Source organism: Ovis canadensis, chromosome 3, assembly GCF_042477335.2.
Source record: "Ovis canadensis isolate MfBH-ARS-UI-01 breed Bighorn chromosome 3, ARS-UI_OviCan_v2, whole genome shotgun sequence".
Classification (NCBI taxonomy): Eukaryota; Metazoa; Chordata; class Mammalia; order Artiodactyla; family Bovidae; genus Ovis; species Ovis canadensis.
Window position 1 is genome coordinate 23,408,887 of NC_091247.1, and position 72,089 is coordinate 23,480,975.

The window sequence follows — 72,089 nt, forward strand, 5'->3', positions numbered from 1 at the left end:
TGACACTACCCATATGGCAGAAAGTGAAGAAGAACTGAAGAGCCTCTTGATGAAAGTGAAAGAGGAGAGTGAAAAAGTTAGCTTAAAATTTAACACTCAGAAAACTGAGATCATGGTGTCTGGTCCCATCATTTCACGGCAAATAGATGGCGAAACAATGGAAACAGTGAGAGACTATTTTTTGGAAGTTCCAAAACCAGATGGTGACTACAGCCATGAAATTAAAAGACCCTTGCTCCTTCGAAGAAAAGCTACGACCCACCTAGACAGCATGTTAAAAAGCAGAGCCATTACTTTACCAACAAAGGTCCATCTAGTCAAAGCTATGGTTTATCCAGTAGTCATGTATACATGTAAGAGTTGGACTATAAAGAAAGCTGAGCAGTGAAGAATTGATACTTTTGAACTGTGGTGTTGGAGAAGATTCTTGAGAGTCCCTTGGGCTGCAAGGAGATCCAACCAGTCCATCCTAAAGGAAATCAGTCCTGAATATTCATTGGAAGGACTGATGCTGAAGCTGAAACTCCAATAATTTGGCCACCTGATGCAAAGAGCTGACTCATTGGAAAAGACCCTGATGCTGGGGAAGATTGAGGGCAGGAGGAGAAGAGGACAACAGAGGATGAGATGGTTGGATGGCATCACCGACTCAATGGAATGATTTTGAGCATGCTCTGGGAGTTGGTGATGGACAGGGAGGCCTGGCATACTGCAGTCCATGGGGTCGCAAAGAGTCAGACATGACTGAGTGACTGAACTGACCTTTCAGCTCCAAATCCACCCTTTCTACTCTGTTTTGTGGTACTGGGCTGAGACTCTGCAAAGTACATTTCTCCCTGGCCATCTGGCTCCCTGCTGGGCTCAGCCAATAGAAGATGTCAGAGGAAGGCGGTAAGTTTGGGGCTGAAGAAAGGGCTTGCTCCTTCCTATCTGCTTCCTGTTTCACTGATTGGTGGTGTCTCAGCAGAAGTCTCTCATCCTGCCAGAGGCAATGATTCCTGTCTCCTGTCAGCCTCAAGGTGTCCCCACATTGGTACAACCGGGGACCAGTCAGGGAAACAGAAACGACACCAAGTTAATGAAATGAAAAAGTGAATATGTATTTGTTGTTGTTCAGTTACTAAGTTGTGTCTGACTCTTTGCAACTGCATGGACTGCAGCATGCCAGGCTTCCCTGTCCTTCACTATCTCTCAGAGTTTGCCCAAACTCATGTCCATTGAATTGGTGATACCATCCAACCTAGAAAACTGAAAAAGCAGAAAGGAGACACTGAGATAAAACAGATAAGCAACCCCAGGAAGCAGCTGCCCCCCAAAGGCTAAAAGAAAGATGCGGGAGTTATCAAAACCTAAAAGCCTAGAGGAAGGACCCAGCAGAGCCTCTGAGGAGGAGCCTTGCCTGGTTGGTGTTGAAACCCCAGGAACTCAGAAGAAGAGGTTCATAGAACTGGGAGTTGACCTTGAAGGTGGAGCTGTTGTCTGGTTGGCAGAATCTGTAGAGGAAAAAGTCTCACTTTAAGCCTAGACTGTGTCCACTATTGTAATTCAAGAATGTCTAGGCATTTTTACTGAACTTTTGAGATTGGCCTATGAGAAATTATATCAATTGATGTATTTATTTGTTAGTTTGCTTTTTTTGCCTATTTCTTTGTTTTAGCTCAAGGAAGAGGAAATAGATTGTAATGATCAAGTGGCCAGTGAGAAAGGTTGGAGAATAAAGAGTATGCCTGGCATTCAATTCTCAGCTTGGTCTCTGACAAATATGGAATCCTGCGAGGAGAGAGAAATGGTAAACAGGCTTAAGAAATCATATTCATGAAATCCTTGTAAAACACAAGGCACCAGGGAGACCTCTTAGATTTCCACATGGCAGAGTGTATCACAAACTGCAGGACATCAGTTCTTTGCCCCCAAATTTCTGGCAAAAGCATCTCTATCACCTGAAAGCTGCCTACTCAGAGGCTGACAGTTTAAATTGGAGAGACAAGAGGCGTTCATATAAGAGTGAGAGAATTTTTACCCTGACACCTACTTTGCTGCAGCTTCATGAAATGAAAGGTGCGTTGCTAAAAGAATTTTTACAAAGATCAATTTTCAGACTCAGAGACTGAGACATGGGGGCAGGCAGATCAGGAAGCACTATGATGGCACTCATATATCTTACTGTAATCACATACTGATAACGATCACTCATATTTTTACTCTGCTTTACTCAATACACAGAGTTCTCACAGAGACCATCTCATGAGCACTTCTCCAGAGAGACCTCTGGCCACTGTCCCTACATCTTTTCCCCACATCAGAGAGGTATTATTCTCAACGAAAAAGATTCACAAACCCTAGAACTCAGTTCTTCATCTTGGTATTTGCCATGACAAAACAAGGGCAACAAGTCCTGCCTTGCTAATTATTAATAAAATCATCTAATTTAGTCTTAATTTTTTAATCTGCAAAATATGCTTAGACTGTAGATTATGATGATTTAAAAGCTTAGAATGTGGCTCAGAGACAAAGAATCAACCTGCAATGAAGGAGACTCAGGTTCGATCCCTGGGTCGGGAAGATTACCTGGAGGAGGGCATGGCAACACATTCCAGTATTCTTGCCTGGAGAATCCTACGGACAGAGGAGCCTGGCAATATACTGTCCATGGGGTCATAAAGAGTGGGACCCAACTGAAGTGACTGAGCATGCCCATACACAATATGCCCAAAATTGACGTGCATTTTGGTTCATGGATCTCCCTCTTTATGGAATGGAATTTTCCCTTTTCCCATGTAACAAAATTATATTCACTTTCAATGCCATTGTCTCAATAAAATGCTCTCTGCATCCCCATCCAAAAGGTTTAATCACTACCTGCTTGGTAATCCTCATCTGACTTTATTCTTGCTTCAGCTATCACATGCCTCTAGTGTTCTTATTTTCTTAATAGACCGTGAACCACAACAGGGCAAGGACTGTGTCTTATTCCACTTTGTTATATTTAGAAGAATTCAGTTCACTTCAGTCACTCAATCATGTCCGACTCTTTGCTCCACCAAGGACTGCAGCACGCCAGGCTTCTCTGTCCATCACCAACTTCCAGAGCCTACTCAAATTCATGGCCATCACATTGGTGATGCAATCCAACCATCTCATCCTCTGTCGTCCCCTTCACCTCCCACCTTCAGTCTTTCCCAGCATCAGGCTCTTTTCAAAAGTCAGTTCTTCGCATCAGGCGGCCAAAGTATTGGAGTTTCAGCTTCAGCATCAGTCCTTCCAATGAATATCCAGGACTGATTTCCTTAAGATTGACTGGTTGAATCTCCTTGCAACCCAAGGGACTTTCAAGAGTCTTCTCCAACATCCCAGTTCACAGGCATCAATTCTTCAGCCCTCAAGTTCCTTTATAGTCCAACTCTCACATCCATACATGACTACTGAAAAAACCATAACTTTGTCTAGATGGACCTTTGTTGGTAAAGTAATGACTCTGTTTTTTAATATGCTCTCTAGGTTTGTACTAGCTTTTCTTCCAAGGATCAAGTGTCTATCACAGAGTTCAACTAAGCTGAATTAAATATGATGGGAGGGAATGAACTTTATTCACTAAAATTTTCAGCTCATCCTTGGGATCAGTTCTTCCCATGAGAACATACCCTTAGTTTTCTTTAATAAAAGCCAATGAGGATTTAGGATTCACTTGGAAGAGTACTTTGGCCACCTCATGCAAAGAGTTGACTCATTGGAAAAGACTCTGATGCTGGGAGGGATTGGGGGCAGGAGGAGAAGGGGACGACAGAGGATGAGATGGCTGGATGGCATCACTGACTCGATGGACGTAAGTTTGAGTGAACTCCGGGAGTTGGTGATGGACAGGGAGGCCTGGCGTGCTGCAATTCGTGGGGTCACAAAGAGTCAGACATGACTGAGCCACTGAACTGAAATGAACTGAACTGAACTGGAAGAGTCCACTCATCCTTTTGCCTACTTAAATGCTGCTTCTCCTGGTCACATGTGTTCCAGAAACACTGCAATCCCTCCAATGCCATGAGTCTGAAACTTCAGTCTGCTTAACCATTCCCCAGGAATATTAAATTCATATTTCTCAGAAGAATGTGATGGAGAGAGAACTCTGCATTTTCAATTAATTCCTTAGTAGTCCTGGTACTGTAGGTCATAGAAGTGCACTTGGGAACACAAAGTGCTGGCTAGATGAATGGAGATCTCACTCCCCCTCCCATGGAGGCTCCAGATGCCTGCCCCCTCCCCTCCCATCCACAGCTCTTCACTCAGCTGTTACCTGCTTTGCTCTAGGCCTCTTTGCAAGATTTTCGAAACAGCCAATTAGGAGAGTCAATTAGAAAGAGCTTTGATTGAAGGGAGAATGACCTTGATTCCAATACAGGCTCCACTCATGACTGGCTATTGGCTCTGTCCTGGAGGAGGAAATTTGGGGATATTATTACCAGTCCAGTTGGTAGTTGTGTAGATATGAGAAAATGCATATAACAGTTCCTAATATAACAGATAGAAAAGAAAGAGGAACTAGAGACCAAATTGCCAACATCCACTGGATCATTGAAAAAGCAAGAAAATTCCAGAAAAACCTCTATTTCTGCTTTATTGACTATGCCAACGCCTTTGATTGTATGGATCACAATAAACTGTGGAAAATTCTGAAAGAGATGGGAATACCAGGCCATCTCACCTGCCTCTTGAGAAATCTGTATGCAGGTCAGGAAGCAACAGTTAGAACTGGACATGGAACAACAGACTGGTTCCAAATAGGAAAAGGAGTATGTCAAGGCTGTATATTGTCACCCTGCTTATTTAACTTCTGTGCAGAGTACATCATGAGAAACATTGGACTGGAAGAAGCACAAGCTGGAATCAAGATTGCTGGGAGAAATATCAATAACCTCAGATATGCAGATGATACCACCCTATGGCAGAAAGTGAAGAAGAACTAAAGAGCCTCTTGATGAAAGGGAAAGAGGAGAGTGAAAAAGTTGGCTGAAAGCTCAACATTCAGAAAACGAAGATCATGGCATCTGGTTCCATCACTTCATGGCAAATAGATGGGGAAACAGTGGAAATGATGACCGACTTTATTTTGGGGGGCTCCAAAATCACTGCTGATGTTGATTGCAGCGATGAAATTAAAAGACACTTACTCCTTGGAAGGAAAGTTATGACCAACCTGGACAGCATATTCAAAAGCAGAGACATTACTTTGTCAACAAAGGCCCATCTAGTCAAGGCTATGGTTTTTCCAGTAGTCATATACAGATGTGAGAGTTGGACTATAAAGAAAGATGAGTGCCAAAGAATTGATACTTTTGAACTGTGGTATTGGAGAAGACTCTTGAGGGTCTCATGGACTGCACGGAGATCCAACCAGTCCATCCTAAAGGAGATCAGTCCTGGGTGTTCATTGGAAGGACTGATGTTGAAGCTGAAACTCCAATACTTTGGCCACCTGATGTGAAGAGCTGACTCATTTGAAAAGACCCTGATGCTGGGAGGGATTGGGGGCAGGCGGAGAAGGGGATGGCAGAGGATGAGATGGCTGGATGGCATCACCGACTCAATGGACATTAGTTTGAGTGAACTCCAAGAGTTGGTGATGGACAGGCAGGCCTGGCGTGCTGCAGTTCATGGGGTCACAAAGAGTCAGACATGACTGAGAGACTGAACTGAACTGAACTGAAATGAACTGAACAGAACAGATGCTCAACAAGAGAGAGCTTATTATTCTTTTTTTTTTCTTACTGTGGTGAAATACACATAAAATTTACCATTTAAACCAATTTTAAATGCATAGGTCTCTAACTTTAAGTACAGTCACATTGTTTTCCAGCCAATACCACCATCTATCTCCAGAACTCTTAATCCTTCCCTCTAGAAACTTTATACCCATTAAACATTAACTCCCCCTTCCTTCCTCCACAGTGATTTTGACTTGCATTTCCCGAATCAGTGGTGATGTTGAGCATATTTTCATGTGTTTATTGGACATTTGTATATCTTTTGGGGAAATGTGTCTTCAAGTCATTTGCTTATTTTTAATTAGGTTTTCTGTTGTTGTTTGTTTTTATTTGAAAGGGTTTTAGAGAGAACTTTATTATTAGTAGGAGATATTATAGATTTATTCCACATGATATTTTGTCTAAGAATCATTCCTTTCTTTTATCTTTTTGTATTTACTATTTTCCACTTCTTTTTTTTTTTTTTTGCCTTGTTTGTCAAGATTTGTTAGCTTGCTATCTATTAGTTTTGTAGGCGATTAGCATCTTTTTAATAATAGTATGCTATATCAGAAACATACAAATGAGTGGGTTATTTTTCTCTGAATAACCTCTTCTGTTTCTTATTCTGATTTGAGAATCTTCCTAGCGTCTTGTCATGAAGACCTAATGGCACAACCCTCTGCCTTTGATTTCAAATGCAAATCTTGTGAATACATAATGACTGGACTCTTAGGCTGATTGTTCTTATTTCTAAACCTATCACCTCTTCTAGCACATAGGAAACAAGCAAAAAGTTCTTCACAATAATAGAAGAAAAATGTAGGAGTTACATATACTTTTATTGGTTAGAAGCTTATGTCACGATTGGGGAGAGGATTCAGTATGCTTTTTTTATATATTTATGTAATATAATAAAATAAATATATACTTTAGTAGACTGCTCATCAGTTCAGTTCAGTTCAGTTCAGTTCAGTCACTCAGTCATGTCCAGCTCTTTGCGACTCCATGAACCACAGCACACCAGGCCTCCCTATCACCAACTCCCGGAGTTCACCCAGTTCATGTCCATTGAGTCAGTGATTCCATCCAACCACTTCATCCTCCGTCATCCCCTTCTCCTCCTGCCCTCAATCTTTCCCAGCATCAGGCTTTTTTTCCAGTGAGTCAGTTCTTTGCATCAGGTGGCCAAAGTATTGGAGTTTCAGCTTCAACATCAGTCCTTCCAATGAACACCCAGGACTGATCTCCTTTAGGATGGACTGGTTGGATCTCCTTGCAGCCCAAGGGACTCTCAAGAGTCTTCTCCAACACCACAGTTCAAAAGCATCAATTCTTTGGCACTCAGCTTTCTTCACAGACCAACTGTCACATCCATACATGACCACTGGAAAAACCATAGCCTTGACTAGACGGACCTTTGTTCATGCTAGTGTATATAATAAGCAATCACTTTTATGGGTCATATTTTTGGCTCTCAAATATTTTTTTAATTGATTTTTACCTGAGCAGAAACCAAAGAGTTAGCCAGGTTGGTTTTTTTTTTTTTTTAAGCCATTTATTTCATCATGACTTTAATTCAGTTCAGTTCAGTCACTCAGTCGTGTCCAGCTCTTTGCGACCCCATGAATTGCATCACATCAGGCCTCCCTGTCCATCACCAGCTCCTGAAGTTCACTCAGACTCATGTCCATTGAGTCAGTGATGCCATCCAGCCATCTCATCCTCCGTTGTCCCCTTCTCCTGCCCCCAATCCCTCCCAGCATCAGAGTCTTTTCCAGTGAATCAACTCTTCGCATGAGGTGGCCAAAGTACTGGAGTTTCAGCTTTAGCATCATTCCTTCCAAAGAAATCCCAGGGCTGATCTCCTTCAGAATGGGCTGGTTGGATCTCCCTGTAGTCCAAGGGACTCTCAAGAGTCTTCTCCAACACCACAGTTCAAAAGCATCAATTCTTCAGCACTCAGCCTTCTTCACAGTCCAACTCTCACATCCATATTACTACAGCCTAAATCAGGAAATTTCAGAAGTCCTACTGGAGTTGGAAAGGACCAAAGGGAAACAACCACCTGTGCCATAAATGAGAGGGATCTTGGATGGGAAAGAGCCAGGGCTGGAATCTCAGTCACTGTAGGCGGTGCCTCTGTCACCCCCACTACTGTCCTCTCAAAGGCCAGAGATTCAGCCCAAGGGAAGCGTGGCATCAGCCGTGCTCTGGACAAAACTTAGCACTTACTTGTAATCAAGTTCTAGGTGACTTTAAAGTCTCTGGAACGCAGGAGAGACCTAGACGAGTCTGCCCTAGGAGGCGAGTTTTACAAATGTCAGGTTTTTCATCTATTCTTCCCTTCATCTTTAATCTGGAACATTAATCTGACCGCTGCCTTCACCATGGGCTAGAGAGAGCCAGAGATGCCTGGAGCACTGTTTTTCAAAGTCGTAGTCCAGGGGCTGGCTACTCCAGAATCAAGGAAGGGAGGGGGTGTTGATTTAAAATGCAGATTCCTGGGTCCCACCCCAGACCTACTGCATCAAAATATCTCAGGATAACTCCAACAGAGGATCCGCTATGACCAGCTCCCTCAGGGATTCTTCCAGCCTCTAAAGACCACCAGTCTAGACCTAGATCTGTTAACACATGTCAGAAGGACACACTGAAGCATTCGCTGACATTCCCAGAGTCAGCCATTTTCCCCATAATGACAAGGACTTCATGTTAAAATGAAATCTTGATTGTTCAGTTTTTGTAGAGCAGATGGTAAATGGAACTATTCTCTGGTCTTGAGTTTCTGCTAAAGTTGCAATGTTGAAAAAATAAATAACAAACACCCACACATTTTAAATAGAAGCTTTGGACTAGCCTTGTAGGTCTTGCCAAGAGACAGCAAAAGCAGTTCTCCACTCCTCGCTTTGTGTCCTTGTCTTATGTCCGCTTTTAGCTTATACCAAAAAGAGATGAGAAATTCAAAGGATGTTGATCTGAGAGGAAGTTTCTTTGAAGAGACTTGTCAACCTAGAGCCCTGTGGCATTATGCCTCTCCTTCCCTTGGGAGAGTTGCTTCCCACCCGTCTGAAGCCAAAAGAGGCAAACTTCAGGGGGTTTTCTTTTTGACATTAGGGTCACCCCAGAGTTGGATGTTTGCTGAGCTGCAGAAACTCAAAGTTTCATCTTGAGCTGTTACTGAAGAAGAACTTGGTAAAAAGCATTCTTGGAAGACAGAGGCTCCGGACCTCTGAAGCTAGATGGAATACAGTCTGGTGCCCGCGGCTCTTCTAGAAAACTCTGGAGGTGAGCATTTGACTGGAGCTGCCCTGAAGACAGGGATTGGAGAGAACACATCTTCAGTGTGAGCATCTGCACTTTCACTAGAGGAGGGGCAAAGGGACAGTTTCCAAAGCCCATAGTGTGCCATCTTGAAAAGACCTCACCCGGAGAACTTCCTGGGAGAGTGTGGAGCCCCCAGAAGGCTTTGTGGGGCAAACAGCTGGAGCAGCAGTGGGAGGTCGGGGGAGGGACAGAAGAAGTCTGCCTGCACACTGCCTGGATGGGGGCCTAGCCGGGAGGGAGGATGGTGTGGACATCTGAACATCTCCATGGGAGGAAGTCAGCTCCTGGAACGCCACTGAAGAGAGGGTCCTATAGCAGATTTTAGTTCCCAGCTTCCCTGTGGCTCAGACTGTAAAGAACCCGCCTGCAAGGTGAGAGACCTAGGTTTGATCCTGAAGTCAGGAAGATGCTCTGGAGAAGGGCATGGCAACCCACTCCACTATTCTTGCCTGGAGAATTCCATGGACAGAGGAGCCTGGCCAGCTACAGTTCATGGGGTCACAAAGTGTTGATCACGACTGAGTGACTAACATTTTCACTCTCCACATCACCAGTCATATTGGATTTTACCCTTTTCCTCCTAACAATGTTCTCCACTCTAAACTTGGAAAGCAAAGTAGCTGCACAGAAATAAGAAAGGAGGGTCAGAAGAGGAATGTGGAGGAAGTTTGAGAAATAGACCACACTCTGCTTATCCACATCCTGTTGTGTAAAATTTCTAAAACCTTACATTTTGTATTGGAGTATAGACAATTAGCAGTATTGTGTTAGCTTCAGACGCACAGAAGAGTCATACATACACAGGTATCCATTCTTCTCCAAACTCCTCTCCCGTCCAGGCTGCCCCAGAGCACTGAGCAGAGTTCCATGTGCTATACAGCAGGTCCCTGTTGGTTATCTGCATTAAATATAGGAGTGTGCTCATGTCCATCCCAAGCTCCCTACCTACACCTTTCCCCCACCCTTCCCTGATGATGACCATGAATTCATTCTCTAAGTCTGTAAGTCTGTTTTCTAAATAAGTTCATTTACATCTTTTCTCTTTAGATTCCATATATAATGGATAACGTAAGATATTTCTCTCTGTTGTGGAATTTTATAATTAATGTGAGCCAAGAGAACAAAGCATGGAACAGGGTCAGCAATGTATGTTTCGCTTTAGCTTGGACTGGACTTTCCAAGTATTGAAAATCAGACTGCTCCTCTACCTGAAAATGACTGGGAAAGTCATGGACTATGCCACAGAGATCATCCAAGGCTGGGAAGGGATGACCAATGGAACGGGACCGAGGGGCAAAATAAGCAGTTTCCTGCTTGCACTGTCTTTGAGTTTCACCTGCTCAATAAACCAGTTAAAAACCCTGTTGTCACCAGAAGCCCATGTGTGCTTCTTGTCAATGACACTTGAATGGCCAATAAACTTGAATATTTTATACACTGTCAGTATAAGATATCTGGCCAGGCTTTGACCTTGAACACTCAGCAACACATTCCAAAAAGCAATGGATCACATGACTGACCAGTCACCTGTGCTTCATAGTAGACATCACATCATTTTTTGTTATCAGAAAGCAGGACCTGGAGAAATCAGAACAAGGAATAAGGAGAAGATAGTAAACAATTTCCTCTCTAAGTCTCTCAAGCTTCATTGCTATCTGAATATTTAGCCCTTTTCAACAGAGAGCAAGAAGAAATGTTGTATCAGTCCTGGTTTCTGTGAGATTAGTGGTTGATGCAGAGGGTTCTTTGCTAAGGCTAATAGACAAGAAGAATGAATGACTGAATAATAACAAGAATGTTAGGAAGCTAGGATCCGAACACCAAACTGGAAGAGTTGATCAATCCAAGGCACCCAGAGATTGAACTGAAATAGGGAAAAGAGGCGGGAGCCCACGGAGATGCCAGGGGAACTGGCTTGGTGGTCTTGGGCGATTCATTGTCCAAGAAACTCTTGAAGTTTGTGGTTTCTTTTTCACAACTGCAAGGGAACAATGAGTGGATGGGTTTGCTGGGCTTAAAGAACCAGAAGTAGACAGGCAGCCCTTGTCTTTCATCCATCATCGATTCTGGGATGGGCCTAACAGACACAGATGGACACCACAATACTGGGGTCTGCTACAGCACACGACTGTGTAACACAAATTTGCTCATACACAACTGGCAAATTGAGAGTGATAACAAAATAGCACAGAAGTCACAGTCAGTCAGTCAGTTCAGTCACTCAGGCATCTCCAACTCTGCGACCCCATGGCCTGCAGCACACCAGGCTTCCCTATCCATCACCAACTTCTGGACTTTACTCAAACTCATATCTATCAAGTCGGTGATGCCATCCAACCATCTCATCCTCTGTCATCCCCTTCTCTTCCTGCCTTCAGTCTTTCCCAGCATCAGGGTCTTTTCAGTTCTTCACATCAGGTAGCCAAAGTATCAGAGCTTCAGCATCAGCATCAGTCCTTCCAATGAATATTCAGGACTGATTTCCTTTAGGATGGACTGATTGGATCTCCTTGCAGTCCAAAGGACTCTCAAGAGTCTTCTTCAACACCACTGTTTAAAAGCACCAATTCTTCAGCGCTCAGCTTTCTTTATAGTCCAACTCTCATATCCATACATGACTACTGGAAAAACCATAGCTTTGACTAGATGGAAATTTGTTGGCAGAGTAATGTCTCTGCAATTTTTTGCCAGCATGGCAATAACTTGTGCTACAAAAAAAAAAAAAACAGTTTTTGAACACAAAATACACTGCACAGCTGTGTGCAGAGAGCCATTTAAAAATCCAGTACTCCAGCCACTATGGAGAACAGTGTGGAGATTCCTTAAAAAATTGCAAATAGAACTACCTTATGACCCAGCAATCCCACTGCTGGGCATACACACCGAGGAAACCAGAATTGAAAGAGACACATGTACCCCAATGTTCATCGCAGCACTGTTTATAATAGCCAGGACATGGAAACAACCTAGATGTCCATCAGCAGATGAATGGATAAGAAAGCTGTGGTACATATACACAATGGAGTATTACTCAGCCATTAAAAAGAATTCATTTGAATCAGTTCTGATGAGATGGATGAAACTGGAGCCGATTATACAGAGTGAAGTAAGCCAGAAAGACAAACACCAATACAGTATACTAACACATATATATGGAATTTAGGAAGATGGCAATGACGACCCTGTATGCAAGACAGGGAAAGAGACACAGATGTGTATAACGGACTTTTGGACTCAGAGGGAGAGGGAGAGGGTGGGATGATTTGGGAGAATGACATTCTAACATGTATACTATCATGTGAATTGAATCGCCAGTCTATATCTGACGCAGGATGCAGCATGCTTGGGGCTGGTGCATGGGGATGACCCAGAAAGATGTTATGGGGAGGGAGGTGGGAGGGGGGTTCATGTTTGGGAACGCATGTAAGAATTAAAGATTTTAAAATTTAAAAAATAAAAAACTAAAAAAAAAAAATAATAAAAATAAAAATAAAAGCAAAAAAAATAAAAAATAAAAAAATAAAAATCCAGTACTCAACACTCTGCCCACACCCACCTTCTCCATGAGGAGCAGCTTCCCACGTGGTCTGTTGGGCGATTGCTCCCTGCACCATTCTGCCTGACCTCCGAGCACTTTGTTCCTGTATCCCAAGAGAGACAGTCCTGCCCCTTCCCTACACCCCTTCTCAAGGCACTTTGACATTGTCTTAGAGTGCAGGTCTGCCTTTACAGTGGTATTTCCTTCTTTATTAGAAATTAAACCTGATTTTCGTTCTTGTGTTTTTATGTACCAGTCTCTTTCTTATGATGCTTCCAGCTTTTCCTGGTGGTGTGATAGGGAATGAAGCTAAGTGACCTACCGTGATATGCAGTGCACACTTTTGTAGAATGGGAGGTGTTTTAGAGTTACGTGGGCCTCCCTGGTGGCTCAGATGGTAAAGAATCTGCCTGCAATGTGGGAGACCTGAGTTCCATCCCTGTATTGGGAAGATCCCCTGAAGAAGGGAATGGCAACCCACTCCAGTATTCTTGCCTGGAGAATTCCATGGACAGAGAGGATTTTGGCAGGCTACAGTCCATGGGGTTGTAAAGAGTTGGACCCAACTTAGTGACTAACACTTTCACTTTAGAATTATATGTATGCCCTCACAGGTGAATTGCTTTGGCTTCCTCCTTGCAGGAGCCCAGCAGAGGAACATCTGAAGAACCAGAGTCCCTGCGGCCACCCCAGATGCATCTCAGGGCCTTCTGGGTAAAGCTACCCAGGAACCTGGCTCACCATCTTATCTTTGCCCATCCCCATCAATGCATTGTCTGGGGCTTGCCCAGAAGAGATTTCCAGACTGATAATGTCAAAGCACATTCCTAATTCCTCCAAAAGCTTCAAGAGTGCCTCCTAGGGGCCAAAAAAAAAAAAAAAAAGGAATAAAAATGACAGGCTGAAGTCCAGGGTCCCCCAACTACAGGAGCTTCACTCTCTCTGCTTCTTGTATCCAGGCTCCCCAAACAGTGGGGTTTGGTATATTTTTTTAAATGATTGCTCTCATGATATCTAACTTGTTGTGTAGACACTGAGATGCCTAGTGTGTAGACACTGAGGACACCGAGATATCCAGCTGGTTGATTACTGAGCCAGGAGAGGGAAAAGAACCCCAGTATTCCAGCCCTTGCTTTGCCAGGTTTGCTTTTCTTTGCGTTTGTTTTCAAAGACCAAACAGAAACGGGGCATTTATATGACTCACGCAAGTTTGCATAATAGTAAATTCATCAACATGACAAGAGCATCAACTAGTTCCCTGAATGTTATTTCCTTAACTGAATTCCTAATTCGTGGGAAAGAAACTGCAGCGGCGCTTGGTACTTTTAACATAATGCTGAAGCTGTGGCCAGACTGACAGAAGGGAAGGCAGGTACAGCAAAAGTCATTGTTTATTGTTCCACCCCCTTTTTTGTAAGTGTCTTCCAAAGCCTTCAGAATGTTCAATAGGTCCTGTCAATGCAGTTTCTATAGTGACTTCTGATCATGAACAAAGGGTATGTTCAGTCGAGATTGGAGATATTGTAGTCATGGAACTAATATTCCACTGAAGATTGGCAAGGCAGGTAGCTACCTGCAAGCTATTTTTTGTCAAAAGAGAGATGCTTCTAAAAAAGAGCTTTATTCCTGGCTTATTATATACAGTTGTAAAATGTGAAAGTTGGAGCGGGTTTTTGAGGCCTTCAACTACAATTCCCTCATTTTACACAGGAGGACACTGAGGCTCAAAGAGATTAAATTATTGCACCGTAATGCACGATGCTAACTGGCAAGTCTGATTTTCAAACTGTTGCTCTTTTCTACCTTTCTCCTCTTAATCAGCAGATGCCTTTCCGTATCTGTGGGTCTGTTTCTATTTTGTTAATAAGTTACATAAAACAAACTAATGGTTGCTGCTAAGTCGCTTCAATCGTGTCCGACTCTGTGCAACCCCATAGACGGCAGCCCACCAGGCCTCCCCGTCCCTGGGATTCTCCAGGCAAGAACACTGGAGTGGGTTGCCATTTCCTTCTCCAGTGCATGAAAGTGAAAAGTAAAAGTGAAGTCACTCAGTTGTGTCCGACTCTTAGCGACCCCGCGGACTGCAGCCTACCAGGCTCCTCTGTCCATGGGATTTTCCAGGCAAGAGTGCTGGAGTGGGGTGCCATTGCCTTCTCCGAACCGATGGGGAAATAAGGGGAAGGATAAAGTAGGTGTTTGGGATTAAAATAAATACATACTTTATATAAATTAGGTAACTAACATGGATCTACTGTATAGCACAGGGAACTCTACTCCAATAACCTATAATGGAGGAGAATGTAAAAAAAAGAGTACATATATTTATATATATATGTATGACTGAACCACTTTACTATATATCTGAAACTAACAAAATATGATAAATCAACTGTATTTCAATAAATCATTTTTAAACAAACAGATGTCTTCATTAAAACCACAGGGAACAAAAATGCTTTCTGTGGGAATCCTCAAATATCAACAATTTTCCAATAACCATCTTGGCTTCTTTTATCCAAAACCAACCTTAAACAAAGGTAAGCAACCACCTTTAAAAGTGGAGGCAAAAGCACAAAACATAAACCCCACAGTTCAATAAAATGATGGATGATCCAGGGCAACAAGGTAACTAAATATTAACTATAACATTAAACAAGCAGTTAACAAAGATTAATCTTCCAGTATGTATGCAGAGTACACAGATAACGCATTAGCTTGCTAATTCCTTTTTTTTTCTGTTATTCTGAACAAATGACCCGTTCTTTAAAAAAATGAGTGATTTTGTTTGTGTGGGAGGGAATGGGCGAAACAGAAGTGAGCATCATTTTCTGAAGGATGTCCAAGGTGAGCGGGGTTGATGGGCATTCAGCCAGAAGGAACTGTGGTCCACAGGTTCTTTCCCAACACTGCCAAGTCTATGATGATCTCCTTAATTACCTGGGGCTGCTTTGCAGTTATTTTCATTCCAATATCAGAAATCCTATAACTGGCCTTTCATCTGGAATTTTAGCTACTAGAAATAAAAGTATCTCTCTTTTGAAAGTCATGTTTGTATGCTATTCACATGTACCCATAGGAAAGGAAAATCATTCTAAGGGGAGGTCTCGCTTGTGGGTTTTTCTCTTAGCTGAGAAAAACAAAACATCAGCCTGGTTTCTGTGGGGTACAAATACAGAAAAGACTTGTAAAGTGCTTCGATTATAATGAGATAGCTGGGGAAACTGAAACCCTAGGAGCTAGCAGACTTCACCAGCCTGGGATTTTACAAGTGAAAAGGCTGAATTGCAGGCTTCCCAGGTGGCTCAGTGGTAAAGAATCCATCAGCCAATGCAGGGAATTCAGGTTTGATCCCTGGGTCAGGAAGGTCCCCTGGAGGAGGAAATGGCAACCTGCTCTAGCATTCTTGCCTGGAGAACCCCATGGACAGAGGAACCTGGTGCTTGAAGTCCATGAAGTTGCAAAAGAGTAGGACACGACTTTGTGATTAAACAACAAAACAACAACAACAAAAGGCTGAATTCTTTTGTATTAAAATAGTGTTTATATTACCAGAGGGATATGAAACAGTGAAACTGACCACAACACCCAGCTTCACTTCCCATCAGTAGCCACTATGAACCACGTAAAAAAGTGAGCGCCTTTATACAAACTTCAACATTCCCCCCTTTCCTCTTTGCTTTTACTAGTATTAAAAGGTAAACCAAGGCACATTAAAACCTTGAAGAGTTTATCTGAGCAAGCATCCAACCAAACAGAGCAGCGCCAAATCAAAAGTGTTAGGAGTGCTCCACCAACGGGAGCTGAGGAAGAGGTTTTTATAGAGGACCCACTGAAGCAAAGCAAGGAAATGATTTGATTGGCTATAGCTCACTCAGTTGCTTATTTAGGAGAGCCTATGGGGCTATCTGTGATTGGTTGTCCTTCAGTTTCACTTTCTTCAATTAGAGTGCATGGCCTGTGGCTTGAGTTTTGATTCTCTGAGCATTAGGCCCACCCCCAGTCTAAGCACCCCTTGTTTAAAGACATTAATACTAGCTAAGTGTCATTTATACTTTGTGAAGTTTATGATAGGCAAACCCTCTTCTAATTTCTATAAGTCTTCCAAAATGAGTCTGTGAGTCTATAGGTTGATTCAAAAATAGAGATAACCAAGTAATATAATTAGACCTATAAAGAAAAATGATACTTTCTAACTGTGGTGCTGGAGAAGATTCTTGAGAGTCCCTTGGACTGCAAGGAAATCAAACCAGTCAATCCTAAAGGAAATCAACCTTGAATATTCACTGGAAGGACTGATGCTGGAGCTGATGTTCTAATACTTTGGTCTCCTGATTGGAAGAGTCTATTCATTGTAAAAGACCCTGATGCTAAGAAAGATTGAAGACAGAAAAGGACAGCAGAGAATGAGATCGCTGACTAAACGGACATGAGTTTGAGCAAACTCTGGGAAATAATGGAGGACCGAGGAGCATGGTGTACTGCAGTCCATGGGGTCACAGAGTTGGTCACAACTTAGCAATTGAACAATAATATATATATATATATATATATATATAGTGTTGCACAAAAGAAAATATTCCTAGCAACAAAGTCTGTTGAAACCTCTTTTCATTTCTATGTGACTTTCTTCATTCATTCAGGCTGTGCCCTAATGCTCTCCTTTTTTATACCCTGTATCATTCTCTTTCATGGATTCCTTTTTTATTCTGCTAAAATATCTCCTGAATAATTTTTTCCATGTAGGATATGTAAGAAGTAAGCTCTGAAATAGTATATGTCTATAAGTGTTTTATTTTGGCCTTAACCTGATTTGATGGTTTATCTAGATAGAATTTTAGATTTAAACCATTTTCTCTCAGAATTTTAAAAACAATGCCTTGTGCCTATTGCTCCCAAAGTTGCTAATGAAAACAATCTAGGTCCTTTGTTGATAACACCTGTTTGTCTCTCTTAGACCCTAAAAGATTCTCTTTCTAGCCTAGTATTGCCAAAATATATATCTTTCTTTAATCCAGGATTTATCTTTTCCGATTAATCCAGCTCAGCTCTCAGTGCCCTTTTCCAGGTGAAGATTCAACTTCTCAGCTCAGAAAATGATTTTTTTTCCCCTTGATTACTTCATTTCCTGCATTATTTTTGTTTTCTTCTTCTAGACTTACAGTTGGATGGATGTTGAACCCCTGGATTTATTCATGTTTCTTTAGTTGCTTCTCTGTTCTCCATCTGTCTATTCATGCAACCTCCTAGACTTGATCTTTATGATCAGTTATATTGATGTTGCTATTTAAGCCACCCACTGATCTTTTGAATTCAGCATCATATTTCTTTTAATTTCTCGCGTGTAATTTATATTTGCTGACTGCTCACTTTTTCATATTGACCTGTTTGTATTATATCAATACAATATGCTCTCAAATTTTAAAATAATAAATAGTTTTCTGTTTCCTTTTAAGTGTCTTGTGCATCATGGATTTGCTCTGTTGTTCATCTTGGTCTTTTACCATACTATTGTGGTTGCCTCAAATCAGATTATCCTTAGTTTTACAATTATACTTATGAATGAAAGAGAATCTGGGCTCGTTGAGGGCACTGTTATAGCTTTCCTGGGCAGCTGTATATATCTTTTATGCCAGTAATCCTCCCCCTTTGAGTAGTACCATGTTTAAACGTCCATTAAAACAAGTTAAGCCCCACCATCCTACTTGCTGAATATGTCTCCTGGCTCTTTTAGAGCTCTGCTGCAGAGATTCCTGCTTGTGTCAGGCACAGATCTTTCTGGTTTGTCTGCTCCAGGCTCATCATCATGCCTACATGCTTCTGCTTCTACTGCTAGAATTCTCTCTTCCACTCTATTGGATCCCAGTCTGGAGCAAGACACCAAGTGGGACTGCGTTTTCAGTAAAGGGTTAGTCGCTCAGTCGTGTCTGACTCTTTGCAACCTCATGAACTGTAGCCCACCAAACTCCATCGTCCATGGAACTCTCCAGGCAAGAATACTGGAGTGGGTAGCCATTTCCTTCTCCAGGGGATCTTCCTGACCCAGGGATCAAACCCACGTCTCCTGCACTGCAGGCAGATTCTTTACCATCTGAGCCACCAGGCAAGCCCCATGTTTTCAGTAAACCACTGGCCAATTCAACTTCTTCAAAACATTAAAGTACAAATGAATATGTAGCTGTAGGTTCTATCTACTTTCCCCAGCCGTCTCCAGATAATGCTGACCTGGGAGTATTTCCAGGGTGTTTCTACTAAGAAATAAATTTCAAGATTTAAAACACCCATTATAAGAGGACAGACTTGTGGTTGCCAATGGGGAGGAGAAAGGTGTGGGAGGGATGGATCGGGAGTTTGAGATCAGTGATGCAAACTATTATATATAGACTGGATAAACAACAAAGTCTTATTGGACAGCACAGGTAACTCTTTTCAACCTCCTGTGATACACCCTAATGGAAAAGAATATGAAAAAGAATATATATGTATGTGTAGAAGTGAATCACTTTGCTGTACAGCATAAACTAACACAACATTGTAACTCAACTTTACTTCAGAAAAATAAATTTTTTTAAATCTGTGTATAATGTGTAAGTCAGCACATACAAAACCACACCAAAAATAAATGGGAGACACCCTCAGCAAAACAAACACTCAGCATGGAAAAAAAACAGTAGAATTATGAAATCTTTTAGGAGAGAGTCTGAAGGCTTTCTGTACTCTTCATGTAAAGATACATAAAATTTCATTGGTACACACTGACCCAGTGCCAACCAAACCTTACTTGGGTGTTTTTATTCTGGGCCTTTGAGGGAATTGGAATGGAGAATTGGGAGATTGAGAATGGAGAAAGAGAGCTTCCTTACTGGCTCAGTAGCAAAGAATCTGCCTGCCAATTCCAATACAAGAGACCCAAGTTCAATCCCCAATCAAGGGAGATCCCCCATGGCACAGAGAAACTAGGTGTGTGCACCACAGCCGCTGAATCTGTGCTAGAGCCTGGGAACCATGGGCCCCAGAGACCATGCTCAGCAACAAGAGAAACCACTACAATGAGATGCCCACACGCAGCAACTAGAGAGCCACCCCTGCTTCCCAAAACTAGAGAAAAACCCATGCAGCAATGAAGACCCAGCACAGTCAAAAATAAATAAATGAAATTAAAATTATTTAAAAAGAAATAAAAAAGAATGGAGAAGGAAAGACATAAAAATTGTCATTACAGTTGAATTTATTGCTGACTTGAAGATTAGAGCATGTTCACACCTAAGCCAGATTTCTCCACCTTTCCTAAAACAGGTAGCGGCCAAAAAAGTTCATTTGGGTTTTGCCATATACTGTTATCAAAAACCCAAAAAAACTTTTGGTCAGCCCCAATATAAGGACCAATTTGAGGCAGGACAAAGGAGGACTCTGTTTCAGGTGACATACAAGTAAATTCCATGGCAGTTCAGTTCAGTCGCTTAGTTGCGTCCAACACTTTGTGACCCCACAAACTGCAGCACGCCAGGCCTCCCTGTCCATCACCATCTCCTGGAGTTCACTCAAACTCATGTCCATTGAGTCGGTGATGCCATCCAGCCATCTCATCCTCTGTCGTCCCCTTCTCCTCCTGCCCCCAATCCCTCCCAGCATCAGGGTCTTTTCAAATGAGTCAGTTTTTCGCATCAGGTGGCCAAAACAGTCTTCTCCAAAAAGGAAGAAGAAAGAGTGTCATGGTAGGGGATTCACCTCATCTTAAAGCCACCTGTGACCGCACCAGGACTCAACAATACTGGCCACCAACCTGTTAAGGCAGGTGTGTCTATGTTCTTTTTGGCTCCCATCTTTAGCCACGACCTCTGGGGCAAATGCAAAGTTGTGATTAGGATGGTGAGTGGACAGGCGGGAAGGGACCTGCTGGAGAGAGACAAGGAAAAAAGAAAAGATGGTTCCAGAATGAAAGCTGACCAGCCAGGGCCAAAACCAGTGTCCAGGGAATGTGGTCAGCCCTGAGGATGAGGAAGGAGAGGGTTCTGCTAGGAAGAGTATTTTCCAGAGAAATTAGGAATGCAATTTCAAGAGATTGTTGTCAAATGAGTCTTAGTGCAATGGGCAAAAAATCATAATTAAGTATTATAAAACACATGAATTAACTTTAAACAAAAAGCTACTAGCAATAGACAGACCCTCATCCATAGCAGATTTAGCATTAACAAAGAAAGGAAGTAAGGGAAGGAAAAGTAGCAAAACCACAGGAAGGGGTTCTCTGAGGGGTCACAGGGTACAGGCAGGGCAGAGAGGGGAGGGCATTTCTCTTTGAAGTTTGGATTTTTTAAACCCATAAGGAAATTGTGGTTGAAGGAAATTAGAAGACTTCACAACAGTTGCTGTCCTAGTGGGTGTCAGAATTTTGAAACCTGATCAGTTTCGTTCAAAGTAAGATTTTGAAATCTCCGTGCAACAACCAACATAAATAGTATGCAGAGAAAGAATGGCAAGATATTTCTCAAGAAGCTCAACTGTGATTTACATGGCTCAGACAGTAAAGAATCGGCCTGCAATGCAGGTGACCTGGATTCGATCCCTGGGTCAGGAAGATCCCTTGGAGAAGGGGAAATGGCTACCCACTCCAGTATTCTTGTCTGGAGAATCCCATGGACAGAGGAACCTGGTGGGCTACAGTCCATGGGGCCCCAGGGAAATCAGACATAACTGAAGTGACTTAGTGCACACACACACACCTAAGTGTGCAGAGGAACCTGAAAGCCTCAAACACATCTCTCCTGGCCTTTGACCCTGGGCTGTCTTGCAGATGAGCTTTCCAGGAAGGAGGAAGGCAGAGCAGATGGATGGTTTGCTGACAGGCTCAAAATACTTCCTGGAACCCAGAAAGCAGGGTGATTGCTGTTCATTCTGCTCCCACAGAGGACTGCGCTCAATTAAGAGAATTTAAACCCAATTGTCATCAAGATAGATTATCTGATTGTGGAGATTTTCTGCTGATTTCGTCTTAGGACTTGGTCTCCTATTTTCAGCCATGATGGCTGTCAGACTGTGGATCTAGTATGTCCAGCCCCCTTGGCATTCTTGCTTATTCTGACCTCTGCTTCCTCTACTTAACCTTCAATATGCAAATGTAACACCCACAGAAAAAAGAGGCAAGACTCTCTACCAGTTTGAAGATGGGTAGCAATGGCCACTGCTTCTTTTATCCAACTGGCGAGATTGCTATTTTTCTCAGGCTGGTTGGAAATCTTTCCAGCAGCTTCTCAGATACTCCAGACCACAAACTACTGAATATCAAATTGTTTTCCAAACCCCTTACTTTCCCATACAGAAACAAGGCCCAGAAAGAGGTGACTTTTCCAAAAGTTTCTCAGACATTTGAATCTAAAACCAAAATGTCTTTCCCCCCCTACACAAAGCTCTTCTTTCTCCCAGTGCTCAGAAACAGCCAGCTGACCCTAAGGGACCCTGAGTCCCACTTTCCATGGGGAAATGTGGACTGTCCGAGCTGGAGTCCAAATCTTCTGCCAACACACAGAGAAATCGAAGACCGGAGAATGGAAACGATCACATAGTCTGGTCAGGCCTGTCCCAAGCATACAGCAGGGGCTCAACTCATGGCAGCCGAGTCTGAATCTACAGTGGGAAATGACACCCATTTATGCTGAAAGTGTGGTTAGAGATATGGCCCTTTTTTATGGAATCTCAAGCCCGGTTATGAATGGTAAAGACCTAGAAAAGACCCTGATGCTGGGAAAGATTGAGAGCAAGAGGAGAAGGGGCAACAGAGGATGAGATGGTTGGATGGCACCACTGACTCAATGGGCATGAGTTAGAGCACACTCTGGGAGATAGTGAAGGACAGGGAAGGACTGGTGTGCTGCAGTCCATGGGGTGGCAAAGAATCAGACAGGACTTAGGGACTGAACAACAACAGAAAGCACAGAGCCAGGGGCCTCTCAGCAGAGCTGCCCTCTCCACTGGCTACACCAGACTCAAAGGAGCATCTCCTTACGAGTCTTCTGATGGCTAATGAATGCCGGGTTTCCTCCTTGCTCATTCTCGCCAGAAGGCTATTAGCATATTCACCAGGTTCTCGCCCTATAAACCTGAGTTGGAATGCATAAGTTATCAAATGAATCTCTCTACGGCAGAGCTTCTAGACACAGTCCTAATCAGACTCTCGCTTGCTCACAAAAACCTTTAGAATGAGGGGCTGCCAGATAACATTTATAACAAGCCTACTATACCTGTATCAAAGAGACACAGAATTATTTCCTTAATTCCATGCATGAGCAGAGCTGAAAGAGCTAGTAACAATATAATTTCTTAGCAATTTAATGTATATTTTCACATTAGAGCCTAACTTTATCCCAGAGGCTAGAAACATTCTTTAGTGGCGAATAATGAGTGTATCTTCTATAAAATTAGCTACCCTTCCTAAGAGCAACAGGATTCTACTGCAGTGTCAACCTAGAGAATTCATAGAATTACAGTCTCCAACATTTGGAAGAAAACATTCAGAGTAATAATAATAATAATCTGGATTTATTAATTAATTTCCCCCAGTAATCAGTGTGGATCCTTATGCATAGTAAATGCTCAAGACATCTTCATGAAATTAGTCATTAATTAATTAGTTAATTAATGAATGATCCTCAACTCCATTTAACATCTGTGGAAACTGCATCTCCAGTATGAAGCATGATTTCCCTAAGCTCGCAAAATGTCAGAGCTGGAATTTAAACCTAGGTGTTCACATTCTTAGGAATTTACTTTTCTTACTTACTTTGTCTATCATACAGTCCCTCCTATTTTTTAAAAAAATAATTTTTCAAATATTCCAAGAATAGCCTCAAAGTAAGCTATTTTTTTTCTTAATTTTTTTCAACTCATTGAGGTACAATTAACATATAACAACGTATAATAGACACAAGATACTCATCATGATGACTTGATATATGCATATATTACAAAATGATTATCACAATAAGGTTAGTTAACACATCTCTCACCTCACATACTGACCTTTCATTGTGTGTAAGGTAAGACCTTTCTGGGCTTCCCTGGTGGCTCAAATGGTAAAGAACCTACCTGCAATGCAGGAGACCCAAATTTGATCCTTGGGTCAGGAAAATCCCCTGGGGAAGGGAATGGCTACTACTCTAGTATTTTTGCCTGGAAAATTCCAGGGACAGAGGAGCCTGGCGGGCTACAGTCCATGGGATCACAAAGAGTCAGGCATGACTGGTGACTTTCCCTTTCTTTCAAGAGCTTTTAAGATCTACTCAACTTTCAAGTATATAGTCCACTATTCTAACCTGTAGTCACCATGAGGTGACATTTCAGAATATATCTGTCTTATAACTGGATATATACCAAGGTCTTCCCTGGTAGTTCAGTTGGTCAAGAATCCACCTATGAAACATGAAGGGCAGCTTCGGTCCCTGGGTCGGGAAGATCCCCTGGAGAAGGAAATGGCAACTCACTCCAGAATTCTTGCCTGGAAAATCCTATAGACAGAGGAGCCTGGTAGGCTACCGTCCATGGGGCAGCAGGAGTCAGTCACAACTTAGCGACTAAACCACCAACTGGATGTAACAATTTTCAAATCCAGTTTGAGAAAGCATCCTGTGTACACCTTTGCAAGCACAGCAAATAGACTGTAGAAGCCATTCAACCAACCAAGTTCAAAGGTGAGGAGCCTTCCTGTTATTAAAAAAAACTCCTCCTTCAGGCAGCGGTGAGGATAAATTATCAATTCATTCAGCTGATAAAAGGTTCTAGTCCCATACTAAAAATCTCACACAGTACAAGTGTTTCAGAAACAGTATCTCATTTAATTCTCACCCCAGCTCTGCAAGCCCAGCAATATCCTCTGTACTGCACCATTGACAAAACTGGGCTCCAAGTAGTAAGGGAAGTGCGTGAAACCATGCAGCTAGTCACAGACAGAGCTGGATTCTGAAGCCAGGTCTGGGTGACTTTCAGAGATGTGGGTTCACCTTCTATGAAGTTATGGAACAAGAGTGAAACGTTGCCCTGCCTGGGAGGACTCTTCCTCTAGCGGGGAATATGCCAGCTAACATGCTGACAGCACAGCATGGTGGGCTCTACGATGGAGGTAAGAAGGAGCAGGGTGTGACCTGGAGGACAGGCGGCACACCTAGATGAGGCTCCTTCCTAGGAAAGTAACACCTGACTTGGGTTTCCTATATGAAAATAAAAAGGGAAAGATATTGTTCCTTTAATTGCTGTCCTGATGAATATCCAGATGTAGTTTTCTGGACTTGGATGTCTTTGAGTTGTCACTAACTATTGAACAGCATGAGTTTTAAAAGCTTTGTTTCTGTAGAATTGAAGAAGCAGCTCTTCTTCCTGCCCAAGGTGCCTGAGGGCTTGGGAAAGGAAATTTGTTTTTGACTGGTAGCTACCATAGCCAGAAGGACTTACCTTCAACCTAAGACGAATGCTCCACGTACAGCCTACAGGTCACGATCTTGATTTTGATTCTATTTCAGACTTAGATTTGTACCATTTTGTCTCCATCAATGAGTTTGAGTTTTATCCCATAGTTGACCTACTGACAGAGAAGAGAGGAAAGGAAATAGGTAGGAAAATGTTTCGCATTTGGCGGTAGAGCAGATGAAACAGGGAGGGATCCAGAAATGGCACAAAACATATACCACTTTCTCTAGTCCTTTCCTGCCTTAAAGCCTCTTAGCACAACAAATCCCTGTTCAGTTGCTCCCCCCATCCCCTGCCGCTACCATCACCAACCCCCATGGACTTTGTAGTTGGGGCAATTTATCTGCTGTACATCTCTTGGAAAGGCATGATGGGTTTGTTTCCCCGTTTCTAAATTATGCCAGTAAAGCAAATCTGAGCTTGGGATCAGCCAGAAGTTCCAAGTGTAATACTCTCAGGGATCATGTCAGTCAAGTACAAGGAACCTCGACCTTTTTCTTAGTCTATCCAACTTATGATACTGGGGACTTACATTTTCTCCAAAGTTTGATCCTTATTCACTTAATATAAGAACTCTGAAATCCTCATTAGAGATAAGAATGAATCTTCCTTGTTGAACACTTCCTCTATGAAAGACACTATATAGTAAGTCTTGACATTTTTCATTGCATTTAATCCTCAAAGTCACCCTAGCAGGTAGTTATCATTAGTTCCATTTTACAGATGACATTAAGTCATTAGGTAACTGACCTTGAGGCTGGTAGAGAGTTGTGTATGTGTTAAACACCTCTATTGTCTGACAATGAAACGCTTACTCATTTATAACAATCTTCCTATCTGCCTGGACTCCCACATATCTTAGATGTCCATGGAATACAGTTGGGAGAAAAGTGTCTTCACTGCATAAGCGGAGAGGTGAAAATACTGATTAAATATTTTTATTATCTGGTTTTAACTCCAGATGGTAGAACAACTCCTCACTCTCTCTGCCTGCCTCTCAGAAAGGACCCTGCCTCTCTCAGGCATCCCCAGTGAGCCCAGCCCAGGGCATCCCACCAACTTCCTGCCTTGTTCCAGGAACCTGGCATCCCAACAGCAGCAGCACCTTAGCAGAGTTCAGAAATGTTTCATGAAGAGCCCATGAAGTGGTGGTCCCACCCCTGGGCTCCCAGAGTGGATTGCAACGTGAAGTCAGCAGAGGGATCTGACAAGAGCCCTGAGGGCCACCAACTTCCTCGTTTCTTCCTCTTTCAGGTGACAGATGTGGATGGCGTATTAATCAGCTCAGATGCTACAGCAAAACATACCAGATAGACTAGGTGGCTTCCAAACAACAGGAAGTAATTTCTCACAGTTCTGGAGGCAAGAATCTGAGATTAGGGTGTCAGCATGTCAGATTATGGTAAGAACCCTTTTTTCAGTGGCGGATTGCCCACTTCCTTTGTGTGTGTGAAATATAGTAAGCTTTCATTGAGCATTGTTCATATACTTTAACTGGGCTTCCCTGGTGGTTCAACAGTAAGGGATCTGCCTGCAATGCAGCAGCCGCAAGAGGCATAGGTTCAATCCCTGGGTCGGGAAGATCCCCTGGAGGAGGGCATGGCAACCTATTCCTGTATTGTTGCATAGAGAATCCTATGGACAGAGGCGCCTGGCCAGCTACAGTCCATGGGGTCACAAAGAGCTGGACACGACTGAAGGGACTTAGCATGCACACACACGCAGATACTTTAACACTCTTATTCATTTAATATTTACCGAATACCTGCCAAAGGGTCAATACATGTCACTCTCCTTCAAGTTTATCACTGCTTCCCGTCACTGTCCAGTGCGATGCTACTCAAAGTCTCACCTGTAGACCATCAACAGTGGCATCCCACCAACAGACTTCCACCACTTCCACCACGACAGGCTTCCACCAACAGACTTCCCACTTCTCATTGTGTCCTCACATGACAGAGAACAGAAGGGGGACACAACTGCCCTGTATAATATTTATAAGGGCACTAATTCCACTGTGGGGCTTCACCCTCATAACCTCATCTAATCCTAATCATCTACCCTGAAGTCCCACCACCTAATCACATGGGGGTGGGTAGGGTTTCCATCTGTGCATTTTGGGGAGGATGCAAACATTCAGTCCATAACAGGAGCACATAGATGGTTTTTCCCCTCTTCCTCTACCTTTGGCTGTTTGGAAATTTAATCATGCAAATATTTGTTTAGCACCCACTCAATTCTAAGCCCTGGGCTAAGCAAGAGTAACCCAATGAAGATTCAGGGTCTGGTCAAAGAAAATATAAAACAGAAAACACTAGGCTAATGGGATGAGCACCACAGTGAAGTCCTATGTAAAGGGCTCTGAGTACACAGGGGAGGAACTGGTTCATACCGCCTGCCCTCTCAGGGGCATTTCACATGCCACCCTGGTCTCCCCAGTGCCAGTAATGCAAGCATTTAAGCTGAGAAGCAACATTGTCAATTGTGTTTTGAGATAAGCTTTCTGGCAGCTAGCACTTTGAAGGTCAGAAACACCCTGTGCCCAGCAGAGAATCTGGCAGAAAGTTCACCGATTCCAGTTAACACTGATGGAGTCCCTACAATATGCCAGGCTCTGGGCACATAATGTGCAGCAGTGAAGTCTCTTCCCTGAGAGAGGAAAACAGTCAAGTCAACAGGATATTAAGGGCAGGGAGATGCAGGCACTCAGGAGAAATGACTCACCCTGTTTGGAGAGTGTCAGCCCGGCTGCCCAGACACAATATTTAAGCTGCATCAAGATGGGGAGGCAGGAGTTAACCAGGAAAAATGGGGCAACAGTAGGAGGAAGTGAGCAGGGACGAGTGTGCTGGGCAGAAGTAGTGTGAACAATTGCCTGGAGGCAGGAGAAAGCGTGTCTCGGTGACTCTGGTCCTGGTGAGCGTGGCCAAAGTGTCAGGTGAAGCTGAGACAAGGACAGGGCACCTTGATTTAACTGAACTACAGTGGCTACAGTGAGAACAAAGGTCTGGAGGAAATAGCACAGAGGCAGGGAGGCCATTTGGGCCAGAGCGAGGCGAATTATATGGAAGGAGGAAAATGAAAGTCAGGACTAAAGCAATAAGGGTAGAGATGGAGAGAGGGCGTAAGAAGAGAGCAACTGATTGAAGATGGGACCATCAGAAAGACGCAATAGACACAGGGAAAGGATCCACATTTATTTCAGTAAAGCACACAAGAATGGCCCTAAGAACACTGTACAGAGCAAGCATCCCAGCAGGACTGTCCACGTGGAAAAGGCAATGCACCTTTGGGCTTTCAGATTCCAACCATGGAATCTGCTAATCGTGGAGCTGTCTGATCTAGATGAAAAACTTTTAGTCCCACGGATTGGTGGCTGGAGGGTATGCTTTTGGCCAGCCCCAGCTTCCCCCAGCTTTGGCTACCCTGCCCCCTGCCTCCCCAGGTACAGAGAACCTGTAAGAACCCCTGCCCATTACTGAGACCAGTCTCTTAGGAGTGCCATTCCCTTACCAGATCCAGGCTGCAGGCCTGCCTGAAATCAAGCTCTGCAGGGAATAAGGTAAGGGAAAAACAGGCCAGACTCCCAGTATGGACTGTGCTGTGAGTAACAGAGATGGCAGGAAGAACAGGTCTAGTTGGAGATGGTGGTAGTAGACAGAGGGAGTGTAGAAGACAGAGAGACAAAATTGATCAAAAAGAAGACACCCCTGAAACTAACCATGGGAAGTGATGCTTCCTGCAAAGCAATGTAGTGCCATGAATAGGGTGGGTAGACAGGTGCCTGGGTCCCCAGGGTCAAATTCCCTGAACCTCAGAGCTCCAGCAGTAAAATGGGACCACAATTCCTACTCAGTCTGGGGATCAGTTAGGGCTCCTACTCAGTTTGGGGATCCAGTTCTAAAATTATATGAATTGATGGACTGAAGATCAAGTTCATCTGGGGGACCTTGAGTTCTTCCCCAATCCCACCTGCACCCATCTTTCCAGCCACGCTTCCCTTCTAGGAGCTCCTCTTCAATCAGGCTAGGCTCCTCCCTGGCTCCTCCCTACGTCCATGTCTTCTCAGCCCCACTGATTCCAGCCCTTATCCCTGCCTGTTGATTGTGAACCTCAGCAGATCACAGGAAAATAAAATTCAGCCCTTACACCTGTGGATTGAGCACCCAGTTCCAGAATATCTGTAACTTCACTTCTCCAGCACTCTGAGCAACTTGAAGGTCAGTGACATTAGAGGACGTGCCAAGTTCGCTCCATCGGTAGGTAGCAGATTTGTATCCAAACCCATGTCACGTTGATTCTGGAGTCTGTGGCCAGTCTCCTCCAAGGTCATCTAACCTTCCACACCAGAGTCTATTCCTGACTCCCTAATAGGTTCTCACCCATGATGAATTTGCCTTATCCTTTAACTTGCCATGGGTTTTGTCACCAAGCCAGACTGTGAAGCCAGGAACTGTACCTTACACACCTTGTGGTGGCCCAAGAGTCACATTTAATTTAAATTAATATTGTCTTTATAGAGACAGAAGCCAGGATCCCACAGTGGGAAAAGCTCAGACTGAGAGCAGCAGACCTGGGTTCCATCTCTCTCTAACAACCAACCTTTCCTGTGTCCTTGGAGGGTGACTTTCACTCTTGGAGTCTGTTTTCTCATCTGTGAAGGGTTGGATTTGATAGCTAACTTTGCTTTTGACATTTGATGCTAAATCAGCAGAACCTTTGAGAGCAAATGCTAAGGGGCATCAGAGCTGATCTGCTTACAGACAGGGAGGCTCCGAGGAACCGGCTGAGTAGTTTAACAACAGGAGGGGAGAAGCCAAGGGGGCCCAAGTGGCAATAATAGAGCAGATTTATCACTCGATTCCTGAGATTTATTTTAGAGGCATGAAAAATGAAGGGCGGAGACCTGAAAGAGGACAGAATCTTTTCGGAGCAACAGAACATGGATATCTGTTATAAATCTTCCACCTTTAATTACTCTTAAAGGTAGTCATGAATTTAATACTTCTATAGGGCTTGGCTTTTGAGAAAGTAGACAGTTATAAAGGGACTGATGATACATATAGAATGACTTCCAAAAGGAACACACAGGCTGCATGCCCTGTCCTTAAAATGGAGACAGGACCCCATCAAGGATATTATGGCCTCTTATATAGATCAGTACATAGCAGGGCTCTGTGATCACAACTCAGAGGACCTAAAGCATTAGAAACTGAAAAGTAAGTTCCAAGGAAAATAAAATGGATCAGGAAAGAAGGAAGAGAAGAGATGGTAGAGGCCATGGAGGAAAGGTGAACTGACATGAAAGAGATTGGGTGGTCCAAGTTTAGGATTTCTGGTTCATGTCTTTCAGGATGATGAAGAAGAAAAGAAAAGTGAATATAGGGCAAGAAGCATGGCGGTCAGGCTCCAGGTAACTGCTCTTGTCCATGCTCCACTACCGATTGGCTCTGTGACCTTGAACAAGTCACTTCACCTTAAAGAAATTGCTTCTTCATTTAAAAATGGAGCCATCACACTTATCTGCTCTAAGCAAGCTTCACTAGCAGCAGGCAAGGTCTATAACACACTAGGAAACTAAGATAGACTGTACAAATCCACAGTATCTTACAACAGAGAATCATCCTTTTCACCTTCTGGTGGCATCAAGCTCAACAGTTTACCAGTCTGCGCAGCATCTGCCCTGCTCCAGACCTCAGGATCTTCACTTTGACCACTGCAACTGACTTCTGTTTTGCCATTTCAATCCATCATCAACTAGAGCAATCTTTTCAAATTGCAAGTGTGGTCAAGTCTCTCCCTTTCTCATAACCCTTCCCATCATTTCTAGATTACATTTTAAGAATGCAGATGACCTTCACAACTTGTCTTCCAAACTCCATTTCCAAGCATTGTTGACCACTTGCTGTCACAATCCCTATATTACAGCTAAGTTGAGCTATTTGAAATTACCTCAAGATGCCTTGATCTCTCGTGACTCCAGGCTATACTACAGGCTCATTTCTTTTTCTGGAGGCCTTTCCCATTTGACATGTTCCAACATATCCTTCAAGACCCACTTCAAATACTATTTTCCCTGAGAAGCTTTCTCCAACTCCCCCAGGCTGTCAATATTTCTGTTTTCTTTGATTTTTTAACCCAAACACTTATTTGTTAACACTGGAATTTCTGCCATTTCCCTTAGGAAAAAAATGTTCCATAAACTGCTTCTTGAGTTTGATTCTCTCCTTTTTCCTTTGTAGCCCTGAACATTCTACCTTATTGACAGTTCCAAGGTCAGTGCTTTGACCTTGTAAAAAACACAGTGTAAATTATGGGTTAAAAAAAAAAATTTACAGCAGCTGCTAAAATCAAATGAATATGGGGTAAAATGAATATGATTTTTAGGTCACCATCTGCTATATGGAACATTTCTTTACCTATAAGCAATTTGATAGGGGAGAGCAAGGGGCAGTAAATTCACCTGCTTTGGTTAATTCTGGAGAGTCAGTACCTGATTGAAAATTCCCTTCTGTGCCCTCATGATGCTCTAAGCACAGCTCTAGCCAAGCTTTTATCTCCAGACTTCTCATCACTACTTACTTCTTAGCCTCCCAGAGAAGGTGCAGACATTGTATGGCCAGGATGATGGATCCCTCTCCGTATTCCCCAGCAGCCAGCCCTGTTTGTGAGACATGCTTGGGACTCAATTTAGAAATGTTCATTGAAAAAAAAAAAAAAGAAAAGAAATGTTCATTGCATGAATAACAGTAGCTAACATTTGTGGATGGCTTATTATGTGCCTGACAGGCACTGTTCTAAACACCTTCTGTGTATCAACTCATCTAATTCTCAAAATAACCCTATAAGGGAGGAATTATAATTATCCCCATGTTAAAAATGAGCAAACAGAAACCCAAAATATGTGTAGAAGCTTGATTTAGAACTTGAGTTCTCGGCAAGAGAGCCATACCTCCACCACAACAACACGCTCATTTCAACAAAATACTGCCTCTCATGTTGAATAAACAAACCATTTGTGAGTTCCATTCTAATGGAGCAGTTCCTCCTTTTATCAGTTTTGAGAGGCAAGATAGGCTGGTCTAAATGCTCAGTAATTCCATTCAGTGTTCACTGAATGATCACTTTGTTACAAATATCTGTCCTGATTTCTTGGGGATCCAAGATGAGTCAACCCTGTCTCTGGAAGAAAAAAAAAAAAAAAGAATGAAATCTGGCCTTCCTTCAAATCCATCACCAAAAGTATATTTCCCAATCAGGCTACCTGTTTTTGAGGTAGATAGAGGTTATCATCTATCATCCCAGAACCAGGTCTTAAAGAAGCAACAGTCTTAAAGAAGATGCCCCGAAGACCCTCATAAGGAGATTATTGATGCCCAGGGAAACAAGATGGAGAAAATATTCTCCCAACAGCTGGTCCAGAATTCCTCTTAAGAGAGTTTTTGTCAGAAGAGTTGAGTTCTTGTATGAGTTTCAGCTCTCCCATAGTTTCCATAAGGAAGAGAGGAGGAGGAGAATAAAAACTTGCTGCTTGCAGGAAAGCAATGTTGGAGGAAGGGGCATGAGGAGGGAAACTGAGAGAGGAAAGCAGAGAACCAGGATAATAATAAAAATTGTAATTTAGTTCTAACAGCCTTCTGACGTGGGCGCTATTATTTTTCTCATTTTACAATCGAGGAAACTGAAGGGTTAAGTTAGCAGAAGTATAAGTGATTAATTTTCTCTTTGAATTCCTTAATTTTCCCAAAACTTCACCAAAATCTTTCAAAAGGATAGGTGAGTACAATTCTGGATATTTTTGTTGAAAGTGAATATCAGCGCTAAGTTCCACGTGTGGGTTGAATTAGAGTGAAGAGGAGGCTGAGGCATATGTAGATACAAGTCTGTTTGGGACCTGGGAGAACTGATGTGACAGCATACATTATGACTGCAATTATAGCCACCACCACACAACCCTGAGGAGAGAGCGTTACATGTGTGTGCTGTAATTGTGTGAATCAATGAGAAGCAAAAGGAGTGTTCTTCAAATCTGCAGGGATTCAAGCTAAAGCAACCCCAGCATGATGGGAGAACTTCCCATCATGTGTGTGAGCACAGAAAGTTTTTTCCAGAACAATGGAGGACTACAAGGATGGTTTATGCTGAATGCTTGCTTTCCTTCTAGGAATCTGAGGTTTTGGTAGGTTCTAAGGATGGTTGCCTACATGATCGGCCCTCAGTTAAAACCTGGGCACTGAGTTTCAAATGAGCGTCCCTGTTAACAGTGTTTCACATATGTTGTCACAACCCCTTTGATGAAAGAATTCAGTCAGTCAGGTGTGATTCCACTCAGCAAGGACTCTTGCTAGCTTGAGCCCAGTTTCCTTCACACTTCACTACATGTGGGGTTTTTTTTCCCTTTGCAGATTTTGCTTTGAATGCTTCACGGTAACAAATCCTAAGAAGGATTGTTGAAGAAAATCTTGCTCATCATTTTTAAAATGGAGAATTCTGGCTATCAAATGCTGAGATATTTAGAATCCACCAGATACATTTAAAAGAGTGACATAAAGTATTTGTTTTTTTAAATGTCAGTATTTATAATTTAGTGAAAATTTAAATTTATAGAAAAGTTAGAAATGTATAAAGGAATATACGGATATATTTCTAAAATTTAGGGACATAAATAAAATTTAAGACCATATGAGGATTACTGTAAATGAGAGGTTCTTGTTCTTAAAGAGAGTCAAATACTCTTTAGAGAATCTCATGGAATCTATGGAATATCTCATGAGAAAAAATGCATATATACATACATCTCTAAAATTCTATATATGAGGACTTCTACTCAAAGTGGAATAACAGGGACCAGATTTATTCTAATGACAAAAACAAGAGAAAAATGAAGAATTATAAAACAACAGTTTGGGACTGTATATTAAGCAACAAAAGACAGTGGTCCATGAGATAGGAAACAAATGAGGTGAGCCCTACGATTGCCTCAGTTTGCTACCTCAAGAGAGTTTCCAGATGTAATGCAGAAAGGGAAAACCCAGGCAGACCCTCAACAATCCCTGAAGTTAAGGAGCTGGAGCCAAAAATCTAGGTAGACATGAGTGGCTAACATGCATAGAACAGAATTCCAGGGAAGAGAGAAATGCACAATAATATCTGGAAATTTGCAGATGTCTTTCCCAAGAATTCAGCAGATCAGTACATCTGTATAAGGAAATAGCTTCAAGGAATGAACCATCAGAAAAGATAGAGGAAACAGTCCTCAGTGCTTGCAAGAAACAAAAAGAATACCCAATCCCACCAGCCAGATTGCAACACTTCATAATTCATGGAACACTGGGTAGACTATTCAGAAGAGTCTTGACTTGGTATTGGAGAATAACTGGCCCAGACTAAACACTGTTCTGTTACACCAAAAAGAATCTTAAAAGCAAGACCTGAAAAAATTCAACTGTTTCCAAGTAACTTAGGAAATTCCCACAATAAAAATCAATATTTATAAGTATACAATATCCAACACCCAAAAAGGTAAAATTTATGAAGACTAGCATCCAGTAAAAAATTACAAGGCATGCAAAGAAGCAAGAAATAGGATCTGTAATATAAAACAGATCAATGAATTGAAACCAGCCATAAATTACATGTTAGAATTATCAGACAAGGGCATCAGAATAATTATTATTATCACTGTATTCTGTACATCCAAAAACTTAAATGTAAACAGGGATAATATTAATAATATTCTAATCAAATTTCCAGGAATGAAAACTACATCTGAGATTTCAAAAATCCATTGATGGGCTTAAGGGCAGGCCAGATATTACAGAAGAAACTGTAATGACAGAGAAGCAGGAAAAACAGGAAAATGAGGATCCATTCATCAAGGAAGTGTAAGTGTTAGTCGCTCAGTCGTGTCTGACTCTTTGTGACCCCATGGACTGTAGCCACCAGGCTCCTTGGTCCATGGAGTTCTCAAGGCAGAAATACTGGAGTGGGTTGCCATTTTCTTCTCCAGGGGATATTCCCAAGCCAGGGATCAAACACAGCTATCCTGCACTGCAGACAGACTCTTTAACCACTGAGCCACTAGGGAAGCCCTTGCTATGCAGAAGAATAATTATATCTTCATCCCTTGTCCTGAAGATCCCAGACGAGCCTCCAAGATGATAGCTCACAGTGAACGATGTCAGATTTGTGATCTCTGAAGAAAAAGATTTAACTTCAGGACCAGGGACCAGGCTTGATCACTCAACAATTGTAAATGTTATGTACTTGATAACAGAGATTCAAAATACATAAAGGAAAAACTGATAAAACTATAAGGACAAATAGACAAACATACACTTATAGTTGAATGTTTTCATACTCTATGTTAATAATTTGTTTAAAAAATTAAAAAATCAGGAAAAACACAGATGACATGAAAATAATTCCAAATAGCTAGACCTAATTAACATTTCACCGACTCAATGGACGTGGGTTTGGGTGGACTCTGGGAGTTGGTGATGGACAGGAAGGCCTGGCATGCTGCGGTTCATGGGGTCGCAAAGAGCTGGACACAACTGAACGACTGAACTGAAACTGAATTAACATTTGTGGAATATGCTACCCAATAATGTGATACACATACTTTTCAGGTGCACATGAAACATTGACCAAGATAGACCACATCGTGAGTGATAGAACAATTTCGATAAAGTTTTAAAAGATGCAAGTCATACAAAGGATTTCATTATAACAAATGGAATAAAATTAGAAATAAAAAACTGAAAGATCTCTTCAAAAATCACCAAATATTTGGAAATGAAACAGCATACTTCTAAATACCTTGGGCATCAAAGAATAAATCAAAAGGAAAATTAGAAAGTATTTTGAATGTAATAAAAACAGAAACACAAAATGTATGGTATGTTTGTATGGAATGCTGATAAAGCAGTATTTAGGGGGAATTTTATAGCACTAAATATATGTATCAGAAAAGAATAATGTCTCAAATCAATGACCTCAGCTTCTATCTTATAAAACTAAAAAAATAAGCAAATTAAACAGAAAAAGGCAGAGGAGATGAAAGAATAGCGATCAGAACGGAGCCAATGAAATCGAAAATGGAAAAGCAATAGAGCCAATCAATGTAATCAGTATCGAGTCCTTTAGGAAGACTAATAAAATTGATACTCTTACCCAGCCTAGTCAATTTTAAAAAATATAAATTACAATATCAAAAACTACTATAAATTCTATAGATATTAAAAGGATGATAAGAAAATGTTAGAATATTTTTATGCCAATAAATTTAATGATTAAGATGAAATGGATAAAGTCCTTGAAAGACACAAACAACCAACATCTACTCAAGAAGAAATATATCAACTAAATGACTTAACATCTATAAAATGAGTGAATTTGTAGTTAAAAACCTTTTCAAGAGGAAAACTTCATGGCCAAATGACTTAACTGGAGCATTCTGTCAAACATATAAAGAAGAAATATTACCAATTCTATGCAATGTATTGCAGCAATTAGAAGAGGGAGAAATACTTTGCAACTTATTCTGAGTGTAGCATTGCCTGGATAGGAAAACAAAACAAAAGAGCAGTTTTTTTAAGGAAAAAAAAAAAACTGTGAACAATATATCTCATGGATGTAAATGCAAAATTTTTAAAAAAATTATAAAACTGATCCCAGTAATATTTTTTGATAATGCATCATGACTGCTGTGAGTAGGACTATATACCCCCTGACAAGATATGTTCAGGTTCTGGCCCCCAGTACCAGTGAAAGTGACCTTATTTGGAAATAAGCTCTGCAGATGGAACCAAGTTAAAATGAGTTCATGATGGATTTTTCTCTTTTTTTTTAGTTAATCAGTTGTGTCTGACTCTTTGGGGACCACATGACTGTAGCCCACCAGGCTCCTCTGTCCATGGAATTTCCCAGGCAAGAATACCGGAATGGGTTGCCATTTGCTTCTCCAGGAGATCTTCCCAGCCCAGGGATTGAACCTTCATCTCCTGCATTGGCAGGTGGATTCTTTACCACTGAGCCACCAGGGAAGTCCCTCATGATGGTCTTATTCCAATGAGTGATTCCCTATAAGAAAATGGAAATTTGGACACAGTGACAGAAGATACACAGGCAGAACATCATAAGACAGTGGAGGCAAAGACTGAAGAGATGTACCAATAAGCCAAAGAACACCTGGGATTGCAGCAATCACAAGTCCAGGAGGAAAACACACTCTCTAGAGGCTTCAGAGAGAGCCTGGCTCTTGACACCTTGACTTTAGACTCCTAGCCTCTAGGACAATGAAAGTAGGGCTCCAAATATAATAAGAACCAGGGACACTCATCAGCAGAATTTCTGAAACTTGCCCAAAGACAAGATTCATCTGAGTGACTTCCTAAAATAAACTTTTTAAGCATCATTAACCCATGCTCCTATTCAATCATCTTCTCTGTGGGAGAAATTTGAAAAAGCGAAAAAAAAAAAAAACCTGAAAGTTAGTCACACAGTCATGTCTGACTCTTTGTGATCCCATGGATTGTAGCTTGCCCAGCTCCTCTGTCCATGGAATTCTACAGGCAAGAGTAGTAGAGTGTGTTGGGAGAAATTTGGTCAACACCAATTTTATATGTATCCAATATAAGCCTTATCATCGAAGGAAGTTTAGGAAACACTGCCCTAATGGGTATATGTTTGCTTGAAAATTAATATAAAATAAAGTAAAAAAAATTTAAATGACCTATTTTGATCTGTAATGATTCCAATATATGGTATGAAACTCGTTTGTTTATGAAAGTCTCTACAGCATAGTGTTTAAGAACCCAGACTTCACATCTGGACTGCTGGAATTTTCACCCACATTCCACCGAGGGAAGTTAAATAGTCTGTCTTCATTAACATTATGGGAATAATAAAAGCATCTAACATGTTTGTGAGCAATGAAATGAAAAACATCTTCAAGAAAAGCATTTAACACAGCGCCTGAGACATAGCTTCCCATAAACTGGAGCGCAGATCATTGTCACATAACAAAATCCACCCACTAAATTCTGTGTTTTAACTGCTCACAGCCTTCTATGAATGATGGAACCCTCATCAGCGTTCAGATACCTTTGATCAGTTTGGGTGTGCTATGCTAAATGTTTTATAATGAGGAGATTATGAAGAGACGAATCAGGCAGCTGAACCCGGCTGAAAAGGGGCAAAGGATATCCTACCCCCGATTTTTCTCATGCCTATAGGGTAGTCTGTCCAAGACAGGTCTCTGAGAAACAGAAATGTGTAGTGAGTCATTTTACATTTTACTGGGGAATTATGATTTCAACTCACTCCTCTATCTTATCCATTAAAAATCTAAGTCGATCATTAAGATTTTCCTGAGCATCTAATCTTTAAAAGAAACCATGAAAGAAGGGCCGCATTGATGGGCTTGACAGTATGAAACAGCAGCTCCAAGAAGCAGGTGACAAGTGGCACTGGCGCATAATAAAAATACTGAAATAAGCAGTTACTTATTACTATTTTAGCAGTTACAGCTAAATAGCAGTTACAGCTACTATTTTAAAAATACATATTTTTTGGTAATATTGTAACACTGTACTGAAATTTGTTCCAGTGATAAAGCCTTACTCCTAGAGGCAGATGTAAGGCTCTCCTCTCAAGGGAAAAGGTGTTCCTGACTTAGTCTCCTGGGCCTGGATTCAAGGAATCTAACACTCTGGGAGCATTCCAAGTAGATGCAGGAAGATGAGGCTGGCCAGATGAAGGTGGCCTGGGAGCCTATAGATAGGAAGACCTCTGCTAGGAGGCTTCAAACTTGAAGACAAGTCACCATGTCTTGTGAGACTAAATATAGAGGCAGGTGCCATTCATTTCCAGTTTGTTACCATCACGCCCATAGTAAAACCTCATCCAGCTTCTCCCCAATTCCACGGGGCATTAAAGCAAGGATCTTTGTCCCCTCCTCAATATCATTATTTAAGGAAGAGCAAAGCCTCCTGGAAGCCACCAGGGTGGTGACAGTAATGGTACAAAAGTCCAAGAAACAGTGAATCTCCAGGAAAAATCACAGCAGAAGATCAACTGTCTAGTCTCTAGTTAGTCACTCAGTCATGTCCAACTCTTTCAACCCCATGGACTGTAGCTCACCAGGCTCCTCTGTCCATAAAACTCTCCAGGCAAGATTACTGGAGTGGGTTGCCATCTCCTTCTCCAAGGGATCTTTCTGATCCAGGGATCGAACCCCGGCACAGCAGGCAGATTCTTTAGCATCTGAGCCACGAGGAAAGCCTGGAAGATCCACTAGTCCTTTCCTATTTTCTCTTCATTGCCTAAAATGCGGGTTTAAATTATATTTGCTTCTCTCACGACTACAAATTTTAGCCCTTGCTGAACTGATGTCTTGAGTTGTTTTCTTAATTCTTCATAGAATTTGGTTCAGCTCAGTAATCAGTTGAAACTTATTAAAATTTAATAAATTAAAATTATTACCAAATTCATTGTTTGGATTACTTTATTGATCTGAAACTGCCAAAGAGGCATCGCATCCTAAAGTCCCTTCATTTTCTCTTTTTTTCCACCTCCACCAGCAACCCATTGGCCTTCTTTCTATCATGTGCCACAGAGAATATTTCACGCCATCACAAACTTGACTGCTCACCAGTAATGAGTAGGAAACGGCAACACGACACTGAGATGTGGGTGCTGCCAAGCCAGTCAGGTCTACTTACGGCTCCACGGATTCGTGAAATTCATGTTTGTGCTGAGCTAGACTACAAGTGACTACACGCAGGTCATGGGACTTATGTGTATCGAGTCATGAACACTAAATCCTCAAATAACAAGACTGCACTGAAGAACACCTCCCTGTGACAAGCTCGGGGTCCATCCCTATGGCTCTTATATCTCCATCCCCCAGACATGTCAGTCATCAGTGCTCATGATGATGCATGTGATGGGATATTTAAAGAAGCATAGAAACCGTTCTATTTCAACTCCACAGTTCTCACAGTGCCTAACACAGAGATCTGTACATAGAACAAATGTCAGTCAATACCTGTCAAATGCTATATTCTGCTAAAAAAGGTAGATGAAAAGCAATGTTTTCTAAAATTTAAATTATCATTCTAATGAAATTAATCCAAACAGAAGTGGATATCTATTATACCTATTACATATCTTATATATATATGTATCAAATATATATCATATCTATGATATATATTATATATGTGTATATAATATATATCATAGATATGATATATATAATATATATATCATATATATATTAGATCTGATATAGATCTAATATATATCATTAGATCTAATATAGATCTAATATATATCTTATATATATGTATATGTATGTATATTATATCCATATAGTAATATGGACCATTTAAACACAGGATATCTAATGTACATTTGTAGGCTAAAAGAACTTGGATGGTGGACATAAAGAACAGATTTGTGGTTGCCAAGGGGTAGGAGGGGCAGGGGAGGACTGGACTGAGAGATTGGGGTTAGCTGATGCAAGCTATTATGTATTATTTTCAGTCACTAAGTCTTGTCCAACTCTTCGCAACCTCATGGACTATAGCAAACTAGCCTTTCCTAGTCCTTCACTATCTCCCCAAGTATGCTTAAATTCATGACCTTTGAGTCAGTAATGCTATGTAACCATCTCATCCTGGTGCCCCATTCTCCTTTTGCCTTCTATCTTTTCTAGCATCAGGGTCTTTTCCAATGTCTCGGCTCTTCACATGAAGTGGCGAAAGTATTGGAGTTTCAGCTTAGTATCAGTCCTAATGAATATTCACAGTTGATTTCCTTTAGGATTGATGGGCTTGATTTCCTTGCTGTCCAAAGGACTCTCAAGAGTCTTCTCCAGCACCACAATTCAAAAGCATCAATTCTTCAGCTCTCAGCCTTCTTCACGGTCCAGCTCTCACATCCATACATGACCACTGGAGAAACAATAGTTTTGACTATATGGACATTTGTCAGCAAAGTGATGTCTTTGCTTTTTAATATGTTGTCTAGCTTTGTCATAGCTTTTCTACCAAAGAGCAAGCATCTTTTAATTTCATGGCTGTGGTCGGCATCTGCAGTGATTTTTGGAGCCCAAGGAAATAAAATTTGTCACTGCTTCTACTTTTTCCTCTTCTATTTGCCTGAAGTTTTGGGACCAGATGCCATGATCTTAGTTTTTGAATTTTGAGTTTTAAGCCAGCTTTCACTCTCCTCTTTCACCCTCATCAAAGGGCTCTTTAGTTACTCTTCACTTTCTCCCATTAGAGTGGTATCATATGCATATCTGAGGTTGCTGATATTTCTCCCAGCAATCTTGATTTCAGCTTGTGATTCATCCAGCCTGGCATTTCACATTATGTACTCTGCATATAAGTTAAATAAACAGGGTGACAACATACAGCCTGATGTACTCCTTTCCTAATTTTGAACCAGTCCATTGTTCCATGTAAGGTTCTGCTGCTTCTTGACCTGCATACAGATTTCTCAAGAGGCAGGTCAGGTGGTCTGGTATTCCCATCTTTTTAAGAATCTTCCACAGTTTTTTGTGATCCTCACAGTCAAAGGCGTAGTCTATGAAGCAGAAGTAGATGCCTTTCTGGAGTTCCCTTTCTTTCTCTATAATCCAGAGAATGTTGGCAACTTGATCTCTGGTTCCTCTGCCTTTTCTAAATCCTGCCTGTACATCTGGAAGTTTTCAGTTCACATATTGCTGAAGCCCAGCTTGAAGGATTTTGAGCATGACCTTGCTATAGCATGCAAAGTGAGCATAATTGTCCAGTATAGTGAACATTCTATGGCACTGGCCTTCTTTGGGATTGGAATGAAAATTGCCCTTTTCCAGTCCTGTGGCCACTGCTGAGTATTTCAAATTTGCTGGTATATTGAGTGTAGCACTTTAACAGCATCCTCTTTTAGGATTTTAAATAGCTCAGCTGGAATTCCATCACCTCCACTAGCTTTTTAGTAATGCTTCCTAAGGCCCACTTGACTTCGCACTCCAGGATGTTAGACTCTAGGTGAGTGATCACACCATGATGGATATCTGGGTCATTAAGACCTCTTTTCTGTAGTTCTGTTGTATATTCTTGCCACCTCTTTTTAATCTCTTCTACTTCTGTCAGGTCCTTAGTGTTTCTGTCCTTTATCGTGCCCATCTTTGCTTGAAATGTTCCCTTGATATCTCCAAATTTCTCAAAGAGATCTCTAGTCTTTCCCATCCTCTACTTCTTTGCATTCTCACTTAAGAAGGCTTTCTTGTCTCTCTTTGCTATTCTCTGAAGGTCTGCGTTCAGTTGGGTATTTCTTACTCTTTTTCCCTTGTTTTTCACTTCTCTTCTTTTCTCAACTATTTGCAAAGCCTCCTCAGACAACCACTTTGCCCTCTTGCGTTTCTTTCTCTTTGGGATGGTTTTGGTCACGGCCTCCTGCACAATGTTATGAACCCCTGTCCATAGTTCTTCAGACACTCTGTCCACCAGGTCTAATCCCTTGAACCTATCCAGTACATCTACTGTATAACCACAGGGATTTGATTTAGGTCATACCTGAATGGGCTAGTGGTTTCTTTACTTTCTTCAATTTAAGCCTGAATTTGCAATAAGGAGCTGATGATATGAGCCACAGTCAGCTCCAGCTTTTGTTTTGTTTTGTTGTTTTGCTGACTATATAGAGCTTCTCCATCTTTGGCTGCAAAGAATATAATCAATCAGATTTTATTATTGATCATTTGGTGATGTCCATGTATAGAGCTATCTCTTGTTTTGTTGGAAAAGGGTGTTTGCTATGACCCATGTGTTCTCTTGACAAAATTCTGTTAGCCTTTGCTGTGCTTTATGTTGTACTCCAAGGCCAAACTTGCCTGTTACTCCGGGTATCTCTTGACTTCCTACTTTTGCATTCCAGTCCCCTATGATGAAAAGGACATCTTTTTTGACATTAGTTCTAGAAAGTCTTGTAGGTCTTCATAGAACTGGTCAGCTTGAGCATCTTTGGCATCAGTGGTTGGGAAATGTGTGGTATGGGCGTGTACTCAGTTGTGTCTGACTTTTCGTGGCCCCATGAACTGTAGCCCGTCAGGCTCCTCTGTCCATGGGATTTTCCAGGCAAGAATACTGGAGTGGGTTGCCATGCCCTGCTCCAGGGGATCTTCCCAACACAGGGATCAAACCCTCATCTCTTATATCTCCTGCATTGCAGACAGGTTGTTTCCCACTAGCGCTGCCCAGAAAGCCCTATAAAGGTTTTAACTGTCATGCACCTCAAGCCCAGACATGAGACCTTGAGAAGCATCAGTAGCCCTGGAGTCTACATGTGAAAATGAAGGATGAGCTGGAACCTTCCTAGGGGTCATGAAATAGCCACCTAATGATAGACACCTAGTCCTCAAAAGTTAGAAGCCCTGCTGTATCAAATAGACCCAAAATCTGTGCACCTGCTTTTGAATTATGGTGTATAAAACAAGCCTCTACAATCAAAGGAAAGACAACCTGGGAATACTTCAAAAAGTAAAATTGATTTGATTTTATTTTAAAAAGGAATTTTTTAAATGGCTTTGAATATGCGCATTCATCTGAACCAAAATATGCTTTTGACAGACGTAGGCTAAAGCAACTGAGGAGAAAAAAAAAAAAGTAGAATTTAAAATGGATCCAGGGCTTTCAAAGCTTTGCACAGACTTCATTGACAAACACAGAAAGAAGCTTCAAACTACAAAATAGGAACAATGAGAATCAAAGGCAAAGGAAAATGAACAAACGAGATAAAGCGAGGTGTTCTTTCTTCCCCAGGAATATTTTTAGTTTATTGCTTCTTGTTAAAGTTTACTTAGTGCCATTATAATCCTGGGCATGAGTTCTTTGTGAATATCTGAATTGCTTTGTTTCTGTTAAGTTTTTTGGGAGGAGGCAGGTGCATTGTTATATGCCTTCAGCAGAATGTTCCTTATGGTCTATTGAATCAAATTAAACTCCGTATCAAGACCTTACAAAATGACTCCAGCCTATTTCTCCAGCTTTGCCCCCACAGCTCCCTCTGTCAGAAATGTCAATTCCCCCTTTCTACATGCCCAAGCCCTTTCTATCTTTCAAGACCCAGATCAAAAGCCAACTCCACCCCAGAATACTTCTCAAGATTCCCCCAGGACAAAAGGAGGATTCCTCCCTTTTTCCAATTTCCACATCATTTTGTCCATGCTGGCCCACAACTGATTTATAAAAATATCACATTTGGTCTTAAATAACAGTTATTTGTGCACAACTTGTTTCCTCTAATACATGGTTTACTCCTTAGGAACAGATGTTATGTCTCCATGTCTCTGAAACCCTTGAATTATTTAGGAAGGAATTTGTCACATAGGATTTCAAAAAAATATCAATGAGTGAATGTAAGTTTTAGTGTCTATAAGCATCCTCAGTTCAGTTGCATGGAAAGGTAGAAGAGGTTTGTGGCAGACTACTGTGGTGTTGGGTAGAAGGAGCAGTTATGGGGTGTGGCCAGAGGGAATGACTCTCTCGGCGGGAAACAAGAGAAATATGGTGGGCTTAGCATTGTAACCAAGAATACTTGCCACAGTGCAAGTTTATTACTCAATATTAGAAGAGCAATGAAATTTTCTACTCTGGGTCACCCAGCTGGTGCAAGTGGTAAAGAATCTGCCTGCCAATGTAGGAGACCCAAGAGACACAGGTTCCATCTTTGAGTTGGGAAGGTCTCCTGGAGTAGGAAATGGCAACCAGCTCTAGTATTCTTGCCTGGAAAATCCCATGGACAAAGAAGCCTGGCAGACTGCAGTACACAGCATCGCAAGAGTGGGACACAACTTAGCGACTTAACATGCACACATGCTCTGGGTAAACATGCCCTCTGTTTCAGTCCCTGCTTTACTAAATGTTTTATTATGCATCCTATTTAAATAAAATACTCATAAAATCTCAGGACTGAAAAGGACACATTCTATGTTTGAGTAGCTTGAATGACATCCCTGTTAAGTAGTCATCCATTCTCTGTGGGGATATCTCCTATGGCAGACAGAATTCTAAAAATAGCCTCCCATATTCCATAGCCCTTAGTCCCCGAACCCTGTAAATGTAAGAAAACACTGCTCCCTTGATGATGTCATAAGACACGGTTAACCTTAAAAAGGAGAAGTTGTCTGAATGGACTGAATCTAATCACATGAGCCCTTAAAAGCTTTCTCAACTGGTAGCAAACGGAGGAGTCAGAGGGATTTGAAGCACAAGAAGGGCTCACTACTCCACTCGTGGCTTTGAAAATGCAGTGGACAAAATGCCACGGAATCCAGGTGGCTTCTAGACGCTAAAAATGACCCCGAGCTAAGAGTCAGCAAGCAATGAAGACTTCAGTCCTACATCCTCAAAGAATTCATTTTGTCAACAATGTGGATGAAGCTAAAGCAGATTATCTCCCAGGCTAGCCAACATCTTGATTACCGGGTTTGTGAGACACTAAGCAGAGTACTGAACTTTTATTTCTCCTGGTTTTCCATCACTACTTAAGTGTTTAAGGTCTAATTTTATATCCTTTCTGCTCAGGGTCTTGTGATAGTAGCCCAAGGAAACTGTAAATTAGTAAATTATTTAATTTATAAGTGATACAAAGCCAAAATGATATCTAGAACTTTAATTGACAGATACAATCAAAGAAAAACAGTGGGACAGACCAATGGACCAAATTTAATGATATAAAATGTCCTGGGTATGCAGTAGTCTCCCCTTATCTGCAGTTTTGCCTTCTGCAATTTCAGTTACACACAGTCAACCACAGTATGACCATGTTAAATGGAAAATTCCAGAAATAAGCAACTCAAAAGCTTTAAATGGTGCACCGTTCTGAATAACAACAATACACTGCTTCCTGCCCGAATGTGAATCATCTTTTTGTCTAGGATATCCACCTGTTAGCCACTTAGTAGCCATCTCAGTTTTCAAATCAGCTGTGATACTACAGGGCTTGTGTTCAAGCCATCCTTATTTTACTTAATACTGACCCCAGTGCACTGGAGTGGTGATGCTGGCAATTTACATGTGTCAAGGAGAAGCTGTAAAGTGATTTCTTTAACACATAGGTGAAAGTTCTCAACTTATTGATATTGGTAACATCTACAGTAAAAACGAATCTGTCTGAGATGCTGTAAAGAAGAAAAAGAATGTTTGTGCCAGTTTTGCTGTTGCTCATTGGACTGCAAAAGTTATAGCCACAGCACAGCGTGTGGTATTTAATTAACATGGGGGAGGCTTTAAATTTGTACAGTGAGATATTTTGAGAAAGACTGCATTTATATAAGCTTTCTTACAATGTATTGTTATAATTGTGGATCTTATTAGTAGTTATTGTTAATCTTACTGTGCCAAATTTATAAATTAAACTTTATCACTGTATATTCGTATAGAAAAAAAAATAGCATATATAGGGTTTGGTACGATGCACAGTTTCAGGCATCCACTGGGGGTCTTTGAACATGTCCCCCAAGGATAAGAAAGGCACCACTGTAAATAGGAAGTCATGCATGTAAATGCAAAACAACTATACCAACCCAGAGTGGAGAAGAGTGGACTTCGCTGGAGGCTCAGACTGAAAAGAATCCACCTGCAATGTGGGAGACCTGGGTTCGATCCCTGGGTTGGGAAGGATCCCTGGGTTGGGAAGATTCCCTGGAGAATAGAATGGCTACCCACTCTAGTATTCTGGCCTGGAGAATTCCCATGGACAGAGGAGCCTGGCAGGCTCCATACAGTCCATGGGGTCACAAAGAGTCAGATACAGCTGAACGACTTTCACTTTCACTTTCTTTCAGAGTGGAGAAGACCCTGCTTAACGGTAATTCCAATTATAAATAAAGCTGTGGTGGTTTTAAATTCGGTTATGATCAGAAAGAAGGTTAAATAAAAGCCAAAGATTGCTCTGAGTTCTAGGAAACTAACCATGAAGTTTGAGTCAGACCCCAGATCATCACTTAATGACTGAATGGCGAGGGCAGGCTGTTTAACTTCACTGAATCTCAGTTTCCTCATCTGTAAAATGGGTATAGTAGCATCAGCCTTACAGGACTGTTGTGAAAATCAACCGTGTTAACGTTTGTGAAGCCTTAAAGCTGTACCTGGCACCTAGTAGGTGCTATATGATGATGATACAGATGATAGAAAATGGTTCTAGCAGTAGGGATTCCAGATTAAGGAAGTTGACAGTGCCAGTACTTGGCAAACATTGGATCCCACTGGGAACACTGAGATCTCATTAACGGAATCACTGACTTACAGGGCGTGCAGGCAGAGGGTGGCCCTGCTTGGAGAGGGGCTAGTGCAGTTTAGCAAATAGTCGTTGTGTATCTTTACTCACTAGAGAGTCTTTTTCTTCTGGGGATAGCTTTGTGGGAAAACCAGAATTCAGTGTGCTGGGGATAAAACCCTCATATCACATATGTAATGTGGAATAAACTAAGGTTTACAGGGAGAGGCAGCCTGCATTAGGACAGAGAAGTATCACCAAGAGCATTTCTGTACTTTACTACAGAATCAGTATCTCTCAGTCTTGGGTTCTTTTTTTCTGTAAAGCAGATACTATACTGGCTGTGACGGAGAAGGCAATGGCACCCCACTCCAGCACTCTTGCCTGGAAAATCCCATGGACAGAGGAGCCTGGTGGGCTGCAGTCCATGGGGTTGCTAGGAGTCGGACATAACTGAGCGACTTCACTTTCACTTTTCACTTTTATGCGTTGGAGAAGGAAATGACAACCCACTCCAGTGTTCTTGCCTTAAGAATCCCAGGGACGGGGGAGCCTGATGGGCTGCCATCTCTGGGGTCGCACAGAGTCAGACACAACTGAAGCGACTTAGCAGCAGCAGCAGCAGCAAGCAGAGTATTCTTCTAAGCCTACCTAGAATTTTCACCAACATAACTGAGATAAAACTGGATATTGTTTTGAGCTGTTAAAGTTGTGGCAATTTGTGGGCACTTGGCTGCAGAAGAAAACTAATACACTTCCACTGACATAAAGTCACTCTCTCCAGTGACAGCTCCTTCTATCTTTGGAGAACCCTGGTTGATAGAAAGTTCTTTTTTCAATTGAACAAATGATTTCTTCCTGTAACACCCATTGATCCTGCTCCTAAGACCTGGCTCACCTAGAACGAATTCAATTTTTTTTCCACGTGACAGCCCTTCAAAAATTAAAAATGTTTCTCATGTCACATATTTAGTCCCTTAAAACTTTCTTTATATAGTGTGGCTATGCTTTTGCCATTCTATTTACATTCTGTGAGTATGACATCATTTACCCATGTGACTAATAAAGTGAGGCACTAATGAAGCATCCTATATCAATACACCCCTTGTTGGCGCTATACCATTTCAGAATGTCTTAGGCTAGCCCCACCAATTATCTCCATCTTAAAGCCTAAGTCTAAGGTACATGGATATTTGGTATTATGAGATGAATCAACTTTTAACTTCCAGAGAGAGACTGCCTGGATATCTCTGGGTCAGCCACCATTTCATCATAACTGAAAGAAACAAAAATGATCCAGGAGAGTCTGATTTTCCAATTCCAGGTTTCTACTTGGCAGCCACCTAAATGTATGTGTGATCTACGAAGTTTATGAAGAAACATCCCTTCTGACAACGACGGAGTAACTGACACTGGACTAGTTCTCCTACTGTAAACAACTATAAAACTGGGGGAAATATAGTAAGTGACCCTCTTTAGACATGAAACAACAGATAGCACTCGACTGTGATCCTCGAGAGAAGGAAATAAAGGAGTTGTACAGTGAGGGCCCCAGCATCAAGGGAACGGATTTGGAGCTGAGAAGCAGTAACTGATGATCAAAGCATAGACTGAGCCTCCTGATTGCCTTGGTTTTCTGCCTGGAAACACTTCTCAGGTTGTAGTGCAGAAAGACAGAATACAGTCTGGCTGAGCTGAGGAGGCAGAAATCAGATTTGGGGATGAATGAGTTGGCCAGAATTTGCAGGTGAGGGTGGCATAGAGGAGGGAGTTGCATAGAGCAAGAGAACTTTAAACCTGGGTTTGGGGGCCCCTTAAGTTCTGGGGCTTCCCTGGTGGCTCAGACAGTAAACAATCTGTCTGCAATGCAGGAGACCCAGGTTCAGTCCTCGGGTTGGGAAGATCCCTTGGAGAAGGCAATGGCAACCCACTCCGGTATTCTTGCCTGGAGAATTCCCTGGACAGAGGAATCCAGTGGGATACAGGACAATGGGGTCACAAAGAGGTGGACGTGACTGAACAGCTAACTTTAAGTCTTTGGCTGAATAGTAAGCTGTACATGTATAAGGGTAGCATTCCACAAGAATAGTTCTGAGAGACATCGGAGTCCATGTTGATCAGAGTGGATAAAGCTTGTTGAAAATTCCAGTCATTCAACTGAGATTTCAGAAAGTCCATACTTCAGAAATAGCATTATTCTACCTCTAGTATCTGAAATGTTTTATAAATTCCTAAATTTTACATTTAACATTATCTGATTGTCTGATTTTTCAATTCCAGGTTTCTACTTGGCAGCCACTGAAATGTATGTGTGATCTATGAAGTTTATGAATAAATATCCCTTCTGACAACGACGGAGTAACTGACACTGGACTAGCCCTCCTACTGTAAACAACTATAAAACTAATAGTTTTACATTTTACATCATCTAATTTTACGTTTTACATTATCTCATTTAAGAAGCAGAAGGATCCAGTGGAACTATCACAAGGCTTGGCATTCAAATTCTAGCCATGAAATTTAGGGCATGTTACCATAATATTGATACATAATATACATTTTTCTGACCTGAAAAGCATCCCACTTTTCCACCCTTTTCTCCAGGGTTTGCTTTGTGTCCACACCATAAAGTGAAAAGTGAAAGTGAAGCCACTCAGTCGTGTCCGACCCTTTGTGACCCCCATGGACTGTAGCCCATCAGGCTCCTCTGTCCATGGGATTCTCCAGGCAAGAACACTGGAGTGGGTTACCATTTCCTTCTCCAGGGGATCTTCCCAATCCAGGGATCGAACCCGGGTCTCCTGCATTGCAGGCAGACTCTACCGTCTGAGCCACCTGGGAATCATAAACACCATAAACAAGGGTTCAAATTTAAGCAACTTTCTTCTTAGAAATCCCATATTCCATGCCAATAATCCTCAGTCTAGAGAAACAGTGACACCTGATACAAGCTGGGACAATTAGTGTCCTTCCCTTTGAATTTTTAAATAAAATTATAAAATAGAGTAAGTTTTCCCTCAGTCAGAGATTCTTCTATGTCTAATTAAGTGATGGTCTTCTCTCAGGGTTTCTGATTGGCTTTGCTCCAATTCTTCAATAGACAGTTTTTAAGCTGACCTACTTCTAGTTATCAAAATCATGAAGCTGTAAAATGTGAAGAGATCTTGATGTAAATGTTTTTATTTTCCCTCTTTTTGAAGGTGGGAATAGTAAAACATTCGAAGAATAAGTGGTCCTCTTCAGTCATCTCTTGTCATTCTTCTGTCAGACACTTTATAGTTCATGCATTATCCCCCCAAATGTTCATATCCTGTCATGCCTCTATGCCTTTTCCTTAAGCTAATGCCTCCACCTAGAACATCTTTTCTTCTCTCTTCCTTTCATCAAAATTCTATCTGTTCCTTTATTGCTCAGTTGCGAGACATTCCCTGGTCCTTCTAAAGCTCTTCTTCATCTCTCTACTCTCAAGCCTTATAAATCTCTTGGAGAGCACACATCGTCACACAGCTTCTATTCAAGCTCATTCTGTTGATGTCTACCTTCTTGCTTGCAGTGTGGGCTTTGGGGAGGGGGAGAGGAGAGCATGAATTGGGTCTTTATTCATCTCTGAAACTCTCACTGATCCTGCCCATTGAAACTTCACATATATAATGATTAATCGATATTTACTGAATTCAATCAAGTTTTTCATTAGCAGAGACTAACTCATCTCAAAGAATTTTATCTACTTACATAATAAAACTATCAAGAAATCTTCAAAGAACTGGGATTTCTTTTCTGGGTAGAGAGGAAAAAATCAATACAGTGCTGGCTTTGAGTGTAACTGGCACACGGTAAGTAGACAACTTTTGTTGTCGTTTAGCCACTAAGTCATATCTGACTCTCTACCACTCCATGGACTAAAGCCAGCAGCTCCTCTGTCCATGGGATTTCCCGGGAAAGACTGGAGTGTTTTACCATTTCCTTCTCCAGGGATCTTCCTCACCAAGGGATCGAATACATGTCTCCTAAATTGGCAGGTGGATTCTCTACCACTGCGCCACCTAGGAAGCCTAAGTAGGCAATTAACACTTGTTAAATTCAATGGCATGACCAGATCACAGCTAGGAATCAGAAGAATCAAGTCTCCGGAAGTCCTCTCTTTCTATGAGATACACTCTTCCCCATTTACCCTTATACCTTTGTACTCCAGTAAACAACAGTCTTTGCAACTTCATATTTCGGTGACACTCCCTCCAGCCCCTGTCTTTCCTTCCCCAGACTCCAGTCCCAGCATAACATCTGGTATCTCAATGAAAAGACTCTTTAGTCTCACCTTCCACACAATCCCTTGGGGTACCAGGTAGGCAATTCAGATTGCAGAAATTGAATTTGAGATGCTTGGAGGTACATGGACAGCTATTTCCTGCCAAAGTCCATTAGTCATAGCCGAGGTTGGGGAGAAAGTTTTCATTTTTGTGAGTCACTGTTTATCTGTCTATAAATTTAGTAATGAAATGCTTATGCCACAGGGATGGGAAGAAATTTCATTTTTGCTTATAAAATCCTCGGGGCATGTTTGGATCCAAAGTGCAATAACACCATAAAATATTGCCCTGATACTGCTGTCTCCAGGCCTGGAACTCATTTCTGTATTATGAGAAGCAAAGAAGAAGATTTATGGGGAAGATAAGGAGACAGCTTTTCTCAAGTATTTAAATGAGGCTTTTCTTGAAATAGGCATTGTCTGCTGGTGTTCTGTTGTTTGGGACTGAGAAAGAATATTTGTCAGTAGCTCTAGAAACTTCTATTTATTGGAAGTCTGGGCAAGACTTTAGTCAGAGTAAAAACAGCTACAATTTATTAAGCATCATCACAAGCTCACTTTCTACCATCATTTCCTTAAATTCTCAATAGATCTTTGCTAGGTGTTAGATGTTATTAATACCTTGTAGATAAGGAAACTGAGGTTCAGAAAGGTTGAGCAAATTTCCTTAAGTCACACAGTAATAGTGGCAAAACTGAGATGGACAACCAGATGCTTATAACTCCAAAATTTTTGCTTTCTCCATTACAGTATATGGGCTTCCCAGGCAGCACTCTTGGTAAAGAATCCGCTTGCCAGTGCAGGAGACACAAGAGATGTGGTTCGATTCCTGGGTCAGGAAGATCCCCTGGTGTAGAACCTGTTCCAGTATTCTTGCCTGGAAAATTCCATGGACAGAGGAGCCTGGAGGGCTACAGTCCAGGGGGCTGCAAAGAGTCAAACATGACTGAACGAACACACACACCCACATTACTAGTCTGTATAAGACCAAGTCACATAAAGCCCTACTGTTCATAATCTGATTTTCCATTCCTAACCATGAATACATCTGCAATTCTGCATTGTTTTTAGAAAAACAGCAAGTTTAAAATTTAATATAAATGGGAGAAGGTTGCTCCCAGGACACAGTATAGATGTGTTGGAAGGCACGCCTAGCTTAGGCTTAAGTGCTTGGGGGGGGGGGGGGGGGGAAGCCTAGGACTGTCATTTTAATGCAAAAAGACAACCAAAGGAACTAAGGGTGGGTCTCCCTTGTTGTTATAAAACCGTGCAGGCAATGGGATCACTCTACCTGTTGTCCCTCTCAGAACCCTGCTAAATAAAGATAAAGGCATGAAAAAGCTACAGAATTATAGGGGCAAACTGAATAGGAAAGAAGATGTCAACAGATAAAATAGTTCACCGAACTGGGAGGTGCAGAGCAGGTAGAGGTGTGATAGCTGGACATGGGTGGGGGAGGGGGATGAATTGGGGGATTGGACTTGACACATATACACTAGTGTGTGTGGAAAGATACCTAGTGGGAACCTGCTGAGCTGAGCACAGGGAGCTCAGTTCGGTGTTCTAAGGTGACCTAGATGCAATGGGTGGGTGGGAGATGGAGATGCAAGAGGGAGGGGATGTATGCATACCTATAGCTGATGCACTCCACTGTACAGCAGAAACTAACACAGCAGTGTAAAGCAGCTTTATCCCAGTTAAAGAACAACAACAACCAAAAAACAAAAAAACAGAGTGAAGAAAGTAGCTAATACTGCAGGGAAAAAAAAAAAAAAAACACGCTAACAAGAGCATTGGAAGCACCTGTACCGCCATAGGCCAGGGTGAAGCAACCGGATGTAATCATAGGGATCACCTTAAAGATCCCTGGTCAAGCCCCAAGTCACTCTTCTCACTTCTGAGCATCGAGACAATGGCCACCCACACCCCACATGACCCCCATGAGGAGGTTGGAAATGCATCTTCCAAGGAAATTAAACCATGAAAACTCTGTATTTGGAGACAACAGAGTGAAGGCAAGAATGAAGCACAAGGGCTGAAATTAGAAGCAATAAGAGGTAGCCACCACCTTAGCCCCCCTGTCCTTTCCTGCGCCTAAACCACCAGCAGCTGGCATGTGCACACCCCTATGGAGATTACTGTGTGGAGGAAACTGAATGTCCCCTGAGAAAAAACTCCCAAGAACTGCCTCTGGGCCAGAAGGAACAGCTTCCTGTCAAACTTCCTCATAGGGAAGCTCATCAGAGGGTATTATGCCCACTCAGGAGGTCAGCTTGGACTTTTCACCATTCAATTTTTAATGCTTTAATTCTTAATGAGGGGAAGAGGGGGGGGGCAAAGGGGGAAATCACTAGATATGGAAACATAATTTCTAATGAAAAAGATTGAGACCAAAGAAATGATACCAGGAATCTTGAAGACACAGAAGCAGCAAGAAATTTTTTTTAATATTTTTTAAGAAGCATGACAATATCATCAGAGAGATAAGAGAAGATGCATCCTATGGACAAGAACAAGATGCTCTAGAACGATAAAATCCAAAACACAAGAAAAATTATTTTTTGAACTTGACAGACCCCAATTTTTGATTTAATAAAAGTGTTCAAAGATAAAATTGGGGCAATCCCCCAGAAAGTATATATAAAAGAAACAGAAGGAAGGAAGATAAGAAAATTAGATAATCAACTCAAGATCGCCAATACTTAATTGGAATGAGAAAGGAAACAATAAGGGGGGAAAGTGCGGAGGGAATAGAACAGAAAAACTTACAAGAAATAGCGCAGGAAACTTTCCTATACATGAAGCACATGAGTCTCTACCAAGCGCAGAGAAAAGTGAATGAAAAACTAGGTTAAATTACAGCATAGGACTCTAATTCTCTAAGGGGATGCGGAGCTATGAGATGGAAGGGAAGAGAAGCGATATGTGAGTCAGAAATAACGTGGCATTGATTCAAGTCGCCGAAGAATTGATGCTTTTGAACTGCGGTGTTGGAGAAGACTCTTGAGAGTCCCTTGGACTGCAAGGAGATCCAACCAGTCCATCCTAAAGGAAATCAGTCCTGAGTATTCATTGGAAGGACTGATGTTGAAGCTGAAACTCCAATACTTTGGCCACCTGATGCAAAGAGCTGACTCATTAGAAAAGACCCTGATGCTGGGAAAGGTTGAGGACAGGAGGAGAAGGGGACGACAGAGGATGAGATGGTTGGATGGCATCACCAACTCAATGGACATGAGTTTGAGTACTCCGGGAGTTGGTGATGGACAGGGAGGCCTGGAGGGCTGCAGTTCATGGGGTTGCAAAGAGACGGACACGACTGAGCGTCGGAACTGAACTGATTCAAGTCACTGAAATGCTGGGGTTTATGACAGGAGCGTTAGTTAACCCATCATGTTAGCGAACTTCAAAGACGGCTGCCAATGGGACCGCCCCCTCTCTACACACATGCTGTTCCTGACATCAAGAGAAGATGTCTAACTCCCCTCCCTGGCTTCTGAGCTTGCCTTAGTGGCCTCTTTGAACAACAGAATGCAGCAAAAATGATGTTCTAGGACTTCCAAAGCTAGATACAAGACTTGAGGATTCTCTCTGGGCATCTGGAAAAACTCGTTCTTGGAATGCTTCCTCAGAGAAGCCAGCTACTATGCTATGAAAATCCCAAGCCACACAGAAAAGCCATGCACAGGCACTCTGATTGACTGCCCAAGCTGAGCCCCCAGCCAACTGGCAGCATAGACTGCCAACCGTGTGCATGAGGCACCTACATGTTGCAGAACAATCAAGCCCTAGAAGGACTGCAGACACCCCTGTTCCCCCATCACTACCAAGTGGAGCGGAAGACTGCGTTAACCCACTGAATGGTGGTGAGCATACACTGTTTGAGGACAGTGAGCTTTGATGTGGTTTATTATCCAGGAATGGATAAATAGAGCAGTTAAATAACACAGCAAGGGAGTAAATGAAGAAAAGGAAGACATGGAGTCCAAGAAGTAAGGGCAAGTGCTATCCACTGTCCCAGCATGAGAGCTGAGAGGCAGTTAGTAACAACTGGTCACTTTTAGAATGGGAGAGGGGATTTCAGGAAGGAGGGCTTTAGGAAAACCAGATTTGATGAGTTTTCTGATATATTTGAACATTTGGAAAAAAACAAATGGGGTGACATGTGACTTTGGATTGAATGCACAAGAAAACATAAATATATAGAAAATGGGTGGTGACCCAGTAGCCTAATGGATAAGGCATCAGCCTCCAGAGCTAGGGATTGCAGGACTTCCCGGGTGGCTCAGACGGTAAAGGGCATGCCTATAATGCAGGAGACCTGGGTTCAATCCCTGGGTCAGGAAGATCTCCTGGAGAAGGAAATGGCAACCCATCCAATATTCTTGCCTGGAAAATCCCATGGATGGAGAGGCCTGGTAGGCCACAGACCGTGGGGTAACAAAGAGTCGGACACAACTGAGCGACTTCACTTTCTTTCTTTACATACGTAATGAAGCGAATGAAAAATGAGGTGATTATCAAGAAAAATAAAAGTTAAGTTAGAAAGGAAATAGTTGTGAGAGGCTGAGAAGTCTTCAGAATTAATATATTTTGCAAAATCAAACAAAACAAAACCAAAAAGAATCTTATTTGGGGAAAGAACATGAGAACCAGAGGAAATAGATCTGGTTTTGAAAACAGATTTGGGTTCTATAATATATAGAGGTAGGCCCACACGTGATGAAGGAAAATGAGGACAACTACAGGACAAGGCAGAAATTTTTAAACTTATTTGGCACAGCCTGAAAAAAAAAAAAGTACAGTAATAGGAGGGAAATCGTGCACTAGAAACATAACTCATCACTGCGAAAATAAAAATGATAAAAAGAAAAGCTTCTAACTAGCATTAAAAAATAAGACAAAGTCTGTGCAACTAAAAAGCTGAGGCAAGGGCAAGATCTTGGACAAAGGTGTGTAACAAGGATAGATTTTTCTCTCTGAGCCCCGGAGAGCTTCACAATGAAAACAACCTCCATTTCCATTAGAAAGCTATTGAGGACAGGAGTCTTTGTCTTAGAGGTCTTGCAACTATAATTGTTGGTTTAGATGTCTAGAAGTTAGTTATATACCTAAAATAAGGTATTCAAAGAATGCTTTGTTACATGAATAAATATTCTATGCATGGCTCCCATTTTGAATGTCTGGATCTTTCATATTTTAAATTGAGACCACCTGAATACAAAAAAAAAAAAAAATCAAATGCAGTTAACTGTATTTCTAATTCTGAAATAGTATGTGGAAATTAGTGTGTTTACATACCATAGAGCAGGGCACAAGTAGAAATCTCAAGTCTACTGGTGATCTAAAGCCAGTTTCTGACTTTGATCACACAATCTTGTATGATACTCTCTGGGTAAATACAAGTGAAACAACAGCCATTGCCACATTTGTTGAAATAATTAAAGATCCTTTTAAACACTATACATTTCGGTAGCATTCAGGTAAACTGTGGGTGTTAATTATTTTATTAACAAGATTCTATTTTGAGTGTGTGTTTTGGCTAGGAGTCATCTTCCGGATATCTCAGAGCAGAATAAAATTGCTCATCTCCAGAGGTTTAAATTTCTCATAGGTATATATTGGGGCAGCATATTTGGGGGAGGCAGATAAAAGCTATTTTCAACTTTCTAACTAAAAAGATATGGGTTGGAATGTTCCATTATAATTCCCATACTAATATCTCCTGCCAACATTTAGAATGGTCCATTAAATTCACAACAGTTCAAAGAGAGAATACATATAACAATACCAAGTAGAATGCTGTTAAAAAATTAATCTAACACATTGAGCTCTCCTCCCCTGAGGATATACTACATAAACATTGGTTTACAATATAATACCTGCAACTCATGGAAAGAAAAAGTGGTTTTCATACATAACACATTCCATTAGTCTCTTCAATTCCCCATTATTTCCTGGTTTTTTAAAAGGACTCTATCAAAAGTATTTCATATCAAGAATTTCCTTATATTTCACAGTAACAACTTTCATGCACTTTTGAAGAAACTGATAATAACCTGCTTCATTTGCAGAAAATATACCATAGCTTGTAACTTCAAGTTTATTTCCTTCAACTTGGCAATAACTTCAGTGCTTATACGTTCAAGAATTCTTCCTCTAAAACAATCTATAGGAAAAGTTTTAGCACCTTTCCAAGCATTAGGAAAATCAAATATTAAATTTAGTTGATAAAGTGAAAATCTATTTACACACACACACACACACACACACACACACAAATGTACTCTAAACAAAACAGTTAATCAACACAGGAGCCCTCAAAGTCCATAGGATAAAATTTTATTGGTTTTAGGTGATTTTTCCTGTTATATTTTTTTTAACTTCTAAATTCTGAAAAACCTAAAATAGGGAAGAGTCTTTCAGAAGTTCGTTAGTTCACCTCCTTCTCTCCTGGCAAGTCAGAGCCCTAATTATTCTATAAATATAGATCTAAAATTAGGTATGGATTAATTTCAGATAGTCAGTCAGTTATTTTTTAATCTAAGAGAATTCAGATTAAAAGATAATAATCACCTGGTCTGTGAAATATCTCCTTCAAAAGAGCAGATGCATTTTAAATGAAACAAAAATTTTATGAATAAAGGAATATTTGAATTCTTTATTTTGTTGTTGTTCATTTGTTCAGTCGACTCTTTGCGACCCCATGGACTGCAGCACACCAGGCTCCCCTGTCCATCACCATCTCCCTGACTCAGACTCATGTCCATTGAGTCAGTGATGCCATCCAGCCATCTCATCCTCTGTCATCCCCTTCTCCTCCTGCCTTCAATCTTTCCCAGCGTCAGGGTCTTTTCTAATGAGTCAGCTCTTCACATTATGTGGCCAAAGTATTGTAGCTTCAGCATCAGTCCTTTCAGTGAATATTCAGGGTTGATTTCCTTTAAGATTGACTAGTTTGATCTTGCAATTCAAGGGATTCTTAACAGTCTTCTCCAACACCACAGTTCAAAAGCATCAGTTTTTCAGGGCTCAGCCTTCTTTATTTAGAACCAATTTATTTGACAAATATAAATTATGCCTGCCTAAGAAGTGTCTGAAAAATTTTAAGATCATTTAAAGCATTGCTTCAAAGTAACAGCATCTAAATTCACAGAATGAAATTGTTGATTTCTCAATGAACTCCCTGAGATACTAGTCTTTCTTTTTGTTTTTAATTAAAAATAACTTTCTTGATTTGTTGTGCAGAACTGCTAAATGAATGCCATTTGTTGTTTTATATTATACAAACACAGCATAACTTAATGCTAACATACATTCATTTTTATGACACATATGTATTATACAAAAATCATGAAATCGCAGATTATAGAGTCAGAAGGTACCTTTTAACATTATATTCCTATTAATATTGGGAGGGAAATTTCCTACCCTAAAAGATAATAATAATAAGGTTGCAATAAATGTAGTGAAGTACAATGCTTTGCTAAAACACCATATGAAAAAGGAACCACTAGTACTCATAATTTTAATATAACAATTTCACTTGATAATTAAAAATAAGATAGGATAATTACAAAAACTTGAAAAGCATAAAGGGAAAAAATGCTATATTACCCATAATCCCACCACACAGATTTTCTTTTATGCTTAGAGCTACAAGCCGCAATTCATCCAAATACTCAACAGTAGGCAAATGTTTAAATACATTTTGATATGTTTTCTTTTGCTTTATTTTCTATGCATTTCTTACTTTGCTATTTTTGTTTTTCAGTCACTAAGTTGTATTTGACTCTGCCACCCCATGGATGGTAGCACACCAGACTTCTCTGTTCATGGGGTTCTCCAGACAAGAATACTGGAGTGGGTTGGGATCTTCTTGGGCAAGGGATTGAACCCATGTCTCCTGCATTGGCAGGTAGATTGTTTATCACTGAACCACCAAGAAAGCACATTTCTTGCTTAGTTGATATCTTACACCAGTAATCGAGTTTTGATGAACTTTAAGGTTGGTTTTCTAACCTCCTCCTCTCCTACCAGCCTCCCTCCCATTCTCAGTTCTCAAGTTGAGGAATTCCTCAAGTAATATGTAATTTTGAAAAGACAATATTATAACAGGACTCCAACCAGAAAAATATGAGTCTGTAGACATTTTTTCATTTACCAAACTCATTATAATATTAACTACATTTTTAAGAGAAAATATTTTTTTAATATATTATAGGAAAATTTTTGAATATCTATGGAAAGTGTAGATACCATCTTTCATTTGCATTAAGCAGAGATGGAGCTCACTTCAATAAGACACTGATATTTATATATTCCAGAATTATAAATTCTTGCAGTAGGGAGAGGCAGATAATAGTTGCCTGGGAAGTTTATATATTAAAAACTCCTTTTAAATCTCAGAAGAACCTCTAAACCCATGCTAAACATTTGATATTTATTCAAACTCCTTAGTAATAAGAGAAATGCAAATTAATGTGAAAGAACTTTTTTCACCTAGCAAATTAACCACAACTGAAGATTTTATGATACCTGTTCTGGAAACAGGACAATGAAGTGATCACTCGCATACACTGCTTTTGGTGAATGAAAAGCATAAATTTGGAGGATTACTCCTTTGGAAATTGACCCCCCAAAGAGATCCTAAATTCAGAGAAATGCGTTTATCACAAGTCATCATTGTAGCATCATTTAACATAGATGAATACAAAAAGCACAATCTCAATGTCCAGTAGCTGGATAACTCCTATGTAAACTGTTGTCTATACATCCACAGTCTACATAGAGGTTATACAGTACACAGCCACTGAAAAAGATGCCTGGAAAAGAAAGAACAATTGGTGGGAATAAGTATGCTACAATGTTAAGTGAAAAAGAAAGACATAAAATGGAACACAAACAGCATCATTACAATTTTATTCTAGAAAATACAGTGTGAAAAGAACAGACTGGAAAGAAATATATCAAAATTTTACCAGTGTCTACTTGGGTGGTGAGATTATGGGTAACTTTTTTTCTTTTGTTTCCCATCTTGAGATTAACTTAAAATGACCCTTTTTCTCATCATATCCTTGAACTGTTGAAGACTTATTCAACCAATTGGAAATTTCAGGTACAAAAATGCATAAGTAGGTTTGCATCCTGGAAGGCTAAAATAAGATTAATAAACAACAATATTACTATGAATAATCATAGGAACATAATATCTTACATTGAACATCATGTTTTTAACTTGTAAGTCTTCCTAGTCATTATCATCTTAAAACATCTCTCCAAAGCAAATTAATTTTATCATTCTTTTTATTTAACATATTTACTGAGCACATCAGTATCAGACCCTGCAATGTGTGTAGGGAGTACAAGAAAATAAGACATGGCTTACTGAGTTGAAGATCTCACAGGCTAGAAGAAGTAAAAAAAGAAAGAGATAGCAGTGGTCACTAAAGAGGTGCATGTGAGAGAGATTACCATTGGCCAAGGGAAGCAGGGACCTCCAAGCCTAGTACTAAAGTGGGTATGGGAGTTTGACATCTGGAGAAGCGGGGAGCACAGGAGTGTGTTCATCCAAGGACCTAGAGGTGACACAGAGGAGCTGGCAGGACCCATTGTCCAGGAGGGCTGCCTGGGTGTCATGAGCATGGGGGAGGGCTTGGAACAGAGAACAAACATGAGGTCCAAAGTCAAGTGACCCGCAGCTCAACTGTCAGGGCTGGGATTTGACTTAACAACCCTGTTTTTTCCATTGACCTCAGAAAAAGAATAAATTTGAAGTTTTTTTTTTTTTTAAATACAAGTTTGATTCACATCTCTGCTTTTAAGGATCACCTTGCCCAATTCCTTGGTGGCTCAAAGGGTAGCATCTGCCTGCAATGCAGGAGACCCAAGTTCGATCCCTGGATCGGGAAGATCCCCTGGAGAAGGAAATGGCAACCCACTCCAGTATTCTTGCCTGGAGAATCCCAGGGACAAGAGGAGCCTTGTAGACTACAGTCCATGGGGTCTCAAAGAGTTGAACGTGACTAAATGACTTCACTTTCTTTCACTTTGCTGAGTCTGCTTCTCATATGAAAAAGCCTTCCTCCCAGGTTGTAAGGAACTAATGAAATAATGGATATACGCTTAAAGTGCTATGTGAACTCTGAATTTGTAAGGTACCATTAACACTCACCTTTCTAGGTTTATATGGAACCACACCCCTTCCCTTTGAAAGTTGTATAGTCATGGCAAATTTCCCTGTAGCATCCTGGTCAATCTCTGCTGTATACTTAGAAATATCTGGCAAACTATAAAAATTCTTGATAACCAAGTGCACCCTTATCCATTAAATCAGAAAATCCAGAGGTGTGCTCTAGGCTTGGAGCAATCTAAAACTTTCCCAGGTGATTTAAGTGAACAATCAGGTTTAAATATTAGTGCCTGCACACCTACCCAAGCTATGGTCCAAGGACCTACAGCCTTAGCATCACCTGGGTGCTTGGTGGATATGCAGAGTCTCCAGCCCCACCCAGGGCTGCTCTTCAGGTGATTGAGAAGCACCAGTCAAGTCAGATTCATTTGTGTGTGTGTCTACGTGTGTGCTCAGTTGTGTCTGACTCTTCACAACCACATGGACTGTATCCCACTAGGCTCCTCTGTCCATGGCATTCTCCAGGCAAGAATACTGGAGTGGGTTGCCATTACCTCCTCCAGGGGATCTTCCTGAACCAACGATCGAACCCATGTCTCTCATATCTTATGCATTGTCAGGTGGATTCTTGGGAAGAACCACCTGGGAAGCCCCAGTTCCATTTATTCAGCAACTATTCCCTGAGTTCCCTCTCTGAGTTGGTTCTTGGAATACAGCAGAGAACCAATCCCACTCCTTCCTCAAAGATGCACTCTCTAGTAAGCAAGGTAGACAAACACATAGGTTACTAAGGAGGGGCACCTTTTTTTGCGGGTAGGGATGATGCATTGAGATCAGGGAATGCTTCCTGGAGGAAGAGAAATAGGCATGGGACAGACAGACACTGCAGAGCTCAGTGAGGACTATGTTACATTTCAGAGACAGGAGGTTTGCTGTTTAGAGGTTTGAAATTTAGGGAGGAGGTCCAGATTGGTGACATAATGTGTGTGATAATACTCTGTAAACTGTAAATAATTATGCAAATGGAAGTATTTGTATTATTCTTCACAAATCCTAGTGGGTCTTTCTCATAATAAAGTCTTCAGAAAATTAAGTTCTTAATTGTAGCTAAAGGAAATCACCAAATCAAGATGGATATTCAGCTATGGGCTGAAGCCCTTGCAAAGACAATGAAGATAATTCCAGACAGAACAATCTAATACACACCCCTCTACCCAGGCTCTCTGATAAGGATGATCTTACATCCTGCTTTGGTCCGGGACAGTCTTAATTAGGCCTGTCATCCCAGCACAATTTCTATGATGCCCTCACTCTTTCTCAAAAGCATCCTACTCTGGACAATGAAAATACATGGCCAGAATTCCCTGATGGCTCAGGAGTGAAGAATCCATCTGCCAGTGCAGGAGAAACATGGGCTCAGTCCCTGATCTGGGAAGATCCCACCTGCCCATGGAGCAACTAACATGCCCACATGTCCTACAGCCCATGTTCTGCAACAAGAGAAGCCACTTCAGTTAGAAGCCAGAGCATCACAACAGAGGGTAGCCCCCTGCTTGCTACAACTGTGAAAAAAGCCCACGTAGCACCGAAGATCCAGCACAACCAAAAATAAATAAAAAAAATTTTTAAATATATGGTCATCCCGTGTTGGACCCAAAGGTGCTTCAAATAAATAGGCATTTCTTCATTTTTCAAGGTATGTCCCAGGGCTGCTCACAGCAGGGACTGCACCCAGGTTTGTATGGAGTCACCTCTGAATCTGAGTATTTCCTTTGCCCGAAACAGTCCTAGGAGCCCCAGATATCATGCACACCCCACACCAGTGTCTGAAACACAACAAGCTTGAGTGAGGAGCTGCAAAGGCTTCCAGGAGAGTGATCTGCAGGTGGCAAAGGACCCCACCAATCACACTGGCCAAGAGTTCTTGCCCGATGAGAGAGGGAGTGATGCAAACCTCAACAGTGCACCATCCACACAAGGCTCAACTTGAACCCAGCATCTCAGTGCTGAAAGGTTGTTGCTGAGCCATGAAGGATGCTGGGATTCTTGGCCTCCAGAAAAGAGGAATTCAATCTAGGGCTAGTGACAAGGCCAGTGATGAGGCTTGATTGCTCAGAGCTTTTGTGTGATAAAGCTTTATTAAGGTATAAAAGAAATAGACAAAGCTTCTGACATAGACATCAGAAGGGGGCAGAAAGAGTGCCCCCCTGCTAGCCTTTAGCAGTATGTTATATACCTATCAGCAAGCTGTTAATTAGAGAAAGGAGATGTCTCAAAATTCAGAATGGCACCAGGCCCCTCACCCACATCATGCATTTTGAGACAACATTGGCACCAGATGAGTCATCCGGGCCATAAAATGACTGACATGAATCTTGAAGAAGAGCAGGTTTCCGAGTAAATATATAGTTTCATTAGCATAGATTAGGAGAACAGTATATGAATAAAGCATACTGGTTTGTTGAACCCTTATTGTTGAGATTCTTAAGTGGAACCAACTTGAAGAAGGACAGTCTAGGGTAAATACATAGTTCATTAACATAGCTTAAGAAAACCATTTCCATAAGAAAAACGCATTGGTTAGCTCAAGGTTTGAGAAAAGTTAAGTTCAGGTGGATCTAGGTGTCGTCATGGCAACACAGAATTTTAAGAGACATCTCCTTTTAATTTTGTATAGAGAAGGGAAAAAGAATCTGACACTTGTTTGTTTTCTCCTGCCGCTTAAGAGGGAGAGAAAAACGTCTGACACTTACAGCCTATTTCCTCCATCTGAAGACCCCTAGCCTTCCTGCCTGTTACCCCTTCAGTCCCATTTTGCTTCCCTGCCCCAGCTGCCCACATGCACACAAGACCAGCGCCATCTTCACGTCTCCAAGCTCAGCTTCTGAGAATACCAGTGATGCTGCTTATGGCATTAAAGAACAATCGTTTAACGTTTGTGAGAACACAGTCCTCATTTCTGAACTGCCACTAAGCTCCCCACAGTTATCTCAAGGAAAGGACCTGAAAGGGAAGGTCCATTTACTGAACTACAGGTAAGGGACTCTGCAGGGGTCTTTACATTTCTTATCTCATTGGATCACTTGCAGCAGCTCTGGAGATCACCTACCATTTTATACATGGGAAAACTGGCATTAGATAGGCTAAATTGCCTAATGTAACAATTTTGCGCACTTATAACTCTCTGTTTAACTCAAACTCAGATTTCTCTCTCTCTCTCTCTCTCTTTTTTTTTTTTTTGGCCATGAGGGATCCTAGTTCCCAGACCAGGGATCGAACCCTCACCCCACTATACATGGAAGCAGAGTCTTAAGCACTGGGCTACCAGGGAAGTCCCACATGCTTGTTCATGTCCCAAAGTGAAGACAAATTACTTCATTAGTAGGAAACAGAAGGGAAAGATTAGAATATTTATCTTTATTTGATATTTTCACTTCTTTTCTCCTGCTCTCTAATCCCTGTTGTTTTCTAAGACAATCTCTGGCCATGGCTCTCTCACCTGGCATTTGGAGACAGTACTTTCTAGAACGACACCTTGCCCTAGTGAAAATCATCCCATTCAATTTCATCAATCCTCTAATTGGTCCAAATAATTTTGTGTCACAATTTGCCTTTTCAAAGTGCTGGCAAATTCTTCTTGTTCAGAGTTATCTAAAAATATCCAAACTATATTTTATCATGACTCCTTGGGTTTATTAAAAACCTAGTCACCACCAGAAATAAGACAAATCCAACTCAAATCTTCTCAAATCTGTCTTAGCTAGACCAACATTATATAATATGTTTACAAACACTTTTAAATCAAATAATAAATTTATTAAAAAAAAAAAAAACAGTGCCAGGTAGAATTCAATTTAAACCAGACCAACAAAGACCTATTGAATACCAGCCATGTTCCATTCACTGTCTCAGAGGGAGGAAATTACAAAAATGAATGGGACGTGTCCCTTGCCTTCTATAAAGATGAGTCAGGTGGAGGAGATAAAACATGCACAGAAACAACTCTTATACAGGCTTTTTGAAAATTGGAATTTATTCTTATCATAGTACCTGGCACATGAAATGACATTGTTGACCTTCATTTTTTTTCTTACCCTGCACTGAGCTCTGTAAGAACTGAAAATATGTCCTAATTTTTCTTGTACATTCCAGGATCAGATTCAGGGATTGAATCATAATTTGTACTCAAGAAGTATGTGTTTCACTAGATCAAATTGCCTTAAACTTGAAACTGATGATAATTAAAAAAAAAAAAAATTTGGCAACCTATGAAAGATCACCATTTTAAGTAAACTTGGAGAAAAGTTAGGCTTCCAACTATTAAAGATGGTGAGAGATGGTGAAGGGATTATTTCCAGTAGGAGAGATAGATAAAAGATGAGGCGGATGATCTTTATTGCTAGGGTTCAGACCTGCTGAAATTCTCTGACACCCTCATGCCCAGCGGCAGCCTCAGCCTGTAACAGCTCACAGTTCAGAGATGCAGCCCAGCAATTGCCGGGAGGCAGTCCGGGGAGGGCAGGTAGAGGACATATGGGGTTCCAGCTCCCCCCAGCGCCTTTGAGGTAGGTGATGCTCCCCAGTTCCCTTCTAACAAGGATCCCAGAGAGTCACAGCCCAGAGTAGCCGAATTGCCACTTGCCCCCACTACAGGGAGGTGTACCTGCCAGGCACGCCTGCACCCTGGGTAGCTGTGGTCCTGAGGCCACTCCTTGTTCTGTCTCGTCTTCCCCACCCGATCCTGCTGCTGGTCCTTCCTGAATGAGGAGTTCTGGCCTTGCCTCCCTAAACCCATCCCCAGCACAGGCTGCGTCCCTTTCAGCCCTAAGAACTGGGCATGTATCCCAGCATCTGGGAACCCCTCAGCAGGGACCTGCCTCCTCCCTCATTCATTCCCTGATGAGTTAAACCAGTGACAACTAAACCATCATCCTTGGAGCCCAGGGCCAGCTTGCTGCATGACAATACCCAGGGAGTTTGCTAGAACTCTGTGGTTCTGTTAGGGGAAGAACCCTGGTTGAAACCGCCCACCCTTGCCAGGCACCATAGTAACCATTTGCATGAGTTGTTTTATGACAGGAGATCCTGATAAGGACTATGGAACTAATAAGCCACCACCAACCGGAAGTTTGGGAAAGGTCTAAAGGAGACACCGTGTGTCCATCCACTTCCCAGAATCCCTCTCACTAGCATCCATCTTGGCTGAGCGATGCGTGTGCCACCAGGAAAGACGCTGAATTAGAATGATTGGCCAAAGACCACCCGGAAACTAATCCCATCACCATAAAAGCCAAGACTATGAGCCACGCGGCAGAGCAATTCTCCTGGGTTCCCTTACCCTACTGCTCTCCACCCGGGTGCCCTTTCCCAATAAAATCTCTTGCTTTGTCAGCACATGTGTCTCCTCGGACAATTCATTTCTGAGTGTTAGACAAGAGCCCAGTTTCGGGCCCTGGAAGGGGTCTGTCTTCCTGCAACAATTCCAGATCCTAATCCAAGAAAATTGGATCCATTGGGCAAATGTATGGTAGAGGAATGCGCTTTTTTTTAACAAGCTCCCAGGAGATTCGAGAAGCAGCTGGTTTGGGAGCCCACCATTCCTGCCATGGCTGCAGCCTGTTTCAGCCCTTCAGCTGGATCAGAAACACTTCTCCCCACCAGAATCCTAACATCACGGTGAAGAAGCTGCCCCTACCCCGCCAGGCACCCTGGCCTCAGTGCTCTGCAAATACAGACTGGGGCCCCAGCCTGAACTAAAGTCATCCCAGACACATCATTCCCTGGCCTTCTGCTATTCTGCAGTTGATGGGGGCTGAGCTGTGCCCCCGCCCTCAGAACCTCCCTTGAATCTCCTGATGCCCACCCTGGCAGCACCAGGCCCACCACCTCTTTCTCCCCTCTTCCATGCCTCCCCCACCCAAGTTCATGCACAAGTCTGGACCCATGCCAGTTCCTCCCAGCAGTCAACTCAGACCCATTAGGCTGTGACATTCTCTGTTGACCTCTTCTGAGGTTGAAAAAGATACGCATAAGTCACCATCACTGTCCTGAGCACACAGTAGACCACCAATAAATGTCATGTGATTCTGAACCTAGAGAACAGAAGAGAGACCTCACTGGATCACAGTGACAGTCAGAATCACCAGGACACTGATAGCAAGAGTAGCTGCTAATATTTATGTCTGTGTGCTATGTGCCAGGCATCAACCTTTCAAGACTTTTACATGTATTACCTTGTTTTTGAATTAATTAATTATTAATTTATTTATCTTTGCTTGCTCTAAGTCTTCGTTGCTACACTCAAACTTTCTCTAGTTGAGCCTTCTCTTATTTCAGAGCACAGGTTCTAGCCTCCTGGGCTTCAGTAGCTATGGCACAGGAACTTAGTTCCTTCCCAGACCAGGGATTGAACCCAAGTTCCCTGCATGGGCAGCTGGATTCCTGTACCATCATGGAAGTCTTAGCTTATTTAATCCTAATGACTCTCTCGGCCTTCCCTGGTGGCTCAGTTGGTAAAGAAACCTCCTGCAAAGCAGGAGACCTGGGTTCCCGATCCCTGGGTTGGGAAGATTCCCTGGAAAAGGAAATGGCAACCCACTCCAGTATTCTTGCCTAGGGAATCCCATAAACAGAGAAGCCTGGAGAGCTACAGTCCATGAGGTCACACAGAGTCAGACACAACTAAGCAACTAAACCACCACCATTACCACAAAAGACTCTCTCAGCTAAGAACAAATAGTATTGCTATTCCAATTTACAAATGGGGAAATGGAAGCCCAGAGAGGTGACACAATTTATCCAAGGTCACAAAGCAAAGGCTTGGTGGAGTCCAGACTCCAACACAGAGAGTCTCAACACCAAGCTGCCGGCGTCACTACTTGAGTTGCTGTCCTCCAAGGTCAAAGGCCCCTCCAAGAGAGGGGACATCTGCTCTTCCCTTGTCCACCTGCTCTTATCACAGCCCAGAGGGAAATACTTCCAAGATAATTGCTCTGGGCTGTCGGAAGATTCTGTTGCCTCTCCAAGATGACAGACGCCCTCAGGTGCTGAGAACACTGTTCCCAACCTTGACTTGATGAGGCTGAATTTAATATTGTGGGAAGGAGCCGTCTGCCGGAGGACCCCAGAGCTCTGCCTGCCTTCCAAAGGGCAGAGTAGCAGATGCTGATATTAGGAGAAAATCACTCCTTAGATAAGCCAAGTACAAAATGTTTCAAGGGCACCGAAGAAAAAAGTTCCCGTCACCCCCTCAATTTTCTCTCCGGCAAAGCTGTGTGCAAAGTGAAGATCCCTCCTCTTTGTCCCAAGTCACCCAGCAGAGACTCACTTTCAGAAAGACTCATCCAAACAACAACAGGAAAAGTAGAAGATTTTTTTTTTTAAGCCTCTATTTGAATACACCAAGTCCAAGTTTCTGACCTTATCACAGTGATTTCCTGCTTTTGTTTATAAAAATAAATGGATGCCAAATACTTGAATAAATTATGAGTTGCATCTCTCTGGTCTGGCCCATGAACTTGCTTCTCTGCCAAATAAACTAGGTCAGATTCAGCTCAGCTCAGCTTTTTCCCAGCACTGACCAAGCCACCTGACGCTGAACTTAGTCTTGGGTCCCTGAAAGGAGCCCGAAGTTGCTGGGCTCGAGGTGCTCACAGAAGAGACATGTGCAAGATACACAGAGGAACAAGCCCAATTCATCTTGCATTTGCCCCCTTTCCTTTCTCCTTATGGCTCCCTTCCAGAAAGCCTCCTCTCTGTTTGCTGGAATATTCTTGACATGTTAGCTGTAACCAGCAAATATTACAACCTTCCAAGTCATGGTGACCTCCAGTTAAACAGTGCAACCCCAACCAGGTGGATTTCTCACTTTCCTGCCAGTCCCTGAAAAGAAATAAAGCATGGAAATAAAGTCTTTGTCTTCTAACTTCCTCCCAGGGTGATGCTACACTGGACAAGTTGATTTATTTTCCCTTTGATTGGTTTGAAAAATAAACAAGACAAACAAATAAAAAATGCTCTGCTTAGTCAAGAGATGGGTCCAAGTTCACAGAGCTGATTAGTGAAAGCTGTACTTGACCCAGGCTGTCTGTCCACAAAGCCCCTACTCCCACCACGTTCATGGATCAGGTGATGGAACCGTCTCCAAAAACAAAGGCGGGCGTGCAGCAGACCTATTACAGGACCCTGCCTCTTATAAGCCTGTGGCTTTGTCCTCACAGTGTCCTTGTGCAAGGTGGCTTCATGAAGCCAAGGAAAGAAGAGAGAGAGGGGAGTGTAGTTGGTTGTTGCCATGTGGAAGAGAACATGTACAAGCAGGAAATGCAGCATCACACTACCGCGGGCCTTTGCCTTTCCTCCCTTTCCAGTTTCATATTCTAGCCTCACACATGAAGATGAGCTGCTATTTCTCTTCTAATACATATATTAAATACACATCCCACACACACACACACATATGCACTGCAGTTGCTATGGGAACCATCCCTGAGCATCTCCTGTCTTTTATTCAATTAAAATTTCATCCTCACATCCTCTTGAAGTGGAATACACTTTCCTTCACAAGAGGACAGTACTGTGATGGGGCTGACTTCCAATGAGCAGGCTGAATTTCTCCATGTCTGATCATCTTTCCAGAGATCACAGCACAGCTCACTGGCAATGGATGGATCCGTCCTAATTAAGTTTGGGCAAGCACACAAGCTCAGGCACTAGACCTGTGGGTGGGTGGGGTGGGGGTGGGGGGTGGTTTGGGACTACAGATTTGGGAGTCACATAACCCTCCAAACTCCAGGCCCTCCCGGAGTCAGTAACCTTCCCAAGTCCCTACCAGCCATCTGTGGCAACTCGGAAGAAAGAGGCAGTGAAAATCCATTAATTCAGAGCTGCAGGAATTGTGGAATTCTGTCCTGATTTTCAGAGGGCTTCCACTCCAGTTTACCTCCCTGCTCTCCATGGAGAGCAAATGAATCTTGTAAATATCAATACAGTCACCAAGGAGCCATTAGCCATTATAAGACAGACAGCTATTGTTCTGAAGGACCTCAGAGGAGCCCATTTACAGTTTTACCTGGTAATTGATAAGTAAGCAGGTACAAGGAATGCTTGGGCTGATGTGCAGATGTGATCGTTTAAAATCATTTTTATCTGTTCATCACGTCACTGAGCTGGAAGCCAGTAGACCTAGGTTCCTGCCTCATTTCCAACATCTACTCTCTATCTCTCTATGTGTTCCAGCAAATGACTTCAATTCTTTGAGCCACAAACTTCTCATACAGACAACAGGACTCATTATGCATATGGTAGAAATCAGATGACAAAATAAATGACAAATAAGAACTGTGAGAACCCTGCAAATTGCAGACATGCAGGTTAGTTGGTTTTATGCTAGTTCTCATTGCCTGCAAGGCAACTGTATACAACTTGCTCGCCGAAGTGAAAGGGAGGAATCACAGTTCTTTTTATTCTTTTTATAACTTTGATGACTTTTAAAAATGTTTTTAAGGAATCGAACAGTGAATGACTTAGATCAGGGCGTATTTACACATGGGCAGTGAAATCGGCCAAGAGTAGAGACCATGCTGGCTTAAACAGGGCTGGATCAAGCCCTTCTTATCAGTTCACTAGAGCAGGGTATCTGCCCAGGAATAACTGTTAGCTTTCACCCAGTATTGCCCATATCTGAAAGTAAAGCACTTAGACTGAATTGAAAAAAGGAAAGCTGACAATCCCAGGATACACTAACTCCTGGGTTCTTCTCTAGACTAGTCAATGCTGAATATATAAAACCAATCCTCCTGCTTCTGATCCTAACCCTGCACACTGGCCCAAAATGAGACAATGTCTTAAAAAAGATGGGAGATGCCGCTTTTGAGAAGGTAGGAGCCCAGGTTATGTAAGGAAAGAGAATGTACATAAAATCCTTGGTACAGCACCTAAGAGTCTAGTACCAATGATTGCAATCATTTTAACATAAACCAAAAGAGATTCTTTTCCAGGGTTTATAACTCTCAGGTAATATGACTATAATGAATGTTACAGAGAAACTGAGGGAGCTGGTGACAAATGCTAAATAATCAGTGGTGAAGCATAATAAATAAGCAACACTTCTAATTTCCTTACAGACAAAAATGTTCAGTGAAGGCAAGAGCAGGAGGCCTCTGGAATAGCCCTGATTCTATAACAAAGGAGATCAGGGCAATTGCTTGCTGAGAGCCTGTGATGTGCCAGGCACACCTGGGCACTTGACAATCATTTTCTCACTTCACCATCAAAAGGGCCTAGTGAGGTGAGAATTCCTCTCCCCATTTTGCAAATGAAGTAACTGAGGTTCAG